The 68,406-nt window shown below is 33.9% G+C and overlaps 2 protein-coding genes across 2 annotated transcripts; one reads left to right on the plus strand and one right to left on the minus strand.

Moving 5' to 3' along the window:
- Nucleotides 1-19,365: 19,365 nt before the first annotated feature.
- Sgf29 (SAGA-associated factor 29) lies at nucleotides 19,366-29,432 on the plus strand. Its single transcript, XM_076481070.1, is given in 6 exon segments — nucleotides 19,366-19,528; nucleotides 21,844-21,974; nucleotides 23,192-23,420; nucleotides 25,445-25,567; nucleotides 25,570-25,592; nucleotides 27,636-29,432. Coding segments are annotated over 5 exon segments (861 nt in total). The 5' UTR covers nucleotides 19,366-19,528; nucleotides 21,844-21,899; the 3' UTR covers nucleotides 28,047-29,432.
- On the minus strand, nucleotides 29,278-55,383 carry LOC143239694 (polyadenylate-binding protein-interacting protein 1-like). The gene is made up of 10 exons (XM_076481068.1): nucleotides 54,902-55,383; nucleotides 52,865-52,983; nucleotides 46,042-46,245; nucleotides 44,756-44,862; nucleotides 43,254-43,362; nucleotides 39,672-39,794; nucleotides 38,386-38,504; nucleotides 35,449-35,560; nucleotides 31,000-31,118; nucleotides 29,278-30,258 (listed from the first exon to the last, which is right to left on the minus strand). The coding sequence occupies exons 1-10, from the start codon at nucleotides 55,218-55,220 to the stop codon at nucleotides 30,177-30,179; spliced, it is 1,413 nt and encodes a 470-aa protein (XP_076337183.1). The 5' UTR covers nucleotides 55,221-55,383; the 3' UTR covers nucleotides 29,278-30,176.
- Between the last annotated feature and the right edge of the window lie 13,023 nt (nucleotides 55,384-68,406).

The following is a 68,406-nucleotide window of genomic DNA, read 5'->3' on the forward strand; positions in this document are numbered from 1 at the left end:
AATAAACCAAAATAAGTTTTGCGAGAGTTAGAAACATAATTTTCTTTTCAGACTCTTCTTATTTTTCAACTGTCAATCAACTGTAGTTATTCAGCGCCATCTATAGACAACAACTGTTTTGAAAGTATTAACCTTTGGCATTTTTGGATGGAGTACCATAATTATTTACTTTTACAACGCACCTATTGCTGAAAGTGTGGAACGTGTTCAACATCATTGCGTCTCGAGCCCTGGACCATATGATCCGCAATCCGGGTCGCTGACCATTACGTCATAGCCAGTCCTGTAAAAAAAAGTAAAATAAAAGTAATAAGAAAAGGGAACTATGAAGAACAAAACATCGTGGAGAAGAAACGAGTTGTAATAAATTCTAACAATTTTGAGTGATATAAGAACATGTTAACAATGTTATAAGAACAAGGGCTACTGTGACGAAGGGTAACAGCGTTAGTAAAGTAGTTTCGAAAAAGGAAACTGATTAAGTAAAACTTTGTTCAAAAGTATACAAATCTGTAAACAATACGCATTCAGGTCCGGCTACTTTGCGTGATGATTGTTTGATATATAATTATTTGTGTGATCTTACTTAAGCCTAAGTGATTCCCTAAGCCTTGTTCTCTGGCGTCAGGTACCACCGGTCTAAATCTCTTTTCCTTCTTTTATTTTTCTACCCAATGTGTCTGTCTGAACTAGAGGAATGGAAACTAGTCAACAGTACCGACAGCCAACGTTTGCGCTGCTTTTGTCTGATATGACTATGGGACTTGACTGTCACCCCTATAGCACACTTGTGAATCCAAAGCGTGTAGTGCCTTTTATAACAACGGTACCTGAAACATAAACCCTTGGATTTACCATGTGAGCACGTTACTGCTAGGTTACGCCAAACCCTTCTTAACGTTTAACAAAATATTGATTTAAATTTATTTTCCCTGCGTATTGGAATATTCATGTACAGAGCACGTGACTACAGAAGTATGCACTTTTTGTACACAACTTTACAGCTAAGATTGAGCTAATGTCGTCAGACCGAAGAGTGGAATTTAATTGTCACTCTTATAACACAAACACAACCCTAAACTGCGGAGCACAAACAAAGGGATCCACAATCTGACATGCTAGTCACTAGGTGTCGCTCAGCCCATTTAATTCAACTATTAATGGTTTGGTTTTTGGAATTTCGCACAAAGCTACTCGAGGGCTATCTGTGCTAGCCGTCCCTAATTTTGCAGTGTAAGACTAGAGGGAAGGCAGCTAGTCATCACCACCCACCGCCAACTCTTGGGCTACTCTTTTACCAACGAATAGTGGGATTGACTGTCACATTATAACGCCCCCACGACTGGGAGGGCGAGCATGTCTGGCGCAACGCGGGCGCGAACCCGCGACCCTCGGATTACGAGTCGCACGCCTTACGCGCTAGGCCATGCCAGGCCTTCAACTATTAATAATTCATATTTAATTCAACTGTTAAGGATTCATAGTCATTTTCATTATAAATGTTTCATACTCAGTTTAACTGTTGAAGATCCACAACTAATTTAATTACAAATAGCCAATTCAAAAGCTCTAATAGTTTAATCTGTCGTGGAATTTAGGTTAAGGATTATGAGTTCGAATCCACATCACTGAACATGGTCGTCCTTTCAGCCGTGGAGACGTCATAATGTTCAGGTCAATTCCAAGATTCGTTGGTAAAAGACTAGATCAAGAGTCGACGGTGAATAATGATAACTAGCTACCTTTCCTCTAGCCTTTCATTGTAAATTAGGGACGACTAGCGCAGATAGCCCTCGTGTAGCTTTGCGCAAAATTGAAAAACAAACAAATCTGTGTTAGTCTGAATATGCTGTGTCTAGCTTGCAAAGGTTATTTCTACTTCCGAACAAGAAAGAGAATTTGAAGAAAAGCATCACATTATTTTCCATCAGGTAAGATCATTTGCTCTCTTTCGTTTTTCATTCAGTGCTTATGTAACAATTCAGCGAAACTTGGGGAAAGGGGGAGATAAGATACTGACCCTTCTCCTTCCATCCAAACCACAACATAAACCGACAAGTGAAAAGATATGACAGGTGCATCATAAGTAGACCTCTTCACGCTATCACTGACAAAACAGATCTCGGGTCGTATTATCCGCTTCACCAGAATCGTTACTATTTGAACAATGCGCTAGAGTAAATTCTTTAACATATGGGTCCACATGTTATTATCTCTAACCAAACTGACTCACGGCTGGTATAAAAAATAAATACATCGTCAAATATCAGTTATTTGGTTTACTTATTTTCCTCTTCGCCTTGTTACGCAAGAAGTTAAATTCGCAAAAACACTGTTTCCTGGAAAAGTGGCTGCGAAGGAAGTGTGTTACACACACACAGACTCGTCGTGTGTCTTCGAAATAGATAAATCTTTATAAAGAAAGAATAACTCCCATCGTTGTTGTGTCAGAGCTAAGCTGCACAACAGGATATTTACGCTCTATCCAGTGAAAGGAATCAAACCTCGGATTTTGGCATTGTAAGCCCCTCAAAAACTAGTTCAATCTATATTATAGAGATGGTAGATATCTTGATATGTGGAAAATAAATTCGATATAGTGACGATAAAAAGAACACCTGCTCAGAGCACACCTGCTCACCCGTGATTCATCGATACGTTTGAGGGTTTAAAGTGCTAAAATTGGGCAGCCTGTTGTAGTTTTTTTTTTCTGCTTAGCTATAACCAAACAGATGTTATTATTAATATTATTTACAAAACGAAAATATTCAAACAATGCTATTCTTTATTTATTCCAATTCAAGCTGAGAAATAAACAAGCAAAAATTGTCGTAATGTAACAACAATCTTTCTAGGCTTCAACAAAGGGCGGTAAATAGGTTTTCTTAACATCTCACGGTTAACTTATACTGGGCATGCTTGGCTTACTTGTAAGCATAGTTGGAATTCATTAAATAGTTTGCAAATGGATAACGTTACACGATTTCATGCAGCCAGTCACCGAGTTTATGATTCCATTGTAAGGCTCAAAGAAATGGGAACGATTGCAGCGCCCTCTCTAAGGTATTAAACATAACTTATTTTAGTGGTACGTTTGAGTTTTTGCGTGTGTGGGGGTTGTATTATACACCTTATTAAACACGAGGACGTCGATCCTGGTGTGGTTAGAGGTTGGCTTGAAGGGGTGAAATGCATATTTTTGATCTATCAGTATTTTGTCATATATCAATTCTTTGTATATGAGAATGTTAACTTTCGATGCCTCATGTTGTACGTTGCATTTTGTTCTATGAATGATATCTTCTACAATCCAGTGTGGAACGTTTTGTACACATTTTACTCACTGATTTAAAAAATAATAATTATAAGTGTTTACGTTAATATATTTCTGCGTATGTAATGATGAGCAAAATGTTTATTTTTTAGAAATGATTATTTCTTCTTGTTTCTCACCCCAGTTTATTCCTTGGATGACGCCTCTGATTATATACAGTATATATAATGTCGTTCCTCTAAAATTAACACATGAGTTGAATTTGATGTTGGTTTATTTTTAACTTTTGTTTAAGTATTACAATGAAAAGGAATGAAATCATGCTTGAAAATTATTTGTATTTATACCAAAGTTGCTAAGGGTATCTGTCGTTGTTCCTAATTTTGAACTATTGACCAAAGGAAGGCAGAAATAGCAATACTCTACTCTTAAAGTGTCACTCTTAAAGGGCGTGGATACTTTAAGGTGTCACACAGGTTCGAACCTGAATTCTTAGGTCCGAAATTCATAGTTCTACGTTACAGGAGCAATCCACGCCCCTGTATTTCAGAATGCAATATATCCAATGAAACTTTTTATTTACAGTATTCCAGTAACTGTTTCAAGAAAAAAAAAATTTGAAAGTTAGTTTAAATACATGTAAACGTAGGATTGCATATGCACCCTGTTAAAAAATGTATTTTACATTGCTCGGCCACGACAGGTAGGAAATTCTTTGATTTATTTTTATGTATAACTAAATATAAAAACAAACAAAATGAACTTACACACCAGAGTCGGATGTGTTTTTGCGTCGAAACATGATATTTATAACATTTAAACCTTAATATTAAATATTTCATTATCTAACACGCATGTTTCATATAACAAACATCGTGAAATAACATTTGAAAACAGTCTGTACTGATGTTACACTACTATAGTTTATTTTTAACAATGACTACAACACGAAATTTTACAATACATACAATAGATGTCAGCACCAATTGAGTTTAGTTCTAATGGCTTTCAAACTAACCGAGTGTAGGTTTGGTTTGGTTTGTTTTGAATTTCGCGCAAAGCTACATGAGGACTATCTGCGCTAGCCGTCCCTAGTTTAGCAGTGTAAGATTAGAGGGAAAACAGCTAGTCATCACCACCCACAGCCAACTCTTGGGCTACTCAATTACTAATGAATAGTGGTGGGATTGACTGTCACTTTATAACGCCCCCACGGCTGAAAGGGCGAGCATGATTGATGCGATCGGGATTCGAACCCGCGATCCTCGAATTACGAGTCGAACGCCTTAACCCACCTGGCCATGCCGGGCCAACTTTTACTTAAATTATCGAGGTGTAGTGGTCTTTAAGGTAGACTCGGTCTGTTATATTTTAAAAGTGAACGGATAATAGTAAACTGGCATTGCTTTACACCGAGAAAACTGACTGAAAACCTTAAGGCCTAGCGTACGTATATATAAATATACTAACCAAAATGCTAAATAATATCTTCCATAATAATCTTACAAACATCGTACTTAATTACATCGATGAGAGCGTGCTAATCTTCCGGGCATTTAATGTTAAAATTCGTGGTTAAATTTCCCTTGGTAGAACAGGGCCCGGCATGGCCAAGCGCGTTAAGGCGTGCGACTCGTAATCCGAGGGTCGCGGGTTCGCATCCCCGTCGCGCCAAACATGCTCGCCCTTTCAGCGTGGGGGCGTTATTAATGTGACGGTCAATCCCACTATTCGTTGGTAAAAGAGTAGCCCAAGAGTTGGCGATGGGTGGTGATGACTAGCTGCCTTCCCTCTAGTCTTACACTGCTAAATTAGGGACGGCTAGCACAGATAGCCCTCGAGTAGCTTTGTGCGAAATTCCAAAAAACAAAACAAACCCTTAGTAGAACAACCGAAGATACTTCTAAGTACGTTAGGTTCGCGCAAAGAAGAGAGGTTTCAGGTTTGTTTATAACTACAACGTCCGGTTGAGACTGTTATTTTTTAAATAATCAATAAAAACGAAATATAAAAATTCAAAACAGGAGATAAATATAAAAGATCTGTTTGGTAATAACAACCAATCGATCTGGCTTTTATATCTAATTATGGTTTGCACGACCTCTTAGCTGAAACACAGTAACGTATCAGGCTTCAAGGTTACATCACGTGGCTCCAACCTTAGAACAACTGAACCAAAGTGCTGGTTTAACATTAGATGTGTTAATGGTTCCTGAGAAGCTAGCCTCCAATACTCGGATATTAAGAGTGATGTCATGTGTACGGTAAATAGTTTTCATTTGCTTTTAATAAATTGTGTCATTATTGGTAAAAAATAAATCTCAGCAATGGCATCGTCGAATATTAGATGTGTTTGTTTGTTTGTTGTTAAGCGCTAAAGTTATATAATGGGCTGTCTGTGCTCTTCCACTACGCTTACCAAAACTCGGATTTTTGTTTTTAGCCTTAAGACTTATTTATTACTGAGCAGCTAGAAGAGGGGAAATCTGTTTTCAGGAATGACAAAGAAATTGTTTGTTTGTTTTGGAGCAAACCTTCGCTGTGCTCACAGTATGGACTGAAGCCTAATGTTTCACGTTATAATCCTTCTGGCTTATCACTGATCCACCAGGGGGTAGAAGTAAACTGATTTATGTCCATGTGTTTGGGGAGTGTACAACAAACTCTTCTATGTTAGTCTTATGGTTTAAACGGCTGTGTCAGAGATCTCTAGCTTCAGATACGACTGGCTCGAATTTTGAACTGCTGAGTTGGCTAAACGACTAGGTCAGAGACCCCTAGGTTCAGGTATAGCCGTCCTTAATTTTGAACTGGTGAGCTGACTAAACGACTTGGTCAGAGACCCCTAGGTTCACGTATATCCGTACCTAATTTTAAACTGGTGAGTTCACTAAACGACTAGGTAAGGACCCCTAGGTTCACGTATAGCCGTCCCTAATTTTGAACTGGTGAGTTCACTAAATGACTAGGTAAGGACTCCTAGGTTCACGTATAGCCGTCCCTAATTTTGAACTGGTGAACAGAGGGAAAGCAGCTAGCCAGCAGCACCCACTGCCACAAGGACCTTGTCCAGCTCTGTGAGCCGCATAAAGCATGGACTACAACCTTATATGTGCGACACATGTTCAACAACGTCACGTCTCGAACCATAGACCCTTAAATATGCAATTTAAAATGATCACAACTAGACTACCTCGAAGATAGAAGAATGCAGTGTCACAAATGCGTAAAATATTATCTTAAGTGAAATATGCTTCGTTTTAATTTTCCGAACGATCTGAGAATAATAAGAATGTAAAAAAACATAAAACAAACAAATGTTAATAAACTTAAGTATCACAAACTGTATGTCGGGAGTGAAAAATCAAAGAAACATTTGTCAATATTTTTAAAGTCACGAGATTCCAAAGTTACTCAACACTGGTACGTACACTGCTGGCCCAAATCTTAAGGCCAATGAACATAAAGAAAAAATATACATTTTTCGTTGTTAGACGCAACCACTTAGTTGAGTAGAGCTTCGAAAGATGACAATAAGAAAAGGAAAAATAAAAAACTTTTTTAGCATTTAATAGGAAAAATGTGAACGCTATGAAATTAGCCTAAATACTAGCTGGTCAAAAGTTTAAGACCATACTGAAACGAAGCGTTAATCGGTAAACACGAAACGAAATTTAGTCATTTGTGTTCAAGCATTAGCGTTATCAACATCTCCCACTGAAATCTCCTGTGTTACATTGGGTAAAGACATGGCAAAGGCTAAAAAGTTGACAGAGTTTGAACGTGGCAGAATTGTCGAGCTGCAAAAGCAAGGTCTCTCTCAACGTGCCATCGCTGGTGAGATTGGGCACAGTAAAACTGCTGTTGCAAATTTTTTAAAAGACCCTGAGGGATACGGAACGAGAATTTCAAGTGGTCGTCCCAAGAAAATTTCGCTGGCGTTGAGCAGGAGGATTCGAGGGGTTGTCCGGCAAGACACCAGCCGATCGTCGAACCAGATTAAGGCCCTTACGGACGCAGAATGCAGCTCAAGAACAATAAGACAGTATCTACGAGAGAAAGACTTTAAAAACCGTAAACGTCTTCAAAGGCCACGCCTCCTTTCACACCACGAAACAGCTCGGTTAAACTTTGCTGAGAAGCACCAAACATGGGGCGTAGAAATATGGAAGAAGGTTTTGTTCTCTGAGGAGAAAATTTAACCTGGATGGTCCAGATGGCTTCCAACGTTACTGGCACGATAAGGATATCCCACCGGAGACATTTTCTACACGACACAGTGGAGGAGGTTCCATCACGTTTTCTCCTTCCATGGAACAATGGAGCTTCAGGTCACGCAGTGCGTCAAACAGCAGCTGGCTACATTGGCATGTTGGAGAGAGCATCCTTATTGACTGAAGGCCTTCGCTTGTGTGGAAATGATTGGATCTTTTAGCAGAATAACGCTGCAATTCACAATGCCCGCAGGACAGAGGACCTTTTCCTGGCGAATAACGTGATTCTTTTGGACCATCCAGCGTGTTCGCCCGAACTGAATGAACCCCATTAAAAATGTTTGGGGATGGATGGCAAGGGAAGTCTATAGAAATGGACGTCAATGCTAAACAGTGCATGATCTTCATGAAGCCATCTTCACCACTTGGAATGACATTCCAACCAGCCTTCTGCAAACGCTTAAATCGACCATGCCAAAGCGAATGTTTGCAGTTATTTGCAATGACGGCCGTGTAACTCACTACTGAGACCTCTTGTTGGGCATTTTGTACCATGTTTAGGACTTCTTTTTGGTATGGTCTTACACTTTTGACCAGCTAGTATTTAGGCTAATTTCATAGTGTTCACATTTTCCTTATTAAATGCTAAAAAGTTTTTTTATTTTTATTTTCCCCCCTTTTCTTGTTTTCATCTTTCGAAGCTCTACTTAAATAAGTGGTTGAGTCTAACAACGCAAAACGCATCTTTTTTCTTTATGCTCATTGGCCTTAAGATTTTGGCCACAGTGTAGATATTCAATATTTTGTCATGTGCACTGTAAGTATCTCGCTCAGGTTAAAACCACAAGAAAAATAGTTTGCAAACGACAATGAAATCTAATAATGAAGTTACCACAACTTTTAGGTTATGAGGTCATGACATTTTAGTGATATAAGGTCACTTTCTCTAAATTTTTGGTCTGAGCCATGAATCTCGTTTATTATCACGAGAATATAGCTGCTATAGCAACAGATCTTGAGTGTGTATGTTCTAAGTAAATATTAAAAGATACTAGATAAATATTTTTATCTTTACTTCGATGTCTCTTCAGTGAGCTTAAGGGCTAAAATCCTGAGTTTGATTCCTGCAATAGGTAAAACATAGCCCATTATGCAGATTTGAGTTTAAGAATCAATAAATATAGATAGTATTTCTTTTGTTCAAAGCGTTCTATTCATCTGACATAAATCAGGTTTATCGTCGGTAACTTGGTTTTGTTTATTGTTTTCAACATCTTTGATGCGCTGTGTTTATTGTTTTCAACATCTTTGATGCGTTGTGTTTATTGTTTTGAACCAGTTAATTTTATGAAGCAATTTATGTTTGTAACCTTCTTCCGAATTCGAATTTCGACTTTTTTTTTTTTAATACATACAAAAGTATAATTGCAAAGGAGGCCCGGCACGGCTAATGGTTAAGACATTCGACTCGTTATCCGATGGTCGCAGGTTCCAATCCCTGTCAAACCAAACATGCTCGCACTTTCAGCCGTGGGAGGAGCGTAATAATATGATGGCCAATCTCACTATTTGTTGGTTAAAAGAGTACCCCAAATGTTGGCGGTGAGTGGTGATGACTCGCTGCTTTCCCTCTAGTCTGCTAAATTAGGGACGTCTAGCGCAGATAGTCCTCATGTAGCTTTGCGCGAAATTCAAAACAAATAATTACAGTAGAAAATTTTTTAAAATAAAAAAACAGGTAGGGATCAATGTATACGTCATCCAGCTAGCTTTAGTAATATATATAGTTTTAATGCTACAAGAAGTACAGAAACAATAAAGTAAAAACTACAAAAACCGAGTTGCTTAATATTTAAAAAATTGCCCCTATTTTGGCATGTCATTATAATAGTGTTAGCCTGAGTCAAAGTAGGCCGTAAAATCACATTAAATAACGTATGGCCGTCGATGTCGTACGAGTGACAATAAAATCAGTCCAAGAACAGTAGTGCAAAAGTTAACGGATGATTCTTTTTTTTTTCTATCAGTTCATAATTATAGACATCTAGTGCATATAATTCTTGTGTAGCTTTGTGCAAGTGTCACAAACAAACTATATAGATTTCTGACACGTATATATTTTGAAAGTGTATATAATATAAAGTTATTTCTTCTGAACATGGCGGTTTATGGTATATCTTCGTTCTTTTTTTAGGAAATTCCCTGCTGTAATACAAGTTCCATATTTTATTCGTCTCTTAGTTTTCATTTCTGGAATTTCTTTGGTCGTCGTTCTTACTTTGAACTCCAGTTTTAGAGACAATCATCGGAAAGACAGTGAAAACTTTAAGACTCAGTACTTGTCGGGCTACCTTAATTCTGGCAAGCCCTCAACAAACGAACATTATTCATCGCTTAGTAACCAGGAAAAGCAAAGTTCCGAACCTAAACTGACTTGGACCGAACCACCAAATAACTATAATTATTCTACAAGTAACGGCTCTTCTTTACACCAGTTTCACAATAGGCGGCAACAAGAGATTTTATTTTTTCGCAATGGTCAGCCTCGTGATCACGTGATCACCAATAATATCTTACTATGTGGTGCCAACGAAGGGTCAACTTTCCTTCTACTAGTTCTAGTGGTCAGTAGGCCCCTTAACACGAACGCTAGAAATGCTATTCGAGAGACATGGGGCAGGGATCTAAGGGCTAACGGGGCAAAGTTGGGCTTTGTGTTAGGCTTTCCCACTGTGGATGGTCTTCAGAGGAAGCTTCTTCAAGAAAACTCTGTCCACCACGACTTGATTCAGGGGAACTTTCTGGACACCTACTTCAATCTCTCCACAAAAACCCTTTCCTTGCTCAGATGGGTGTCACTTTTCTGTTCAAAGGTAAAGTTCGTTCTGAAAGCCGATGACGACGTGTTCGTCAACAGCAGGGCTTTGCTGAAAGTGGTGAAAACGCGAAATGACACCCGTACCATCCTTGGACTGCTGGCTCACAAGTGGTCTCCCCATCGGAATAAAAAGAGTAAGTGGTACGTGCCCCCAGAGATTTACCCACACAAGTACTACCCAGATTTCCTGGCTGGTCCAGCGTATCTAATTTCCGGAGATGCTACATCGCTGCTCTATGCTTCTAGGGAACACACCGTATTTTTTTACTTGGAAGACGTTTATGCGACTGGAATATTGGCAGAGAAAGCAGGAGTTCGCCGCCTTGGTCTCTCAGGGTTGAACAATGTTCGCCAAACTCTCGAAGACGTCATATCTCAGACAGCAATAACTAGCCACGGTCACAGCCCTCGATCGCTCCGAAACTTGTGGAAATTGGTTCTTCATAGGACAGGCTCTTCAACAAAAACAATTAAACACACATCAACATAGCAACAATAACAACATTGTCAATTGGCCTTAACAAGGAGAAATAACAGTTAGGATAATATAGGTTATTTCAAGATGAGTAGCCATACCTTTTTAAACACGTTTCAATTGATGTCATTTGAGTTTCCTAATAATATTAAAACTGTACAGTGTACCTTAGTGCTACGTGTAATAACCTGGTATCACGTGTTAAACTGGTTGTATTTGAAATAAAATCTTAATTTTAACTTCATATTAAACCGACAAAACACATTAATCCAACAGGAATGTTTTTTTGTTTTTTTTAATTAGCACAAAGCTACACGAGGGCTATCTGCACTAGCTGGCCCTTATTTAGTAGTGTAAGACTAGAGGGAAGACAGCTAGTCATCACCACCCACCGCCAACTCTTGGGCTACTCTTTACCAATGAATAGTGGGATTGACCGTCATATTATAACGCCCCCACAGCTGAAAGGACGAACATGTTTGGTGCGACAGGGATACAACAGTAATAATAACATTTTTGAAATTGCTAACCCACGCTATATAAACAAATCTACATAACTGTATGTTTAAAGTGTGATTCTTTCTTCGCATTCATTAAATTTCGACATAGAAAATTTGTTTACTATCGCACTGCTAGAGCAACTTGAGTTAATGTGCTTTTACTATCAATCTGATGGTTCATGGTTCATGTTCCGTTGCTGTAAATAAAAAAATCTATCCTTTACTTTGCAGCTGGCGGGAGGCGGGGTGCGCTATAGAAGTCAACTCCAACTATTTGGTCCAACAATATATATCCATATGACGGTGGCGCCTTCCATCTAGTCATAGTCAGGGAGAGCAATGCGCGAAAATTCTGAGGCGTAATACTAATAAAATTCAGAGAATCTCAGATGTAGCAGTGATACATTTGACCAGTTCATAGACTCTCTCAATAAAAAAAGACAGTGAAACGGGCGTTACGGAAACTGAAAGCAGTATATATTTTTTACAGAAATTGGATATATAATTTTCTCTCAAACATATGTAAAACAAATAAAGTAAAAAATCCCAGATTACTAAGCAGTGAAAGATCGTACACAAACAATGTTCGGACTTTCAAATAACTCTAACTAACCTAGAAGGATCGTAAGGGTCCGAAGATCGAGCTGCAACATGTTGAAGAAATAATTTACACTTTAAGTTGTGTCAGACCACCACCCCACAAGCACACCTACAGAAGTTCAGGGTCAACATTAACTATTGAACTCGGTAAGCTGAGTCCTAAGTCATCAGTGGTGTTTGTATACACGAGACACGTATACACGTCCAAGTATAACAGTACATAGGAGTCAAGAGTCCAAGTGTAACAGTGCACAGGAGACTGGAGACCAAGTACAACAGTACACAGGAGATAGGAGTCCAAGCATAACAGTAGACAGAAGACAGGAGTCCAAGTGTAACAGTACACAGGAATCCAAGTATGACAATACACAGAAGACATAAGTTCAAGTATAACATTACACGGGAAACAGAAGTCCAAGTGTAACAGAGTGCATGAACAACAGGATTATTAATTAATTCTTAAGAGGTAAACATTTGTTATCCAGTAAATCACAGATTGTAGCTTAAATAATGAAATATTTAAACCATGAATCCGACCTGATATGAAATATTAACTTAGTCTTGCAGTAAAAATTAATGAGAATTGTCTAGATCAGTGTAATGGTTTTCAATAATCCAACGTATTGTATAAATAATTCATACCCAATTAAAAGCTTTGGTTTTCATAAAATAGACTACGCACGATACACGATATAAAATGTATGAACAAACAGTTACTGAACACTTTCAAAGATCTTGCTGTTAGTTGCGTGTATACTGGAGATGGGATTAAATTTGTGACTCGTGGCTGTTTATTGGTCCATGAATTCAGTAAAATATGTTGTCTATATTCACTATTAGTCCATGAATTCAGTAAAATATGTTGTCTATAATCATTATTAGTCAATGAATTTAGTAATATATATGTTGTCTATAATCACAATTAATCCATGAATTCAGTAAAATATGTTGTCTATAATCACTATTAGTCCATGAATTCAGTAAAATATGTTGTCTATAATCATTATTAGTCTATGAATTCAGTAAAATATGTTGTCTATAATCCCTATTAGTCTATGAATTCAGTAAAATATGTTGTCTATAATCACTATTAATCCATGAATTCAGTAAAATATGTTGTCTATAATCACTATTAGACAATGAATTTAGTAAAATATGTTGTCTATAATCACTATTAGTCTATGAATTCAGTAAAATATGTTGTCTATAATCACTATTAGTCCATGAATTTAGTAAAATATGTTGTCTATAATCATTATTAGTCTATGAATTCAGTAAAATATGTTGTCTATAATCCCTATTAGTCTATGAATTCAGTAAAATATGTTGTCTATAATCATTATTAGTCTATGAATTCAGTAAAATATGTTGTCTATAATCACTATTAGTCTATGAATTCAGTAAAATATGTTGTCTATAATCACTATTAGACAATGAATTTAGTAAAATATGTTGTCTATAATCATTATTAGTCAGATTATTAGTCTATGAATTGAGTAAAATATGTTGTCTATAATCACTATTAGTCTATAAATTCGGTAAAATATGTTGTCTATAATCACTATTAGTCTATGAATTCAGTAAAATATGTTGTCTATAATCACTATTAGTCCATGAATTCAGTAAAATATGTTGTCTATAATCATTATTAGTCTATGAATTCAGTAAAATATCTTGTTTATAATCCCTATTAGTCTATGAATTCTGTAAAAGATGTTGTCTATAATCATTATTAGTCTGTGAATTCAGTAAAATATGTTGTCTATAATCACTATTTGTATTATTTTGTAACTTCTAAAAACCTTTTTTCCAGTAGTATAAAACAAACTACCTTGAAAAGTGAAAGATCAACAAATTTAATTAATTGCATCAATTCGAGTTGTAGAAAATAAAAATTAGAAAGTTTTTATAGAAAATGATTGTGTAGTTAGGCTGATTAACTTCCACTTAGAACTGTGTGAGTAAGTAAAGAAGATAAGTAAGAAACACTCTGAGAGTTTATATTATATCTTTCTAGGTATAACTAATGTTGTTAAACAACGTCACTGGCCCCCAGTTTAATTTTCTTTGACATAAATGTCAGATGGCTAACCATACAATATATTATGCTATTGGAGTTCGTTTTCAAGGGTGCTAATTTGGCACTGTTGAGTTTGCAATCCAGTGAATGATCAGAAAATCTTTTTTCAAATAAGACTTGTGGTCATCTTGTCCAGTCTGGTGTGTCACCGTAAAAATGTGGTTGGAACTGGTCATGATTTTCACACTCCTCGTATTTGGATACATTGTGCACGAGAACATTCAGCCACGTGTGATTTGACCAATTCATGTGTTATTGACGTCACTCTAGACTGGTTAATTGTGATGGTGAGTTGGAGAAGAACATACCATTGGTCACCTGTCATAAAGAATAATTTATTTAACCTCTTATTGCCCCAAACTGTTGGAAAGCTGAGTACATTTAGTTGGCTTGAGCTCATATCGTCATATAGCAATAATCTTTTGAAGAGTTATTGAGAATAGTAGTTCCCTCCAGGTTCCTGGTCTGAAGGGTTTTCAACAATGGTGTGTCCTCTCCATAGTTCTGGTGTGAAGGGATTATGCACAGTGGTCTGTTCTCCCTAGGTTGATGGATGAAGGGGGCTATTCACAGTAGTCTGTTCTCTAGGGGTTGCTGGTCTTAAAAGAAATTGACATCCTGCTAACCATGCTTATTGTTTATTATATTACAAAGTATACAATGTAAACTCTACTATGTTTCATTATCTATCTGGATCTCTACACATAAGTGTGAGTCAGTTTCGTTGTATATGTGATAATGGTTACTTTTGCATGTAAAGTACCCCCCCCACACACACACATAAAAACCAAACTAACAAGAGCTACAACAAACTTTTCTCATTATTTGTATTTGTCCTTTAATAATGTTAAACGTCATATAATTTCTTCGTAGTTTACAAGTATATAAGTTGCCATAGCAACTTAACAAACACATTGTAATGCATTGTACTTATTGTTACATTTTCTATATATCGTGTAATCATCATATTTCAAAATTTGGATGTATGAATTAAACATACACGCAAAGCACGCAATTTTATAATTTAGTATTTATAATTAGTTGTTTTTATTAATTTTAGGAGATACATAGATTTACTTCTCAGTATATGAAATAAGAAAATTAAACCGACCATTGGACACTGAGTACTTTTGAAGGTTTGTATTAATGAGTGCTTTCAGCCTCGTCAGTGCAATAGTAGAGTTTGTTTTCGGTAAAAACGTTAATTTATTACACTGTTATAAAGTTGCAGATCTTGTACACGGTTTCAAAGTCACTAAAACAAACAGTGTTGATAATTAAAAGCCGCCCCCCCGCTAGTAAAGCGGTATGTCTCCGGATTTACAACGCTAAAATCAGGTGTTCGATTCCTCTCGGTGGGCTGAGCAGATAGCCCGATGTGGCTTTGCTATAAGAAAAACACACACACTGATAATTAAACGGTATAATACTTTGTTGTGTGACGTCATAATAATTTTACTGTAACGCTGAAATTGCTTACTTGAGATTCCTACTGCTCTAAGTTACAGAGTACATTCATCTTGGTTTAAGAACATGGAGCTCGGGCCCTAAAGGTATTAGACATTTGTTAAGGAGGAATCCCTGAAATTCGTTCCTTTTATTTTCTGTGATGTAAGAGAAAAGAAATTTTTGTACCAGTGAAAACACTGTCTTAAAACTTGTGTGAGATCACAGGTATGGAGCAGTTACGTGCTATACACAACATATAACCACTAGAAAACTTGGAGATTCTCCAAAAAGGTATTTTTTACGCGTAGCCAAGTCACGTACATCTCTGTAAAGATACATGAAATAATTAGTATTTGCCGTATAATGTACGGCACAACATTGTGAAAGGAGTTGAATTTTGGAGCAGTATATATGTTAAGCGAGTGAAGGCAAAAAACATACTAAAAGTTGGCGATAGGCGATGTTTACTAAATGCCTTTCCTCTGGCTATCGGTTCATAATCAAGGAACGGTTGTCACGTGTCTCTTGTGTATCTTTGCGTAAAATTAAATAAATATCAACTTCAGGGTGCCGTTTGTTACAGATTCAAAATACGATTGATTATTTTGCTTTTGACTTTATCAATTGTAGACGTCACGATAACTTCTAACTAAATAAACTATTCCAAGTTATGTGAAATGTCGCGTGATTCTTAATCGCTTTTGAACCATTTACTTTGCAAATAACAATTGCAGTAGCAAATCAAATCACCAACCAACAAGAGAAAACAAACAGTTATGGGTCTAAAAGTTGTACACACGCAACTGTGACATTAATATCCTCAAACCATATATATATATATTCAGTTTTGAAACGTACTTGTTTGTAATATGAAATACGATAAAGTGCATAATTCATACAATTGGTTTATTCAACTAAAACGTTTCTCGTTTTGAAGTTCCCCTGGTGGTTCCACTTCTCAGATCAGCATGTACCTTGAAGGAGAGACAGTGGATTGTTTGTTTGTTTTTTGAATTTCGCGCAAAGCTACAAGAGGGCTATCTGCGCTAGCCGTCCCTAATTTAACAGGATAAGACTAGAGGAAAGGCAACTAGTCATCACCACCCACCACCAACTCTTGGGCTACTATTTTACCAATGAATAGTGGGATTGATCATGACTTTATAACGACCCCTTGGCTGAAAGGGCGAGCATGTTTGGAGAGGTAGTGGAACTGGCGTTTTTGTTTAGTTTTTGTTAATTAGTTTATAGTAGCAAAACTGAGTGTGACCTGTGCTGTGACTTCAGTGAGCTGTGAATCCATGTGCGTCTTCACAGCAATGCTCGTTCCTTTACCTGTAATAATGTCACCCCTCCCTATATCTTAGTGTGTGACGAGTTAAGTTTCGGTATTAAACGGATTAGCTAGGAACAATCCAAATATATTGAAATGTTACGCAAGTTAGAAATCAAAACTGTTTTTTAAGGTTCAAATCCATCATGTTGTTAACTACTTTAGATAGAGATGTTGGAACTTACAACACCCTCCTTTCAGTTTCCTTTCTTTCTTTTCTTAGGAGAACGTAGCCCAGTACTCACATATAAGACGAATGACACGAACCATTTTGGAGTTGAGCCTGGGCCTCCCCTTTCCCCCAGTCAGTAGATTTTTTTTAGATTTCAACGATGTCAGATGATATTCTGAGAGAAAGAAGGTTTCCACCCCCTCCCCAACAGCTACATCCCTATGATATGATATATTTAAGAACAAGTAAAAACATTATAAATACTAATAATTGCCGTTACTCACTCTTTTCTTTATCTTTTGTGTTTTTTCTATTCCTTTGTCCTCACAAAACCAAAATTGCTTATAATTAGTGCCCCCCGTAAACCTCGCTGGGTCTGGCATGACATGGTAGTTAAGGCACGTGATTCACAGACTGAGGATCACGGGCTCGAATCTTATCACCGAACGTACTCGCCTTTTCAGCTGTGGGGGCGTTATTATGTGACGCTCAGTCTCACTATTCGTTGTTAAAAGAGTAGCTCAAGAGATGGCGGTAGTTAATGTTGACTTTCCTCTATTCTATCTATTCTATTTTAAATTATGGACGACTAGCGCTCGAGTAGTTCTGCGCGTTTGTTTTTTTAAATTTCGCGCAGAGCTACTTAAATGTTATCAGCACTAGCCGTCCCTAATTTAGCAGTGTAAGACTAGAGGGATGGCAGGTAGTCAGCACCACCCACCGCCAACTCTTGGGCTACTCTTTTACTAACGAATAGTGGGATTAACTGTCACATTATAACGCCCCTACGACTGAGAGGGCGAGTATGTTTGGTGTGACAGGGATTCGAACCCATGACCCTTGGATTACGAGTCGAGTGCCTTAACTACCTGGTCATGCCGGGCTTCGTATATTGGATAAACTAATTTACCGAGAGGGAAAAAGAGGTCAGATGTTCCTTACCTTATCAGGTCTACAAAGACCTAAAGCCCGATAAAGTGGAGCTGCAGCTTAAAAATATATGTATTATGGCTATTTAGTATGAATTAAGTAAGTATAGCATTAGACACAATGTTTGTAGTCCTGAGTATTGTATTATTGTAATTTTATCGTGAACATTAATAATATTTTAAAATTCATGTTAATTTTAATACTCTTTTTAATTAGGTTTTGATTTTAAACGTTTGCAGCAGGGTAAATTATTCTATCATCGAAGGTGATAAAATAAAATTGAAGAAAACAAAATGTATATATTTTATTTAGGTTTATTACTTTTCAGAAGAAAAAAATCGTTTTCCGGTTTTATAGTTTTAACTTTTATACTAAAGAGTGATGTAATGTTAGGAAAGCGATGAAATAGTAAAGAGTTTGGTAAATGAGAAAGGATTAGAGCGTTCTTTACATCATGAATATTCAAATGGAATTGAAAGTACCTTGGATTAAAGTTTTTTTTTATTATGAAGAACAGTTTATTTCCGATACACTGTTAATCATTTTAATCAACTTTCCCTCCGACCAGCACTTCATGTTGAGAGATTCATAGTATAGAATAATTCATGTTCGTTGTTTTCTTTTGTTTTGAGTTAAGCACAAAGCTACACATCGAGCTGTCTGTTCTCTGCGCACCACAGGTATCGAAACCCGGTTTTAGCGTTGTAAGTCCGCAGACACACCGTTGAGCCACTGAGGGGCATTCATGTTCGTAAGCAGGAGTAGTTGTAATTTGGTTATTAACTTATTATAAGGTTCAAAGCTCGAATAATGATACCACTGGTCTGGCATGGCCAAGTAGTTAGGGTGCTTAACTCGTAATCTGAGGGTCGCGGGTTCGAATATCCCTCACACCAAACATGCTGCCCTTTCATTCGTGGGGCGATATAATATCACGGTCAATCCCACTGTTCTTTGGTAAAAGAGTAGCCCAAGAGTTGGCGGTGGGTGGTGATGACTAGCTGCCTTCCCTCTAGTCTTACACTGCTAAATTGGGGGCAGATAGCCATCATATAGCTTTGCGTGAAATTCAGAAAAAATAAATGATATTATTGAATACAGTTAATGGCTGGCTTTCTTCCCTTTGATTATCAGTTCAAAATCATAAACAGCCATACTTGAAGAAAGGATGTCATCTGATTTTTTTAACCACTGTTTAATTTAAACATTCCAATTTCATTTATATCTTCGTTTATTAAGCTTACACACATTTTATGAAATAAGTAAATTTCGAACCTTCGTAACTTCAAGTAATACATGAAATATTACAATCATCATCAGCGTTTCTGGTAGTGTTGAAGCAAAATTGTGTTAAAAGATATTAACTTTATGGCGCAGATAGCCGAGCTGCTTTGTGCCACAAAACACTAAATCAATCAATTAACTTTATAGAACGCCCTCTATTTTAACATGCGTGTACTTATCTCAGTGTTTGGAGGCAGAGAAAGTAACCTTTAACACTAACGTAGTGGGTGTGAGGGAAGATTTCTTTGTTGAATATATAAATGTTTAAAATTGAAGGTTATTTGAAATTACATGCAAATTGATTGACCTAATTCTAGATTCTATGGAGAGTTCAATCAGGTAGACTCGCTTGAGCATGTCAATAATGATTAAAATGGTATACTAGGATTTGTAATAATCTAGTTATAACCTATATAATAAAGGCTAGAATATTCTACTTGTTTATTTTTTAATATAAGGTCCATCGTATAAGAAAATGCATGGTTGTTGGGTATTTAATAATTATTATTAATATTTATTATATGCCTAGATTTAATATAACAAAACTAATTTAAGTTAGCAAAAAATTTAGTGTATGTAAACTTTAAAGTATAATTTATTATTGGAAACCCAAATATATTTGTTCCCCCAATGTATTTATATTATGTTTTTGATATTATTTATAACATCAAACGACAGCAAGGTTTGTTTTTGTTCACTCTCGGCCATCCTATCCAACAAATTTAGCAACAGCTGTTAACCTTACTCAGTTTAGCTGGTGAAATGCTAGTTTAGAAATTGTAACCAAACTGTATTTTGTAGTAAATAAACTCGGTAGTAACAAGTTGACACGTTTATAAGTATACTTCTCGTTTTCTCAGCTTATCTACTGCTGTTGTGTTAAGCTCTATGTAGGCCTACAGAATAAATTAATTTAGTTAAGGCACAATGTATTTCCAACCAATACAGGTAGAAAACACCTTTTATGTTTTTAGTTAACGACAGTGAAAAAGTTGCTTTATTTTGGTGGCCTATGTTCCACATTTATAGTTTTATCATGGATAGTAGTTTGAGAACTGATGTGTGTATTTTCTTGTAGCAAAGCTACATTGGGCTATCTGCTGAGTCCACCAAGGGGAATCGCACCTCTGATTTTAGCATTTTAAATCCATTGACTTACTGTTGTACTAGCAGTGGACTTGAGAACTGGTTAGCAATATTGTTTATGTGTAGCAGAGATATAAACCTAATACTAAATTACAGTTTCATCAGGGCTAGTAGTTTGAGAACTTATTATCAGTATTGTTTACTTGTAGCAGAGATTAAACTAAACTCATTACAAAGTTACTTGCACCTTGTTTTAAGCATCTACCAACCACACCTGTTTCTTTGTTTATTATATTCTCACATGGTCTATGTTAATAGATATCAGTTTTTTAGGGCTTCATATGGCCAGGTGGTTAAGGCATTTGACTCCTAAGCTGAGGGTCGTGGGTTAATTCACCAGCACACCAAATATGCTTGCCCTTTCAGCTCTGTGGGCATTATAATGTGACAGTAAGACCTACTATTCATTGGTAAAAGAGTAGTCCAAGAGTTGGTGGCAGGTGGTGATGACTAGCTGCCTTCCCTCTTGTCTTACACTGCTAAATTAGGGATGGCAGGTGCAGATAGCCCTTGAGTAGCTTTGAGCAAAATTCAAAACAAAGCAAGTCAGTCAGTTTTTTATTTAAAGTTTTCTTGAACAGGCACAGTACTGTTAACTTGGTAAATACAAGGTAGATGTTTAACATCCAGATATAAAAGTATCATATGTGAGGTATAAAGTAAATTTAAACAGGATTATACTTGGATATATAGGCTGGTAGTGAATGTTGAGAGCTAAAGTTACACTTCAAATTATCAAGGTTTTAATAGCTCTCTTATCACCATATTGATGTGCAGGACTGACATAAGCATCGTTGTAGTTTGTGGTCATCTGAAAAAGACTGTCCAAGACTGTGCTTCTTTCTACTAGGTCAGTTTTCCCCTTCCAACCTACTCTGTGGTGTTCTCAGATTGTGTTGATAAAATGGAAATCTTATCTCCCCAGATGAAAATTATTTTTTCTTGAGAAAAATATCTTTGAAAATGTCCCCAGTTAGAAGAAGTTACACCTTAAGTATACCCAACATTACATTTCTTAAGTTTAAAACCTGTAGTTGAAATACATTGAGAATAAATATTCAACAGTTGGTATGAAATGAAAAGTAGCCTAGTCTCCATAACTATAAGGTTATCCTAAATATATCATAAAATGCCGTTTAGGCATAAAATTTAGTTTGTATTTGAGTTTCACTGTTAACAAGTAAAAATATTGGTATAAAAATAAAATGAATGTTTCTTGCATCTGGAACAGATTATAGCAGGTACAAGTTTTTATATAAGTGTTCAACGATTTGGCTTATAAGGTACGTTGAACATAATGTAATATCACTTAATTATGTCTCCACCCAGTGCTGTGTTCTGTGTTCACTCTCTTATTCTGTTTAGAAATACAATAAACTTTTCTTTTTCCAATTTATTTTCTTGTGCTTAGAATTAAATTATGTAGAATAGATATTCTGTGATAAAAAGTGTAAAATTATTCATCTGACTAGTAATGAGTTACTAACTTTTCTTCTCTGTGTTTAAAGGAAATCATTCAGTTGGTCATAAAGAACAGGAAGTTTTATTATTGGTATATATCAAGATGCAGAAAGACACAGACAGTGCTGTGATCCAGGAGAAACTGAAAGAGTTGTATCATTTGATTCATCAGTGTCAAGTATTAATAACTTATATTCTAACCAAGTTTGTTTTATAATTATTATAAACACTGTAATGTCTCAGTGATAACATGCTGGGTATATTTAAATTGCATTATAACTTTAATTAGTATTTATATATAGATATGTTAGAGTTGTTTCTGTGAATTATAAAATATTGTGTTTATTTTGCATGACACAAAAATGACTGTACTAATGTTAGATATTGAATTTGTATGTTTCACAGTTGGGTGGTGTTTTCTTATTCATTGTTAGTCATATGACAGTTGACCCTTTTTCTTTTATTTTGTAATCCAGAATATGTTTAATGTTGTCATTATAAAAATGAAAAGTGACTTTAAAAAAAAATAACTTTCTGGTTAATAAGTTGGTAAAACATTACAGTAATACTGAACTTGTAAACTTTTAGTTACTTGTACTAGATAACTGTATACTGTGGCCAGCTGTGGTTTGAGTTTTATTAACACAAGGTAACCTTTCCAGGTTGAAACGTTGTACTCTGCTTATGGGTAAAAGTGTTAATACCCATACCATCCATTCTGAGACACGAAAAGGCAGGAGGTTCTAATTTTACTAATTGGTTAGGCACAATGCAGGCTGTAGTGTATGAGTAATACTTAAGAGAGAACAATTCACAGCACAGCATAGATGTGACATACTTGTGAATATAGAGGACTATTTTATTTAGAGTTAAGAAATTAAAACAAACTTGTATTATCAGTCATGTTTTAATGTAAAGTTTTTGATAATAAAATTCTTTAATTGAATTTGGATTTTAACTGTGAAAAAAAGAACATAATGTGCTATTTGGCCCAAGATGAACAATCTTCAACTATTGGAACTAATGAGGAATCGTAATGGTGTTATTGTGATTAATTAGATGGAACAATTAGTAATAATTGGAAAGAACAATTTCCATAATGTTTCTGATATTTAATTTGATTGTAATTTGTATTGTTATTATGTGATAGTAATCGGTGTAACCAATGCTCACAGGTGATGTTGAGTTACGTGTTCAGGGCCCAGCTCTATTAATGTAACACGTAGTAATAGGGTATACAAGCACATAGAAGTAATGGTGGAAAGCTATATTTTTGAAGAAGAAAAATTTTTGATTTGTAAAATGATGTATAACACTTAGTGAATAATGTGTTACACTGCAGTTGTGTGTTACCTACTGCTAAATTAACATTGTTAAATTTTCCTGATTTGGAAGGAAGAGCGAAACAGAAGCGAGCATAACTTGACCAATATTGCTAAAACTCATGAAAGAATGCAGCACGAGCAGAAGTTATCTCCATACTACAAGTCCAAACTAAGAGGGTTGTACAACACGGCAATGCAAGATGCAGAGTGTGAAGCAGAGCTGCTCAGGAAGGCTTTGGATGTCATTGCCGAAGTCAGAACTATTCGGAATGAGAGACGTCTGGCTGCAAAAAAATCTGGTACGGAAACAAAAGTGGTTATATGTATGAGAGTACAGGATAGGAATAGTTGTTTGTGTGCTTACGTGAGGTGTATAACCTCATTTTCTGATAATTCATTTTGTAAATCAGGTTCAAATTTGTTGTTGTTTGAAAATACAAAGGAAGAAAAGATATTGATTGCTTGGAAGAAGTAACACAGAAGTTGTTTTCTATAGAATACTAATATAACTGACAAATTGAGTCTGAAATTAAAGATTGAAAGGTGTGTACATATCATACACAGTGGGTTTTGAAGCTGAAATGTTTGAACTTTGTCATTTCATTTGGTTTTTGTCTCTTAAAAAATTCACTTTAATGAACTGGTTGGTGTTTTACTTTTCCAAGTACCAGAAAAATACTTGAGTGGTGCATGATGTACAGTGAGGGATTAGAAGGTTGTAATAAAGAGAGGTTAAAAGTTTATGGAATTCCAGAAAAATGTTTCTGCCCTCTGATATTATGAGCTTATTGTGAATGTATCATGGTACTCTGACACTTTTTGAAATAGTATCTCATGCATTTCCCAGGGGTAGGGATGATATTTTATTCTTTGGAGAAACTGTTTCTGTATTCTTGATTTACCAGTTGTCAAACTTTTTTTTTTTTTTTTTATCAAGGACGTTTTATGGGCTGGTGGCTCTGATGTAATTGTAAGACGTTCCAAAATTAGCCCAAAACTTAATACACTATCATAATTACTGTAGTATAATTCTAAAGCATTGATTTGAAATTAGTTTACATTCTGAAACAACTTAAGTTGTAGTAGAGGTCACAGTAATAAAAACGTGAAACTGAAGTACTGAGAAAATAAATATTGTCATTCACTTTTCACTCCATATGTTTACATTTAGCCAGAACCTTAAAATCAGTGGTGGCCAACTGTGTTTGTAGTGTTTGACTAGTGATTATGAAGGGGAACCAGCATTATTTTGAATGTTTGTTCTAATTGTAAGTAGTGATAAAAATCATTAAGAGGAAAAGGTTATTGGAAGGGCTAAATTTATAGTAAAAAAAACTACACTGATGACAGATATTTCATATTAGGAAGTTTAATTAGTATCATAATCAAGCTTGAGTTAGTAGCATATATGAAATCAAATATGTGGGCCTGGCATGGCCAGGTGGTTAAGGCACTCGACTTGTAATCCAAGGGTTGCAGGTTAGAATCCCCATCACACCAAACATGCTCATCCTTTTAGCCATGGGGGCATTATAATGTGATGGCCAACCCAACTATTCGTTGATAAAAGAGTAGCCCAAGAGTTGGCAGTGGGTGGTAATGACTAACTGCCTTTCCTCTGGTATTACACTGCTAAAATAGGGACGGCTAGTGCAGATAGCCCTCGTGTAGCTTTGTGCGAAATTCAAAACAAATCAAATGTGTGATGTATTTTAATATGAGCTGACTGGCTATATCTGCTAGAAACATGCAACTTGTGATTTTTATTTCTGGTGTGGCTGCTATGTTTGTAACTCCTGAAGGTAACTGGCAGACATTTGTCAGCATACAGAAAAAAATAATTTAAAGCCCTGCCATTTGCAGTATGATTATAGATGTGTATATGAAGCAAAGAGTGGACTGCAGGAACTATGTTTTAGCTCTAAGTGTTCTCTAAACTGATTTAATTGACAATAGATTGGTTTGGTAGTAGCTGGAGACAATTAGATTCTTTTTAACTATGTGTATGTGTTAGTGACGTACCTGCTAGGTAGTAGCTAGGGACAATTAGATTCTTTTTACTATGTGTGTGTGTGTGTGTGTGTGTTAGTGATGTACCTGCTTGGGAGTAACTAGGGACAATGGGAATTTCGTTAACTGTGTATTTATGTTGGTGATGTACCTGCTAGGTAGTAGCTGAGGACAGTGAAAATCATTAACTGTGTGTGTGCACGGGGATGTTACCCATCACTGCCACGATTGTGTTAAATTAACTGCTAGCTGGTACTTCACAACTTTCTGTGAGATTGAATTAGTGTTATTCACAACTGACATTGTCTTACAGAAAGACCTAAAGAAACTATCAGGAGAGGTGCTCTTATGAAAATGTTACAACAGAATGCGTTAACTTTACCCCTGTGGATTCCAAAAGATGATGAAAAGCCCCCACCCCTTTGTGGGGCAGTTCCACAGAACCCAATTACGTAGCTAAGGTAGTGACCATATTTCACTTATTACTAAGTTGATTTTTAGTTTTACTTTAGAAGTTATTACTTTGCATTATAGTGAATTAAACATACTTTTAAAAACTTAGGAGTGGTTTACATGGGATCATAAAAACAAACATTTTATCCAGAGTTCACTCGCATATCATTTTGACTGGAAGTATATAGAACAAAGACTCTGTGTACTGTACAATCAGAAATGGTCTTTGTTGCCCATTGCATAAATAAACAGATCCAATCTGTCTTGTCTCACAGTGGATTTAATGGAACAAATGTTTTCTTTCACAAAATACTGTTTGATATACTAGATCATCAGTGTTTCATTGTGTTGTTTGCTAGTGTTGCATTATTATTACGTAAACACATTTTCACCCAATTGTGTAGACTAACTTTTTACAATCTTTTCAATTTTGAGTGTTTAATCTAAAACAAAAATAAGGATATTGACTCATTATGGGGATAGGGGTTTTTATGAAACGCACCTGAATACATTCTCATGTTTAAAAATTGGTTAAATGTGAAATTATTTTATAATATATTTTAATTATCCCAAAAATGTGTAATAATTTTCTTCTAAAGTATAAAGTAAAAACCAAGTTTTGGTTTTGTTATATTCAAAAATTGTAATCACTGATTCTGTACTGATATTGCCACTATAGTGGTGTTAACCCTGTTGTGATGGGTCAAAGACCATATCACTGAATTTGTTGACTTGCATTCAGTTTTATTAGAAGTATCATTTTATGAATATATGTCAAAAAGTTTGGTATCAAATTTTAGTATTACATGTTAGTAAATGTCTTAAAAGTAAATCTTAAAAAAAAAACCTAAGTATTTATTTCTGTGTGTTACGTTGTATGTTGAAAGCAGCACTGGTTCAAATGAGGTGGTTGTGATGTCAAAATACTGAGTCTATAGTTTCATTCTCAAACTACTGATACTGACAAACTAGAATATTAAATAACCTCAGTTTTTCTATTTCCTGAGACATGCCTTATGCACTGAATGAAATCAGTGGGCCCACTCTTTCCACTTTTAGAAATGGTGTGTTATATATGCTTACTTCAATATATATGAATAAATAATCAAAAGCTCAGATCTAACCAAGATTTCAAGGAGCTATATTATGTCTTTTAGTCTGCTCAAAATTACATTTTTTAGACAAAATACAGCTTAGTTATTAACCTTGAGAAATTATAATGGAATTCTATGGTATTGACATAGCTAGTTATGATTTTTGGTTATTCAGCTGTATAAATAAAACCTTAAAAATTATTTCGTTTCATTTTTTCCACATGCAAACTTTTAATAGGTTTTACAATCTACATCAAACAGCAACCGAGCTAAAATGTTGTAGCTAGAAAAGATAATTGTGTGCTTTACTTATTTACTGTTCTATATTCTAAGAAATAAGTTTAATAACTTATTTTTAAATAATTATAATGTGACTGTATGTTACAAAATATTACTAGTCCACTAAAAGAGTGAAGGCAGAGTCACTGTGTGAAGACTAATGGTCAGTTTTGAGTTATTGGATACTATAACATGAATGCACATGCGCAACATCAGTGCATGTTCTGTAATGTTGATCAGGCATGACTAGCAGGTCCATAAAATGAAGATAATAAATATTTATATAAATGTGTAATGTTATGAGATTTTAAGTTACAAAGAAATGTTTAAATTTTTTTTATGGTGGTTATAAGGTCAGTCAAATTTACAGACTCTACATAATTACAATGTTATAAAAAATGTTTCAGGTTTTTGGTACGAAGAATATTTTTCTTTAATCATAGTATGAGAATAATTTCACATTCTGTGACCAATAGATTATTAGTTAAATACAACCTTGTGCAGCTAACTTTTAGGTAGTTTTGCACAAAATGAAAGGAAAAGTGGAAAAATAAAATATTAACCTCATCAACTCAGTACTGGATTATCTTCAAGATGAACTGATTTTGGTCTGTTTAAACCTATCTTATTGATGGTGTAAGATAGTTGACTATTTTAATATTCCTTGTCCTACAACAGGCAGGTGATATGGTAGCAGCTTTGGTGAAAGGACCTGATGGAGATGAAAACTGGATCTTGGCTGAAGTAATTGCTTACAACCACAATACCAATAAATATGAAATAGATGATATTGATGAAGAACAGAAGGAACGGCACGTGCTGAGTCGTAGAAGAGTTGTTCCACTTCCCCTCGTGCGGGCCAACCCTGAAACTAACCCTGATGCTCTTTTTCCGAAGGGTGCCTTGGTTATGGCTCTTTATCCACAGACAACCTGTTTTTATCGAGCAGTGATCCACGAGATCCCAGAGGCTGTAAAAGAAGATTATCAAGTTCTGTTTGAAGACTCCTCCTATCCCGAGGGCTATTCTCCACCATTGAGCGTTGCTCAACGTTACGTCATCTCATGCAAAGAAAGCAGGAAAAAGTAGGCAGTGACTTCACCATATCAATCTGTATGGCTGAATGAGAAAGTTATGTGTTCTAAGGTACAATAGTATTTTCTCTATGGCACCAAGTGTTGTAAATATAACCTTTTTTTATTTTGTTTTGTATATAATGTGGATGTGATTGAGTTTTAAGTACACAGTTATCTGAGTAAATTTTGCATCACATTAATGATTTCAGAAGCACCTTTACCCTCATGAATTTAGTTCATGTAGATACAGTTTAATTATTTACAGACTTTTACTTGGTTGGAGCATGCATTAGTACCACTGTTTTATCATATGAAAAATGCTTGACAGTTGCTGCTGTTAAGATTGAACTTCAGAAAAGTAATTTTATAAACATGGATATATTTTAGATTGAGGCAGAGTAAAGTGGAAGATAGGGTAGAAATGTGTACTTCAAAGTGTGGATGACAAACTGTTATAACAGTACTCACTACTACCTGTAGTTATGATAATTTCAATTAGTGTGAAGTTTTAAATTATCAAAAACAATAATAATACGGAAAAGCAGTGCATTTTTTAAGACACTTAAATGTAGTTTTGATTATTCCATTACTGTATGGGACACTAATTAATGGTTTTTAATCCAACTGTATTGTTCACTATGATGCATAACACTTAGGCTTCAAATTTCAAAGCCATCATGAGAAATATTTGAATGAAATAGAACATTCTTCAACAGGATCTAGATTAGTTTTTATTACTGATACTCTGGTAATGTGATGTGTGGTCATTAACTGTAGTTTTAACAATGTTTACAGTAATTTGGTAGGTAGAACCAACTGTGTCAAGTCTCTTTAATCAAGGTGTCTGTTGTCTTTCAAACAAACTTTAAACTTCAGCATTTCATATGTAATACCAGTCCACTTTAAAACCATTAAATGTGAACACCAGCTGTCTGTAAATTACAAGTATTCTACATCAAACTAAACTTGGCATCTCCATCACATGGTGTTGACTGATAGTTTAAAATAGAGAAAACAGACATAGAAGAACATATATATTTTAATTAAAACACTGTGTATGAAAAGAAGGCAACTATTCAATGGCTCCAAACATCAGAAATATTACTTTTTGTAGAATATCAAATGGTAAGTGTGCTAGAGTTATATGAAATATTTATTAACTTTAAAAGGCTGGTATGTAGTGTTTGGTTTTCATAACAGATAGTTAATTTTCAGTACAAGGACACTAAGTGTGAGAACTTGGCTTTGATAAACTTACCAACATTTTATTCACACAAAAAGTACAAAAGAATGTCTGTAAATGTTATAATGATGTACTATAATTGTTCAGGTCATACCCAATCCATGTATGTAAAACTTTCCATTAATAAGAAATAAAACGAGTTTTATATACTATAAATCACAAATTTTCTCTCCCTACTAAGATAAAACTATAAAGTGGATGTTGAAATATACAATTCACTGAAGCGAGGGGGATGTTACAAATTTAGTCAGTTATTTTCAGTTCCTAAAAGTATACTAAGATGTCCTTTCAGATAATTTGACACACCCCATCTTCAAAATAATTAGTTTTACTACTTACATTAAATTATTATTGGAAATATACACTACTGCTGGTGACATGTACATAATTATTTCAGCTAACACCCAATTTCTATTCAATTTACAGTCATTGCAAATTATGAAAAGTCAGACCCCCTTCAGCATGGCATGAATCTCCTTACAAAAATAATCTCAATGTCTCAGGAGTATTGAACAGTACTCAGATCCATTAAGATAACTGTATAACTGATATTTTATATAAAGAAAGATTAGAGGAGGAAAGTGTAAAGTTTTTACTTATTGAGCTTGAAGTTAGTAAACAAGTTATAAAACTGTACCTGTACCTTAGAATTTATTGGGTATGAGTTTTCCACCACAGTGAAACCCAAAAGACTAAACAAAATGACTTGTGATTATATTAATTTTATATATTTAAAAGTACCAAATACCAGACGTGTTATTCTCTGCCTTAAAAAATATCAGATAACACAAACTATATCAAATTGTTATCAATAACTTCACCTGTACGAACACCTTTTACGGTTAATTTCAGAATACAAATATACAAGATTTTGTTTTTAATTTCTTGCAGCCATCTTAGTTATTGTCCACTTTCTCTTAAGAATTGGTCAAAAGCTGCTTGCATTTCTTCATCCATGACTTCCACATCAGGATCTTCTGGCCTAGTGAACATATCAAGGGACTGTTAGTTATTGACTGACAGTTAAATATGTGGCTGAACTGTATTACATGATGCTTATTTTATATATCAACTTACAACAAGCTATAACCTGAAGGGGAGGGGAAACAGCCTAGAACTCCTTGGACTAGTGATGCCTGTGGTGCCCAAACTTTCCCTTCTCACAGTGGATATAGTTAAGCAAATTGCATAAATCTTATTACAACCTTCATAATTCTACCATTTTGAAAATACTGACTGCATCTTAGAATTAATATGTTGACTGACTAGTTCTTGTTTCTAAAGTTGGTTTCAATATTTTTGGTATTTATCATTTCCAGTTATAACTTGTTTTTACAAGTTTAATCACTACCTACATCTTCAATGTTTGCTAACAAGTCTTTGGCAAGACCACCTTACGTGTAACAGTTTCTTTTCAACAAATTTCATTTGCATGTGTTAACCTCCAGGTTTTATTAGATACTGCACTCACTAAACATCAAAAGAACGTCAAAAGAAACTAGTGAAAATTCCCGAGAGGAGCTGGCTTACCAATTCATTGAACCATAAATTACTACTAAACTGCCTTTATTTCCTCTTTACTGACAGAAACTGTATTAACATCTCTTACATACAATCACTTTGAGCCCACAGCTCTATTTTCATTAGTAATCATTCAAAACACATTATCATAAGACAGCAATGAATGGACAACTGGAGTAATAAGACATCTATCTAAACTCACCCATATGATTCACCGTTCATTATATATGAAGAACTGGAATTGCTACAGGTTTTTTGTAAGAAAGCAACTTCTTCTGAAGAAACTGGTCGTCCATCTGGTCCATAGTATACCACACCATACTAGAAGAAAAATAATTCATTCAACAAATTGTAACTAATCTATGAAATAAAGCAACATCAGATCTAAAGCGCAAATGTTTGATTGCAAGATAAATCATGTCATTTGTGACAGGGAAACAACCCTGCATTGTTTCAAACGGACACTGTGGCAGGCCTTTAGTTTAAAGGAGGAGCACTAGAAGTGTCCTGTCCTAACCGAAGCGTTTGAGAATCTTTTTATTCTCCTTCATCCTGCTTGTGAAGATCAGAATAAGCTTGTCATGGAAGACTGGAATTGTTTTGTTACTATGGGTTTTGTGATTTTCCTTTTACAGATCCAGTTTTGTAAATAGCAAAGAAGTGACAAAATGAGGAAATGCTGGAAAGATGCCAGTTGGTGGTCAGCCTCCAGAAAGCCTACCAAACATCCAGGCATGTGCAAACACACACAAACTGAATAAATGACAAATATTGTTGACATGGTTGAACGAAAAAGGAAAATAAATGTGAATGGCCCTGTTTCAGGGTGAAAGGAATCTATAAATCCACTAATTGTTTTGGAACACAGTATTCATACCATATGCACATACATAATCCTAACAGTAAGTTAGCTCCTTCATTTGGCTAAGTTCAAACACAAAATCAGCTTATACAATGTCATTGAAGACACTCCTATAAAAAAAGTTTAATTCAGCCAATATCTTCAGATAGGCAAAGTAAAAACCAGTAAAGGATTTACTTACAAAGTTACTGTGTTTATTCCAAAGCAGTTTAATTTAAATAAAATTCATAAATAACAAACTATAAGAGGTTTTGAACAACATAATTCAAACTTGAGTTTGAGTTAATACTTAATGTTTGAGGCACTGAGTTCTCAAAGTTCTCCTATATATAAAAATACAGTCACAAAGGTATTGTAGTCCTTTACAACTGACAGTAAAAGTCCTTTCCCAAATTTACAGGAATGAGTGGAAATGCCTGTTAGTATTTATAGTCATTTAACATCCAGGCCTCCCAGCCATTAAAAATAAAGGCTCACACTGACTGAAAACACAGGTAGGTTACATCAGCAAGTTTCTCTTGTAGAGAAAACGTAACTGATCATATTTGTATAGTATTAGTCTGAACAGACATCCGATTCAACTAAAACATAACTTATACAGATAGTACAGGTTTGCTGAGAAGCCAGAACATCTTACTATAGAAGATGAAACTCACCTGAAATGTCATCACAAACTGCACTTCCTCTAAGGTTTTATTATTCAGAATTATTTCCAGAACTATAGCTGCTGCTCTTTCTATTTGCAACATACAACACAGTAAATGTTACAAACATTAATCATGGAATTGTTTTTAGCATCCAAAGAAAAGTTTGTGCTTCAAACCTGGTTCTAGGACTGGTAAGGTATTAATCTAAAAAAGTTTTAACCTTATGAAGATGGTGCTGGCATTTTTTAACAGTATTTTCTTGGAAGCAAAGTTAACCATAATTACATCTTCACATGGCTATTACTTTCAGTAACCATTACTAGTCTGTTCTTTACACACACAATATCAGTTTATAATGAAGTCAGTCAGATACTAGGTGATTATAAACTTTTCGTCTTACCCTTTAATTTATTTTATTGTATGACAAACAGTTCATTCACATGTGAAACTAACATATTACAAGGAAGGCTATTACCAGGTTCACATACACTTGTCACCTAGTGTACTAAGCCTTATTGAACTTCTCTAATTTCTTGCTAGAAAATAAAATATTTCACATTTTAAAACATGAGAATGTTCAAAACAAATTATAATTTGACTGTTATGGTGTGAACACTTTTAGAATGGCAAAGCATGTAATTTAACTTTCCTTTAACTTAGATATGACTAGTTTATAAAAATTCTTAAGTTCTATGTGTTCCAAATTTAGTCACAGACAAGCTGCAAAATCAAAATGTCATACTATAGATGCTGCCAGTTTAAAAAGAATCATTGCAAGCTTGAAACTGAAACTAAGCTCTAATAGTTACAAACAAGCACCTCAAATCAAATTACTGATGTGGGTTAAGGAAACTAATAACTTAATACAGGAAGATTTTTGTTTTGAATTTCATACAAAGCTACTCGAGGGCTATCTGCTTTAGCCGTCCCTAATTTAGTAGTGTAAGACGAGAGGAAAGGCAGCTAGTCATCACCACGAACTCTTGGACTACTCTATTACCAATGAATAGTGGGATTGACCATCACTTTAAAACGTCCCCACTGCTGAAAGAGTGAACATGTTTAGTGTGACAGGGATTCGAACCTGCAACCCTCAGATTATGAGTCAAGTACCTTAACCACCTAGCCATGCCGGTCCCATTACAAGAGGTGAGGACATGACAAAATACATAAGTGTACATATTCAGTTTTTAAGAGTTGTATTAACTAAAAAAAAATTGACTTGAGAACACTTGCACATATGACAACAAAAGTGAAGACTTGGGACTGCTTTAAATATTCTTAAAATCTGAATTATATATTAAATTCTGATAGAAAGTGTAATGACATCCTTTAATAATAATAGTTATTTTATTATATTTTGAAAGTAACTATAAAAAGTCATGACATAAGCAAAAGAGGTTACATCTTCTCAATAAAGTTAAAGGAGGGTTTTACTTTTGAAAAAAAATACTCAATGATGAGCAAAGTTCCTATAGCATCCCTGAGTCTACTACTATTATCAATGCAAATAAAAAAAATGGGATAAATATCCACGTGTTACTGGCCAGGAAGTTAATTTTTTTTCCTTCAGGTAAACACGATTCATTATGTAGAGATACAAAACTACCCCTACAGCTCTCTCAGCACGGGCTCAATCCCTGAGACTAACCTCAATTATTTTGTGCTTGTTATAGTTTTCATGACATGTTTAAATTTGTAATTGTATCTTCACAAAATTTAGGAGCTTATCAGTAAACGTTACAGTGCTTTTATACTCAAAATATCATTTTTTTTTCCTTTTGAATGTTCATTAAAAGTAATCTTAATATCAAAAATACTTTTATGCATCAGAACGTTTTTATAACCTCTGTATAATTATCAAATGTTTTTATAGAGAAAACTATATTTTATCTGTTATTTTCACTATCAGATCTACCAAACTGACTGACCTTGTAACCACCATAAAAAATTAGGAAACAAACATAAATTATGCTTTTTTTCATTTTAAAATGACAATATAACACAAATGTTTAGTCTAATTAGCTTAAATCTTGTAACATTATATATTTATATATGTATTTATTATTTTTATTATATTGACCTTCCATTTCTATTTGGCCAACATTATAGAAGTTGCAATAATGTTGTGCATGTGCACTCATGTTATATCCAATAATATAAAACTTGACTTAACACAGCTTGGCTGTGTTTTAAGTTAAAATAGTCACATTTCATTTATAATACATAATATATGTATAAAAATTATTACTATTTACAAGTAAGTTCTTAAGATTACTTTTCTTAAACACAGAATAGTAAAAAAAGAAGTATAGCAATTATCTCTTCTAGTTATGACCTTGTTTGCTGCTTACCATAGGTTGCTAAGCCTTGTCTAATTTCGCATGTGGAGGATGTGAAATGAAATTATTTTAGGTTCTATGTAGATATTTTGAATAACCAAAAATCATATTTTACTACAATAATTCCACAGAATTCTACTATAACTTATCAAGCTTAGTAACTACGCTATACTTAGTTCTAAAATAAAGCTCAAAATGTATTAACTTACTGTTTGAAATCTAGCATGAAAAGAAGTGTTTGCTGCACAAAGGCTGAAAAAAACCACTAAGGGGACATGTGTGGTGTTAATTGCTTATACACACATCACTGGGTAAAATAACCAGGTACTTTCAAACACTGAAGAGGTAAGTAGAGCCACGTTGGTTGATTCAATAAATGTATTATCTCAGAAAGTAGAAAAGATAGGAGGTTTGATCTTTTATATTCTAGCTTGTCAGTATCAGTAATCTAAGTATGTAATTTGTAAAAAAAATTATAGACTTGGTATTCTTATATCTAATTTGACCCAGTGCTACAATCAACATATCATGTGACACACAAAGATTAATATTTAGGTACTGTTTTTAACATTTACTTTTAAATTAAGAAATTATCTTGTATATAATACTAAAATTTAAGTTATAATCTACAATTTGATACCAAACTTATTGACATATATTCATAAAATAGTAGTTCAATAAAATTTTGAATCCAAGTTAATGAACACAATAACATGGCCTTTGACCTGTGACCCATGTCAGTGGAGCTACATCACTTAAAACTACATTCAGTGTATTTTACAGAAATCATGTCAACTTACCATATTATTCTCTGCCACAACAGAATCATTGTGCACTGCAGGTGAAGGTGTTATTCTACCCCAGTCTGAAGCTCTTAAGTCCACAATGGACAACAGCAGACTACTGATGTTACTGAAAAAGAACCATTACTTGAAACAATCAACTAACTACTGAAAACACCACAGCAGTTTTAAAAACTATCAATAACTTTTGTAGAGCAAAACTTTTATGAGAGTTTTATTGTTACTACACAAGTACCTCTTTGTAATTTAACTTCCTAGAATGGCCCGGCATGGCTGGGTGGGTTAAAGTGTTTAACTCGTAATCCGAGAGTCATGGGTTCAAATCCCGGTCACACCAAACATCCTTGCCCTTTCAGCCATGGGGGCATCATAATGTTACAGTCAATCCCACTCTTCATTGGTAAAAGAGTAGTCCAACAGTTGGCAGTTGGTGGTGATGACTAGCTAGCTGCCTTCCCTTTAATCTTAGGCTGCTAAATTAGGGACAGTTAGAGCAGATAGCCCTTGTGTAGCTTTTAGCAAAATTCAAAAAACAAACAAGCAAACTTCCTAGGAAGGAGATGTTTCACTGGTAGTATCACCAAACTACTTAAACAACTTGCAGGAAAAGCCAACTTTAAATGAGTACAATTTCAAATAGTTTTTTTTTTATTGTGAAATTAAAAAACATTTTGTGATACAATGTTTTTAAAGAATGTTAAAATCACTTTTCCATTGCCATCATGGAATTCCATTTTTCTTTTCTTTATTGTTGATCAGAAAGTTTCATTTCATACATTAAATCAATTTCAACTTGGTTAATATTCATTACTGTAATTCTACTGATATTTTATTGTGTTAATTGAAGTAAATACTGCTGCCTGCTATTAATTATAAAAATCAAGCCCAAAACTGTTTTATTGGTCACCTATGGACTTGTATATAAGGTCAGTTTATATGTATTTCATAACTAACTGAAAATTTTAATATTCAATAGACAAGGTTTAGCCTCGTTAGAATATATTGCCTATCACGCTCGTTAAATCTGAACTTACCTAACGTCATAGAAGAAAGTTTATGTAGCCATCAAACAGATAAAGTTTAACCGTATTTCACGAATAAAATATCTTTAGAAACTATAATAAACTTCATATTATAACCTTTCTCATTCCCATGAGAGCTTTAGCTATTTTTAAAGCTCTAATTCGTAATTGTTCAGGCCATGTGGTATGACATTATAATAAAAGGATTGTTTGACTAAACCCATTAAACAGACAAGGAAAAGTATGTTCTCTTATTCAGGAAGTTAACAATTCACCACTAGAAGTAGGCTTACACAAACTTTGAGATAAAAAGAAGTAAACAATTTTGAATTTCCCTATAAACAATTGCACAAAGGTTTGAAAGATATATACAACAAAAATATACAGTAATCGACCTCAAGTTGTATAGCTTGACCAGTCTTCCTTCAGTAAGTTATTTACAATATGATATCCAAATATAATACAGATGTACCTCACTGTGCACTATCTCACAAACAGTAAAGCCTCAAGTCAGCTACCATGCAGTGTCTTGACTATATAGAGAGAAGCTAGCAAAGAGCTAGCATATAATACTTGTGTATGTTAGAAAGAATCAATATAAAAGCATTCTTCAAATAAACCTTGATAAAAACAATGTTTAACACTATAAACATGTCATGGCCCCAAAAAAAAGTGTACAGAACTGTTGGTAGAGAAGAGAGTTTACATAAAATCACTCCAATGAATTACTGCAGACTTAAAATGGTCCCCAAACACTCTAGATCGTGAGACTGAGATAGGTAAATTTTAAGATAGGATAGAAAGAGGCAGAATAGCTAAACTCAATGATACTAATGTTAAGTATCTTTATTTATGTAACATGAGATAAACCATGTATCAAACAACAGAAAAGTGTCCAGATTTACAGTATCAAGAAGACTCAATGAGAATAGAATATTTGGTTGTTTAGCAGTTTTTCAAAAAAACTTTACTCTGATCTCCAAATATTCTCAAGAGACTGAAATTTGCTAAAATTACAAAAACTGGACTAGTGATAATTGAGAAAAAGTGTTATGAAAGATTGAGTCCAAGTGTGAAATATTTGGTTCAAAGCTTAGGTTGTATGTCTAGTAAAAGAAGAGTAAAAGACAACTACCTCAATGCATAGCAGCTACATAAAACATGGGGAAGTACGTAATGGCTTGGGGGTGTTTTTCTAATGAGACAACAGGAGATATTTGCAAAATAGATGGAATAAAGGACCACAGCAAGTACCACAAGATACTGATCTGTCACAGTATACCACTGGTTTGCTTATTATCAATAATGGATTCTACCACCAGAATATATTGACTCCAAATACTCTCCAACCTGTGCAGAAATTACTAGAGTCATTCACATGATGCAATGGTCCCCAAAGAACCTCAGTCTTTACCAAACTAAGTAGATTTGGGGTTTGACAGATTAAAACTTGAAAACTCAAAAGTTACTTCCAAAGAAACTAAGAAAATGTATTAAGAGATATTCTGAGTAGAATCACAAAGCATACCTTGATTAAATATGTTGCAATGATTCTTTTAAGACTGTCTTCAGTTATTAAACATAGAGAGGACACAAAATATTAACTGTTTACTGAACTCAACCATGTAACACATACACAACTAAGATAACTACTGTGGTTATATAATCACAACACTAAACCATGTAACACATGCAGAACTAAGATAACTACTGTGGTTATATCACCACAACACTAAACCATGTAACACATACACAACTAAGATAACTACTGTAGTTGTATCACCACAACACTAAACCATATAACCTATACACAACTAAGATAACTACTGTGGTTATATCACAACACTAAACCATATAACCTACACACAACTAAAGGTAATCATTGTGGTTATAACATATGAATACTAATCACCTTCTAATGTCAAAATTGGCAGTAAGTTCTTTAATACTGTTGATTATCTTATCCATTTCTGGAGCTTCATGTCCTCCACTGACGTGTCGTTCGTGGTCTTCAAGTGTCGCTCCTGTAAACTATCATAATACACAGTAACTATTAGCGTTCAACATATATTATCTAAGTTACTACCTTTCTACAATACTTAAATTTTCATTATCCTTTTTCACACCACTAAAATAAAATAAAAAGACACCATATTTCCCATTAAATACTGAGTAAAAAACTTTGGTTCCTTGTCTATTTAAGACACGAAAGACATTTCAAATAATTATATTGAATATAAATTAAATTAGTACAAAAAAGAGGACTCACCATCAAATTAACTTTATTTTATTTAAGCAGCATGGTTTGTTTTGGAATTAAGCACATAGCTACACAATGAGTTATCTGTGCTCTGCTCACCACAGGTATCAAAAGCTGTTTCTAGCAGTGTGACTCTACACACATACTGCTCTACCACTGGGGGTCTAAGCAGTATAGAACTTTCATACTAATTATAACAACCTACTTTTCTATGAAAATACTTTTTCAGCTTATAATACGACAAATCATTTGGAATTTTTTTAAAAAATGTGCCTCATGTAAATAAACAACTTTGTGTTGGTTCTTTTACAGGTGATCCAAGCAGTCTTTATAATGAACAAACCAAAGTAAAATGGGCAGCAGATACCAAGTTCAGTCTGTAACCTATGGAGAAAATCTGGGAACTAGTTAACAAAATTAACACAGATTGAAAAGAGTAGCCTCTTGACAAACCATCACTAAACAGACTTGAGTCTAGAAATCTACACCATGTATGTCCACTTTAATACTTCCAGATAGCATATAAACCCTTGTAAAACCACTGCAAACTGACCTAAAGATGGATTGTTTTTTTTGAAATATCATTCCCTCTTACCTTTACTAATTTTCCCTATATTACTCCTTCAAGACATCAAAAGTATTGCACTATATTACAGTCACTTTCACCTTTACGCTCATCTAATTTATTTAAAACTCAAAGTATGAAACATTCAACAAAGTATACTAGCATATAAAAATCTGAGATATAATTAATATTTAAACTTTAAAAATATCCTATTTTATTAAAGTAATTATATTCTATAATTGAAAAAAATGAATTTTCATGAACTCAGTTCAGAGCGAACTAGATGCAGTTACAAGGACGGAGACTTTTGTGAAATATGTACGCCGTAAACAATTACAAAATCAATGAAAAGACAGCAGCACGTAAAAACTACCTTTAGTACTTGACAAACACATTTCAGGTTATCTTCAGAAGGATAACTGAGAAGGACATCAAGTAGCTCAGCAACAGCTTTTCCAAAGATCCATAATTTCTCTTTCACATCTCCTACAATAACCTAGAGGAATCAAGTTAGTCTTGTAACAATGAAGCAATTACAATATCAACCCTGGAAAACTATCACTACCAGCATTTTAAACACATTTTTCTAAACTATTTGAGAGTCCATGAATTTTTTCATTAGAAAATCCTCAATAACAAAAATTAAACAAAAAATTTTCATTAATTTTACTATCTAATGCTGGGACTTTAGCTATTCTTCATACTTCTAACATAAAAATCAAACACAAGGTAAAAATGTACAGTATACTTCCTATTGACCTAGACACAGTAGGGATAACAATTTTAGTGTACTAAAAACATTCATTTTGTTTACTACATCCCATCCTCATGAAATATCAAATCTAAATTTTAAATACTTCAAACACAAGTATATAAAGCTATAATTTGCCTCATTCTATCAATAAATATCATTCTTTGAGATCTGTTCTAAAATATAAGACATCCTTTTCATATACTACGTACACTGTTTTTACCATGAACAAAAAAAAAAAGGGGGGGGGTAAGATCTCTTAAAAGTGTTTCCTATCAGATGAAAACCAGAAGTAATTTAACATAGGACTAGTTTATTAATTTACTAGAGCTAAACATTTTGAAATATGAATATTGGTTAGGTTTGAGCAGTTTTTCTAAAACCATACAAGAACTGTTTTCTTATAGCTGTGGCCAAAGTGAACTATCTTTGTGATCTTACTTTATAGGTTAATATGTTATAATTTAATTAACACTGACAATAAAGTGTGGTTACTGAATACAGTTTTTATGTACAGGTTGTTGTCCATACGACTGATATACTACTACTCTAGTTGCCTTTTGTCAGCTAACTTGATAAGTCCTGTTGGCACTGAATACAGCAGATAAAGTTTGACTAATAGATCCTTACATATACTTCCTTCTCTTAAGTTCTTAGAATTACATATTACTTTTTTTCAATGAACTCTACATTTATAATTAACTGAAAACAGTGTTTGTCTATTCCGTAAGTAAAGTACATTCCATTCTTCTGTTACGTTACTTTCATCAAAAGTATTGCTCAGTATTTAATATATACAATTTATTATATTTTATTATACAAGCTGTTTTGCATTATTTGTTGGCCTGTACAGTTCCTTATATTTTCAACATTAAACAGCTGATTTGAAAAATGAAATAGGTTAAAATATTTCCCAACATATTTAGATCCGGTAAACTTTTCAAAATGTAGATAAACATGTGTTACATGTAACGATATCTTTAAACTACAATTATCAGGTATATACTGAGTTATGCATGTGGCATACAATGGACACGTTATAGGAACAGATATATATACAGTCATGTGAAAAAGTTAGGACACCCTATGAAAGCCTGTGTATTTTTGTAACATTTTTGGATATATAGATATTTAATCTCAATTTCAACAATACTGAGAGATTATACGAATATAACTAAACAATTAAAACTGAATAAAAGACTTTTCAAGATCTGTAAATGTAATTCTACAAAAATGCACATTATAACTGAGGAAAAAGTTAGGACACCCCCACATTTATTCCCACTTAAAATGGCTCAACTCACACACAAATGTATCACACCAGGTACACATGATTAGAAGATAGCTCAGCATTCTGAATGAGGTTTGCCCTATTTAAACCTCAGACATTTAGTTTGGTGTGCTCCTGACTGTTGAAGTGAGAGTGAGCACCATGGTGAGAGCAAAAGAGCTGTCTTAGGCCTTCAGAAAGAAAATTGTAGCAGCTTATGAGTCTGATAAGGGATTTAAAAAGATCCCAAAATATTTTGAAATCAGCCATTCTGCTGTCCAAAAAATAGTCAACAAGTGGAGGGCTTTCAAAACAACTGCCAGCATGCCCAAGTCGGGTTGTCCAAGCAAGTTCACCCCGAGAGCAGACCCCAAGATGCTAAAAGAGGTCTCCAAACACCCTAACATGCCATCACGCGACCTACAGAAGGCTCTGGCTACTGTTGATGTGAAAGTGCATGCCTATACAATCAGAAAGAGGCTGCACAAGTTTAACTTGCATAGGAGGTGTGCAAGGAGGAAACCTTTGCTCTCTAAGAAAAACATCAAGGCCAGACTGAAGTTTGCCAGAGAGAATGTAGACAAAAACCAGGACTTCTGGAATAATGTTCTTTGGACAGATAAGTCCAAAATTGAATTATATGGACACCAGAACAGAGAACATGTTTGTAGTAAACTAAATACAGCATTCCAGGAAAAGAACCTCATACCAACTGTGAAGCATGGAAGTGAAAGTGTCATGGTTTGGAGCTGCTTTGCTGCAGCAGGATCTGGACAGCTCACAATCATAGAATCCACCATGAATTCTACTGTGTATCAGAGGGTGCTTGAGGATCATGTGAGACCATCTGTAAGAAAATTAAAGCTGAAGCGGAACTGGACCCTGCAACACGACAATGACCCAAAACATACCAGTAAATCCACCAAGGACTGACTGACAACTAAGAAATGGAGAGTTCTGGAATGGCCAAGTCAAAGCCCAGATCTTAATCCCATTGAAATGCTGTGGGGTGACTTGAAACAGGCTGTACATGCAAGAAACCCCTCAAATATCTCATAGCTGAAAGAATTCTGCATTGAGGAGTGGGGCAAACTTTCTTCAGACTGATGTCAGAGACTAGTAGATGGCTACAAGATGGCTGACAACTAAGAAATGGAGAGTCCTGGAATGGCCAAGTCAAAGCCTAGATCTTAATCCCATTGAAATGCTGTGGGGTGACTTGAAACAGGCTGTACATGCAAGAAACCCCTCAAATATCTCACAGCTGAAAGAATTCTGCATTGAAGAGTGGGGCAAACTTTCTTCAGACTGATGTCAGAGACTGGTAGATGGCTACAAGAAGCATCTCACTGCAGTTATTTCAGCCAAAGGAGATAACACTAGCTATTAGGGGGTAGAGTGTCCTAACTTTTTCCTCAGTTAGAATATGCATCTTTGTAGAATTACATTTACAGAAGATCTTGAAAAGTCTTTTCTTCAATTTTAATTGTTTAGTTATATTCCTATAATCTCTCAGTATTGTTGAAATTGAGATTAAATATCTATATATCCAAAAATGTTACAAAAATACACAGGCTTTTATAGGATGTCCTAACTTTTTCCTCAGTTAGAATATGCATCTTTGTAGAATTACATTTACAGAAGATCTTGAAAAGTCTTTTCTTCAATTTTAATTGTTTAGTTATATTCCTATAATCTCTCAGTATTGTTGAAATTGAGATTAAATATCTATATATCCAAAAATGTTACAAAAATACACAGGCTTTTATAGGGTGTCCTAACTTTTTCACATGACTGTATGTATACTCAGAAACTGTCCAATTACTTATTTTCAACAGTTGATTTAACAATTACAGAAAAAAAAGTCTAAATTATAAAAACAATATTTCCATAAATGCAAGTTTCAGATCAGGAAATAAAACTTTTTAACTTACCTCTATCTGAGAAAACAGCTCCCCAAGAAAAATTGTAAATCCTCGCAGATAATTTCCACCATCAGATGCAACGACAAGTTCCTTGTTTCTCTTGTGTTCTTGCTGACATCTAAGGAAAGGTTAACTGAGGTAAACTTTGTGTAGGCATCTTTCAAACTAAAATTTTTTAAAGAGCAGGAAATACGTAGAATAATTTTGCTTGGAAATAATTAATATGAAAGTAGGCAACAAAATGTAAATTCTATTTAAAAAACTCTATAATGATAGTAATAAGTGAAATATTAGTGAAAGGTTCAGTTGTCTTTGTTTTCCCTATTTTTCTAAAAGTGAGTAATTATAAATAAAAGTGACATCTTTTTTTTTCATATGTCAAGACTGTTACCTGGATACAACTATACAATGGTTAAGCAAAAGTAACAATTTCTCTGATTAATTAGCTAAGAATCTTTAATCACCAATATTTTAACTTGTTAGAATTTAGCTTTACCTGTGAAAAAATATCCAAGTATTGTTGCACGAACAAATGACTGAATTATCAAATTTTAAGAAATTGAATTTATTTTCTATATTAAATTTTTTGGTAAAGATAACAAGCCTTTTGAAGAAATATGGTTAATATTTGAAACACATTCATCTCACATAACAACATGCCCACTTGTTACTTCTCAATTATATGTAAAACAGCAAAATTACAGATATTAAAAATGATTATAGATTGTAAAAAAATAATTAATAGGAGCAAGTGTTTATTACTAAATTTGACTTAAGACAGACTGCAATTAAAGGTTCAAAGGTTAAAATATATTCCAAAAACAAGTTTCTAAACTTTTGACAGTACTAATTTGCCACAGACACTATAGCTACTGGGTTGACATTTCACTGAAAACAAATTTTAAATACACAATACAGGTTGTGTACGTTTTCATACTTCATTGTACATGTGATACTTGTATTACTTATACGAAGGATTTAATATATATTATTGAAACAATATAAACTGTTAAATGTATCCTATTGGTCTGCTCAATTGTACTAAAAAAACATATGATCATTTGGTGTGTGTGTGTGTGTGTGTAATTTTTAATATAACTTTCTCTGTAATAAGCATTATGCAAATCAAAAACCTGAATTCTGCATATGGATGAAATACAATTAGTTTACTCAGAAAAATCCATAATAGGCTTATACACCAGAAGACAGAGTAAATGTTCAAATAGATAAATATTTCAATATCTCCAAACACTAATCTATATTAAAGAAAGAACACACAGGGTAAGGTAAAAATGACTACATGGTTTTTTTGATTTAGAATATCATTTAAATTCTAAAGTTACTTTAAAATAAACAAACTGGTTTCAGTTTTCTGCATATTTTATTTTGAACCAACAACAAAAAAAAAGTAACCATTTCCCTTTCCTTACATTCTGATAAATCTGCAATATGATACTGATACACAGTTGTGTTAGTCACTAGTCTAATCTTAATTTCTAAATATTTAGTACCTCTGTAGAAGAAAATACTTGAAACTTCCAAAAGGTAAATTTAGGCTGTGATACAGATGATTACAGAGTCTAGCAGCAGTGTACCTGAAGTTTGGCTCTGTGATGGCCTACAAAGTAAAACAAAATTTGCTGAGAACAGAAACTGTTTGAAAATAAAGTATTAATTTCATTAATGAGTTCAATAACACAATATATTCTTGTCAAAATTACTGTAGGGATTACATAATTAATCTTCAAGCATGAATAACTAATAGAATATGGTAATTAAATTAACATTTTAATTTCTATTAGAGAAATACTTTCAAGAATACTATAGAACTTTGTCATTATCTCATTCAGCTAAGTACTGGAAAATCAATTGCTTCATTAACAGTATTGTTAATGAAGTTCATTATTTGAAATAAATGGTGTTTCATAAAAACTTAAAAACACTCTCAAAGAAATGATTACGTCTATTCTTCGAGTCAAATTTTCCATCCATATAAATACACTCAGAACTGTAGTCAATGTTTTTTCTGGACTTTACTGATTATAGTATAATTGTTTCTATTCTTAATGTTTAAATATTTGACGTATTTCAAAAGTTACTATTATTATTACGTACTTATTATTATTATTATTATAATATACTTACCAAATAATTTGTAAACTAAAATCCTGATCTGGTACAACATAAAATGAAGACTTACTGATCAAATACGGTGTTAAGCAACAATAAAATGAAGACGTACTTGATCAAATACGGTGTTAAGCAACAATAAAATGAAGACGTACTTGATCAAATACAGTGTTAAGCAACAATAAAATGAAGGCGTACTTGATCAAATACGGTGTAAGCAACAATAAAATGAAGGCGTACTTGATCAAATACGATGTAAGCACCAATAAAATGAAGACGTACTTGATCAAATACGGTGTTAAGCAACAATAAAATGAAGACGTACTTGATCAAATACGGTGTTAAGCAACAATAAAATGAAGACGTACTTGATCAAATACAGTGTTAAGCAACAATAAAATGAAGACGTACTTGATCAAATACGGTGTAAGCAACAATAAAATGAAGACGTACTTGATCAAATACGGTGTAAGCAACAATAAAATGAAGGCGTACTTGATCAAATACGGTGTTAAGCAACAATAAAATGAAGGCGTACTTGATCAAATACGGTGTTAAGCAACAATAAAATGAAGGCGTACTTGATCAAATACGGTGTTAAGCAACAATAAAATGAAGGCGTACTTGATCAAATACGGTGTTAAGCAACAATAAAATGAAGGCGTACTTGATCAAATATGGTGTTAGCAACAGCACGCATTGTCTCTTCATCTGAAATAGATGATTCAAGAGTTTCAACCAAAATCTGAACTCGAGATTCATATTTTCCTGGATTCAGGGTGACTTCATAGATGAATTCCCTTAGTTCGGAAACTGGATAGCTGTCAGCATGAAACCAACTGCCCGTTTCATAGGAGTCACCTATTTCTTCCTATTTAAAGTATATAAAACAAGGACATAATAAGAAATAAGTACTCTGATTTATTTTCCTATTTGAAAATTAAATTTTACCTTAATATGAAAGGGAAGTCTTCCCAAGATTACAAAATATTTGTAAGAAATTAAGTCATATAACGTATATTACTGTTTCTGGAGGTTTATAATATTATAAAGAGGTTTATTCACAACATACACCATTTCACAAGTGTTTGAAACATTCACTCCTAGGGAGCAATAGCTTGTGTAACACTATTTGAATAGTGGTCAAGCAGAAAACAGGATATTTTGAAATTAATATCCTCTTAGATGGTGTCAACAAGAAACAGTCAGCTATAGGTTTAATTCATGATAGTGAAATACCCAAGTAGTGAGTGCTACTGGGTGAAAATAATTCATTTGCAAATCTTTAATACAGAGATACATGATTATATGTATCTAGTTCTCTAATGAAAGAGAAAACAGATAAATCTCAATATTTTTCTCAGAAAACACAGATACAAAATATGTCCCACTTTCACTATAAACACAAGTACTACATGCTGTGTAAATATCTGAAAGTTAAACCAATAAATATGATTATCTGTACACAATATAGATAAGTGAATTGAGGATAATATATAACTTACTTTAGAAAAAGGAAAAGAAAAATGTGTTTCTATAAATTTATAGATATTACATGAAAACATACATATTTAATCTATAGCAGTTTAATATATAACACTGATTAGCAGCCTAGGACAATTCACCAAACTAAGACACTTAGTGATGTGCTATTTCAGTAGGTGAACTAAGCCTAGAAAAAGACATTTCAGGTTAATGCCAAGGTGTTTTTTTTTCTTTCAATCTTTTTTTTACTCTGTTCATTCTGTTGGATGAATAGATTGATAAATTGCAACATATGACAAACCAAAAAAACAATAAAAATAAGTTGCTAAATAGATGATTTAATACTAAACAAAAAGCATAAATATTATCATGTCATTTCAACATAATTATATGGACACAAGTCCTACATTTCAATATTATGACAGTTGGAAATACATTTCAAATAAAGTAATTTCAGATGCTTTCCATATACACTTGTACAAGCTTGATATAATCCCTTATCCTCACTGTGTTTGAACTGTGGGAACAGTTTGAAATAGAGTCTGTAGTACCAAAAGTACCAACACAATAGTAGCATGTATTTGCCTTGCCATTGTAAAGCTGTAATAGGTTTCTTCTACTCGAATCTCATAGGCAAGACCTAATTTCACTGGAACTTTTAATGCAGAGAGCTATCAGGGGTTGCTAGTTGGCTAACATAGTTGTAATGATACTCTAACAACAGAAAAGCAACTTGTGTGATGTACCACTCTGATAATTTTGATCTAAATCATGCAAGGCTTCTTTCATTCACATGTTGCCAAACAGCAAGCATTTTGTACAGTATATAAAGGTGCATATTTAGTACCTTCTAGGGTAATTAATTCAATACACTGAACTGTTCTCTTTGCTTTGGCATTATACCAGTCACTTTCTCTCTTTGTTGATTCATTCCCCATGGTGAAACCTTGGTTGGTATACTAGCTTGCCACTTTCTTCTTTGTTGATTCCTTCTCCAAGGTGAAAACTTGGTTGGTATACTAGCTAGCCACTTTCTTCTTTGTTGATTTCTTCTCCAAAATGAAAACTTGGATGGTATACTAGCTAACCACTTTCTTCTTTGTTGATTCCTTCTCCAAGGTGAAAACTTGATTGGTATACTAGCTAGCCACTTTCTTCTTTGTTGATTCCTTCTCCAAGGTGAAAACTTGATTGGTATACTAGCTAGCCACTTTCTTCTTTGTTGATTCCTTCTGCAAGGTGAAAACTTGATTGGTATACTAGCTAGCCACTTTCTTCTTTGGTGATTTCTTCTCCAAGGTGAAAACTTGATTGGTATACTAGCTAGCCACTTTCTTCTTTGGTGATTTCTTCTCCAAGGTGAAAACTTGGATGGTATACTAGCTAACCACTTTCTTCTTTGTTGATTCCTTCTCCAAGGTGAAAACTTGATTGGTATACTAGCTAGCCACTTTCTTCTTTGTTGATTCCTTCTCCAAGGTGAAAACTTGATTGGTATACTAGCTTGCCACTTTCTTCTTTGGTGATTTCTTCTCCAAGGTGAAAACTTGGTTGGTATACTAGCTTGCCACTTTCTTCTTTGGTGATTTCTTCTCCAAGGTGAAAACTTAGTTGGTATACTAGTTACTTTCTTCTTTGTATACAAAATAAGGACATTAATGATACGTACTCCAATTTATTTTCCTATTTGAAAGTTAAAATTTACTTTAATATAAATTGAAAACTTGTTCGATCATAATCTCTTGTCTCTGTTGCAAAAACTTCCTTTTATGAGCTGTAAATGTCTTTGGATTGATTAAGGAGTAGGTCTGGAAGCCAATAGTGTAAGGCAGAACATGAACAATCCCTACACTTTTGTATCTTAAAGAAATAGCAAAGTTTCTGACATTGCTTGTCCATCCACAAGGTATACTTTTTAATCAAGCTAGTATGAGATTTTACAATTTTATCAGAATCTAAATTTGGAAATAGATAATTCAAGTGTCATTGGAAGTAATCAGTTTCATCAATTGAGAATGATTTAACACTGACATAATGCTTTTGGCTGGGTTGCACCAGCTTTGTCCTGGTGCACATCTGACAGCAATAAGATCTCAGTCCAGTTACTAGAAATTTCCAGGAACAGTTAACAGCATATTCCAGCATGTCGTGCTTTGCAACGTACAGGTGTGCAAACCACCAAGATAGAGTTCTTTGTATAGGAGGTCAGCAATTGGCCATTTGCAACATTTTCTAGTTTGTTTCAGACTCATTTTTTTCCAAAAATCTATTGTGGAATTCAGGTACGTACAGTTTGATGCAGGCTATAATAAGGGCCACTTTATCTGCTTCTTTACAATTATCTGGAGCTCTAACAATGTACACTACTATAACTATACCTTCGTCTGACTGACCCTTAAAAAAAAAAAAGTCCACATTCTGAAAGTGCTTGGGTTATAGGGTTTTTATTCATTTCTATTCCCCCATCTAGATCATACCAAAAGGCATCAATATTGGAAGATAACTGCAAATTGAGAAACCTGAAACAATCTACAGAACAAGAAAAATCTAGGTGCTGATTTTCATAAAGGATAAGTGGCTAAAGAACAGTCAATGGCTGAAACTACATGATCCAGATGGGCATAAATAGGCTTCACAGGAAATATGGCTTTAAGAATGGTACACACAAAAAATTATCAGAAACCTCTCCAGACTGAATTTGGTATCTGGTGACTGGATACAATTTTCTTGTTACCTGACCAGACATTTGTAGAATGATGTAAAACACTCAGCTGAGTTCTTGATTTTCTCATACATTTGTGTTCAAGCAGATGTCTATTTTGTTAATGTTCTTCAATGAAGACTGAGAAGTGCCTCAGCATGTCTCCAGTGGTTAAGCCTTAACTCTCTCATTAGTCTTGGTCCATTAGATCAACTTTGTAATGAATTTGTACTTGTTATAGCTTTCATTCTTTAACTTTCAAAGTAGAAATTGTATGTTAATGAAATTTGACAGATTATCAGTAAACATTATATCGCTTTCATACACTACAGAGTATCAAATTTTATTAAACCTTAACGTTTGTTAGGCCATGTTTTTCTCAATTTTTTTTCCTTTTGCACACTGCCCATTCAACATGCATCTAATTTTCATTTTGACACTAAAAATATTTGTATGCAAAAGAAATTTCCAAATTTCACGTGAAAAACATATTTTATGTCCAAATAGCTATCAAATGTTTATTAAAAAAAAAGAAATTTTATCTGTTACTTTCACTTAGTGTTTCTAAAAAGATTTCTCAAAACACAGACACTAAATAAAAAAAGACATAAATGTAAGGAAGATATGAAACAAAATGTTTTAGGTTTTATATATCAAGTTGAATAACCAAGAAATAATAAATTACTAAACTTAAGGGATGACCTGATATTTATGATGTCCAATTACAGGTTCAAAAAAAGAAAAAGGATTTCAAATGCTTTTAATGTTATTTAATCAATAATGCATGTTCCATTATTATTAATTACTTTCTGCCAACAATTCACAAGCTTGTGAATGCTACTTCTATAAAATTCTTGGATGTTTGAAGGAAAAGAATGAAGATTTGACATCTTCATGTTCCAAGCTCTTTTCCATCAAGATAGTCCTGCAAACTTCGGAATAGATGATAATCAGATGGGACAAGGTCTGGAGAATAAGAAGGATGAAGTTTTTCCCAGCCTGCAGATGTGATCCTTGCTGTATGGGGCTGTACATTATCCTGATGTAACACAACACCTTTATGACTGATTAAAGCAATCCTCTTTTCTTTCAGTGCAACATTCAAGCACTAACTGTTGACAATAGAAGTCTCATGTAATTGTTACATTGAATGGCAGCAACTCAAAGTGGATCACACTGACAATATCCCACCAAATGCTTAACAAGACTTTCCTAGAGTGGATATCCATTTTGGGCTGTGCTTCAGCTAGTTTACCTGCACTGAGCCATTTTCTGCAGCACTTAACATTTTTATAAAATATCCATTTTTCATTTCCAGTCACTAACCTGTCCAAAAAAGGCGAGTTACATTCACAAGAGTGCAAATGTCCACTCTTGCTCTAAGATTAGCTTCTGTCAAATCATGGAGGACCCATTTTCCAAGTTTTGACACTTTTCCAAGCTGTTGCAGATGATGGTGAACTGTTGAATAGGTTGAGTTAAGCTTCTGTGCTAGTTCTTCAACTGTCACAGCACAATCTTCATCAAGTGCAGCCAGCAGCAAGTCATCATTAAGCTCAACAGAACAACCCGAATGTAGCAAATCACTCAAGCTATATTCACCTGATCTGAACTTCTGAAACCATCTTTGACATTGTCTTTCATTGAAAGATCCCACACCATAAACACCTTGAATGTTTCATGTAGTTTCTGCTGCACTGTTGCCTTTTTTTTTTTTTTATACTCAAAGCATTATATACCTAATGTGCTCCTTTGTTGCACACATCTTCTTGAGGGTTTATTTAATTAATGATCTGAAAAAATGGAGTTGAGTTAGTTTCTTTTATTTGTCTGAACATTTTTCTACATGTCCTATTACATATTTTAGTCATTAAAGCCTTCTACAAAGAGAGAAATGATGATGCCTTTTCTGTGCTAAATTTTCAGACATTACTTATGAGATGACCTGGTGGTTGAGAAAATGAACAAGGGGGATTTAGATTATTTATTCTTGTCATATATTGAAGTGTATATAATGAACCATTTCCAAAAATGGTAAATGGAGCCACTATGTTTAATTCAGTGCGTAAGCCATATCTCAATACATACAAAAACTATGAGGTTACTTTATGTTTTAGCTCATTAGTATCAATAATTCACATTCCTAATTGATATGAAACTATAAACTTGGTACTTTGACATCACTGAAGTCCAATTTGAACCTGCGTTGAATTCAGCATGCCATGTGGCACACAAACAATGACATTTGACTGTTTCTCTAATATTTAAATTAATAAATTGAATAATGTAAACACTAACATCTGAAATATAAAATTACAGTTTAATATTAAACTTATTGACATAAATTTATCAAAAAGTAGTTCCATAAAATATTGAATTTGAGTCAAACGTAATGATAATCTTTATAATCTTAACATGAAAGTTACTTTGTACACAGACTACTTAAAACAAATAATATATTTATGGACAAATTTTTTATTTTAGTTTATTAAAAATACTTCATTAAAAGAAAGTAATTTTTTGTTTGTGAAAGACTTACAATGTTAACTGCAATACTGCCAAATTTTGTGAATATGTACACTATATTAAAAGTTTGAAGTATTAAATTTACAGATTTTAAATGAGTACAAAGAGATCACATGGTTGGTCAAATTGACCGAGCTCATGCTAAAAGTTAACGTTGTTGATTAATTTAACATACAATTTGGAGGAAGAGATGAGTGTAGTCACACTGATTTTAAGATAATTAGATTTTGTTTGTTAAGCATGAAGTTACTTAATGAGCCATGTGAGCTCTGTTGACCACAAGCAGTGAAATGTGATTTTTAGCATTATAATTTCCTAGACTTACTGTTGACCCAGTGGAGATAATTATTAGTTTGTGTATATTTCTTGTTTCACTTGTTCTATCACAACATTTTTCTTAAGCCTGATACTGTACGCTAGGAATTCAGTGCATTTAACAGACAATTCAACTCCTACATGCATCTAACTTTACTTCATCACAATAGTTACAACACAACATGGCAGGGATTGCTGTGTTTTGGTGGTGTGCATAATCATTATTCAAACATTGTTGAACGATTCTGTCACCAAGAGAGAAAAGAATATCAAGAATACTATCTACTGAACCTTCTTATTTTTAGAAAAATCCTAGAATTCATGGACAGCAAACACACCTCCAAATACAGCTCTATAGTATATGCTACTACTCCATTTTCTACTATAATTTCTAACTACATATGGAAACCTTTACATTTACACCAAAACTAAAGCTAGGAAAACTTATTAAGGTTAAAATTACCTGATAGTCAAGGTATGGTATAAAAGATTCTTTCAGAGAATTTCTTGGGACAAATTCTTGTGCAAATGGTGAAAGATTCGAATTTGTTGCTTTTACAAGAGAGACTGGTGGTTCATTACCTGAAATACATAAACTTAAGCTTTATGTATTTCTGAATATTTAAAAAAAATCTTAAAAATTACAATAACAAACTGAAAGAAATTTGTTAAATAAAGTACAGTATAATTTTTCTTTAGTGTACAGTTCTGGCTTATTATCATAAAGTCACTACAAACTGAAAATTCAACATGGCCTTAAATTATTTCAAATTACAACTAAAACATTCTATCACAAGTTTATCATGCCTGTATTGATGATTCTTAGAGATAAATTTTAAATTGTAATTTACATTTTCCCTGATCTGTAGAGAAAAAAGTGTATCCTGTAAAAGAATGGGGGAAGGGGATTGAAAAATAATACCAAGTTTGAATATATACAACTTTTACCAATCTCTTTAATATGAACCATCTTTAAACAAAAACTTGTTAAACTTTTAATGTATTCTATCAGCCATCAAATATGGATACAGAGCAAAGGGCTTTATGATCCACATATAAGAAGTTGGCTGTGGGACCTCAAAAATATTAGATTTATTGTAACAAATCTAAACCTCGGGAAATCTAGCTGCAAGCTTGCTCTTCAGTAAATTTAATTATCTCTTATGAGTTAAACATGTACAATATTAGTATTACCCAACATAAATAAAAAGCAAAGTTGAGAAACAAGAAACTCGTAATCATTTTAAAAATAATTCAAACTACCAGAAAATACAACTTCAGCATTCTAATCTGTTGCTATTTTTAAGATGTTATCAGGGTGATGAAAAGTGTACTTAGATTTTTGAAATACTGTTGATAAGCAACCAAGTTAGTTCAAGCTACTGCAAACAGGAAAGGAAAATTTATCAAAACATTCCAAAGAAACAACTAATTTTGTCATTTCAAGTTTGGTCACAGGGAAACAAAAACATAATAAAAAACTTGAAAGATTTACACAAATTATTATTTTGATACAGTCCACAAAGATTTAATGTAGATGTTTTAGTGTTAAAGCCTATTACAGACCCAAGAGACTTAATATCTTTTTCAAATAAACACAAAATCTCTATCTAAAAGGTATTAAAAATGAGCTCTTGTTCTCTTTTTGTTTATGAGATCTCAGATGCAATGAAAACCTCCTTTTAAATTATTTTTCATTGTATCTGAGATCTCATGAAAACCTCTTTTTACATTATTTTTCATCTTGCTTGATTTAAAGTAATATACCAAGCAGTGTTAACATTTTTTCTCATTCAGTTAGCCACCTAATCTTACCACCTCAAATTTCTTGCTGTCACCTTTCATAAATCCAGTAAAATGATTCTCATTAAACATTCAGCTGGCTTCAACAAGGACACCAAATAAGGTTATAACATGCTCTTATATGTAAAACTTACAACCACATTCTTGTTAGTGCTAAAAACAAGATCTAAATTAGACTCCGAGTCTTTCATAGACTTAAGAAATTCTGCAACTCCATACAAGCTTAGTTTCCAATAACATTAACTTTATTCAATTTGTAACACAACTAATTTATTTATAATGTTGGATATATGCTTAATGAACTAGTTTGTTATGATTTTAAAAAATGTTAAACCATATTTCCCCTTATCTGTAAAATATCACTTAGATTCTGTTTCAAAACAGTAAATCTCTATACTTATAAGCTAAATAATTTCTATAAAAGAAAAAACTAAGTTTTAATCGCAGAATTGCATACACCATTGTTAAAGAATTATCTCGACAAAAAAAAAGTCCAATACTTTAACTTAAACTTATTGTTGTCAAACAATTTTATAATCATTTATCTGAAAGTAAAAAAAAAAATAATTATTAATAAACTGTCTATTGTTATTACTAGTATTAGCAAGTTATAATTAACATTAAATTTAATAAGCACGATCACTGCTGCTTGTTTAATTTACTCTCAGACTTTAAACTCGATTCAAGCTAGACTTACTCGCATCAAAATCGTCAGAAGAAACACTTTGAGAACTGTTTGTCCCCGTTGTATCGTTGTTAGGCCTAACAGTAGGTGGGTATAGGGCATTTTGGGAAACTGTAACGTTAGAGCCACTGTCAACGACATTTCCAAGTGTAACGGAGGAACTGGAGGAGACAACTTTTTCGGGCAAAGACGACTGCAAAACGTTAGGCCTAGCGTTAGGTTTATCAGAAGTTTCTACACCAACATCAATAAATGGTCGGCGAAGATTCTCTCTTTCTTTAGGTAAACGTCGTCCTCTCCCTCTCACAAGTGAATCACCATCACTCTCCATGCGAGATACTTCTGTTTATATAAAATTATTTCTGTGATACCATAAATTAGACAAAATCAAATAACCATTAGTAACCACTTTCCACCGCATCTTACTAAAAGTCTCGCATTCTCATTTCTGCGAGATCTTTTCCATGCATGATTTTTTGTTTTGCTTCAAAACGTGAAGAATCTTGTCGTTAGGGTTCGCAAATTTATAACAAACAATTTACAGATAGTAGCAAAAAGAAGAAGAAAATGGGTAATACTTTTGAGGGAATTACACAAACATTATTAAATTAAGAACTAAAATAAGTTTTTCAAGGAATAACCCATAATTTCGCAAAAAAATAAACTTTTTTATTTACTCAGTTTTTATAAGAATACAATGCCGTATCTAATAGTTCACAACTACAGTCATAATTTGATAATTATGTAAAGTAAGATACAAGAGTGATGGCTTTTTCTTCAAAATTATTTTTATTTAGTTTTTTATTTTTAGTTGATAATTTCAAGAACCTGTAACATCTTTTTAAGTCTATGAACTAACTGCTAGTTGTTGAAAATATTCGAACTTTTGGAAATGTCAATCATAGCATAACGTGACCTATTAGCATTTGTTTGGAATTTCGCACAAAGCTACTCGAGGGCTATCTGTGCTAGCCGTCCCTAATTTAGAAGTGTAAGACTAGAGGGAAGGCAGCTAGTCATCACCACCCACCGCCAACTCTTGGGCTACTCTTTTACCAACGAATAGTGGGATTGACCGTCACATTATAACGCCCCCACGGCTGGGAGGGCGAGCATGTTTGGCGCGACTCGGGTGCGAACCTGCGACCCTCAGATTACGAAGCGCACGCCTTAACGCGCTAGGCCATGCCAGGCCCAACCTATTAGCAACAAGAGGCCATTTGGTTCTTCATGAGTATCTTTGACCCACATTTAGCAAGAATAAACACTTAAAACCAATTTTTACTTTTCAGGAAATCATCAATTCTTGTTATGTGCTGTTACTCACTATCGTCGACGGCACTTTATTCCATATCTCAATCACCCTGTTAGAAAAACTGAACTATTTTATCTGAAGCCTCGATTAAGTTTATGTTCTCTCTTTCTATTATTTTCATAAGACAATATAAAGATGTCAGAGGCGTTTACCCCTGGATAATCTTGTAATTTTCTATAAGATTACTTCTTACTATTCTTTTTTTAATAATTCTTCCACACTTGCAGCCCTACTCTGAATCCTCTTTAACAAGTTAATCTCCTTATTTTGGGCAAAACTGTACATAGTATCCCCAGTGAGGTATGATTAGTTATTTGTACAAAGATAAAATATTAATTAAAATTTTATTACCTTCACCACAAGCAAAAGAGAAAAGCTTCAATTGTTTGGTTAACTTATTCCATCTCTGACACATTAGAAAAAAACAAAAACTTGTTAGTTGTTTTGACATTATTAGTCAGTTGTTTCTCATAAGTCCTTTTGGATTTCCCAGCTTCGTTTATAATCAAATCACCAATAGCCTGACTATTCAACTCTTCTAAAGATCATGTAAAAGAAGTCCGAAGACCACAAATTGATATTTGCTTCTCATGTAAAAGAAGCCCGAAGACCACAGATTGATATTTGCTTCTCATGTAAAAGAAGCCCGAAGACCACAGATTGATATCTGCTTCTCTAGTCTGTTAGTTCAAGATTAGAGATACCTCGATACTTCAGCGTACTTCTATTTTGGCTTATTTTCTGATATTAGTAATGGAAAAAATTACTTTAGATATTTATACTTATCCTTTTATTTTCAAACATTTTTATTTATTTTATGCTGTAAATATGGAAACTGCTAAAAGTAAGATGATTACATAACTTTTCTTACAATACTGACAGAGAACTCTCGAAAATGCATTGTGATTGTTATGCATTGATTTGTTGTCTTATTTAGATAACCACAATACGTCTATATACTGCTTTCTGCAGTGTAGAAATTTAACTTTCTTTGAATGTGATGGAAACCTATAATTATGTAATTATTCAAATTTTAGAAGATCATTAGACTTCAAAGATATTAAAAGGTGTTAGGCCTAAACGTATTTAAATCTGAAATCAATAATAACAAATATTATAAATATATAGGATAGTAACTCGGTGACATTTTCGAAACAACTAATTACTCGTATTTAGTGTTGTAGGCTCTCTTCTTTAAACGAATTTTTATTGGTTCAAATTCAGTTTCGTTTATATATCCTAAAAATAAAAATTTCCAGAAACAATATTTATATGTTATTATATATCTATTTATGATGTTAATACTAAATTGTGAGATAAATAATTATTAACGATTTGTTTATTATAAGGGCCTTTAGACTATTATGTTAGCTAAAACTCGTTCCCCGCAAATTTACCATTGATACTTAGAAATGAACGTCCATTAATTACTTACTTATCAAGCAGTTCTCTGGGTTGGAATTTTGGTAAAAAGGAAAAGAAAAACGTCTCTCATGATGAATGTGGTTACGTCATTATCCTCCATTCAGATTGACAAATCAGAACACACGAAAGTCTGCAATTAGTTACTTGTGTGGGGAAAGTGATAAACTTGGTTTTTGAACTTCTTAAAAGTTAGTCAACTATGTGAACATTTGTTTTGGTTACTAGTATTTACATAAGTTGTTGTAACTGGCAAAGATATACATTTATGCTCAAAAATTGATTTCTCCGAGGGAAATTGTATCGTCGTAACAGAATACGGTAAGCCATTGTTTCGAGTGATCGTAAATAAAGTAGACCTAGGCATTGTTTCTTTAATTATAGCACATAGATACAAACCAAATACATATTATCCTAAGCCTAAGGCTAATCATAGGCCTATCTAGGCTGAAGCTATGCGTATTATGTTAGCGTTGTTATGCCATTATGTATCAAATATTAAATAATAGGATAAATATATGTAATTCTATGGAAAATATTTGTATATCAAGATGTAATGAAATAAGCGTAGGTTATTTTGATTACTAATAGAAGTTAGTTGTATCATTAACGACTTTGTATATTTTCTAAAGCTTAACATCAAAAGCAAATATATATATATAGTTTTTAAAATGCCAATATAATATAAATCTGCTGTTTTAACATTTGCGAACAAATTATATTTAATTTAATTGAACTATTTTCTATCACAGTATCATTATTAGTGTTAGGTTTCGCTTTTTTGTTTTTGTTTTTACCTAACGCCAAGTAGCCTAACGATATTGATAATAATGTATTTAGTTCTTGTAAATTCATAAGTCTATATTTGGACAACAGTTAATAAAGAACGTAAGCCTAAAAGGGTTGATGCGTTTTTTTTTCTCTCTTAGCGATACCTATTTATTCTTTATATCGCATAATTTTAAAACCAGTAACCTTAACAACGCCGAGTTTTAGTGAACTTTTAATCACTATTTAGTAGTTTCATTTGTTGAAATTTTCGTAACTTTCAATAGATGTCTACTATGACATTACTGCATTAATGTGTAGTGCCAACATTACATCTAAGTAAAACTATACATTCAGACCGTCATAGCGTGTTTGTAAATATAAGAAACACAAGGACTAGAAATAATATTTGTACCAGGTTTGATTGTGGTTAGCATAATTATGATATTTTTTTATACTTCATCAGAATATTTATGCATAAGTAAGAAGTAGTTGATATAAGAGAGGCATTTTATGGTTTGTTTTCGCTCTATACGATGTGTGTGTTTCTTATAATAAAGCCACATTGAGCTATTTGCTAAGTCCACCGAGGGGAATCGAGCACCTGATTTTAGCGTTGTAAGCCCATAGAATAACCGCTGTATCAGGGGGGACTGTATACGGTGAATTCCAAATCAGAAACTTGTTTAAGCGTTATAGTTTTATATTTATAGCGGGCATTTTATCGTTGATCTAAGTGAGTAATGTATTCAAGAGAAATAATTATTTTTTTCTTTTCAATTGGATATTTGTTTATCAGGTTTCAGAGACTAAAGATTCGTATATAGGTTTCAGGTATCAATGGATCAAAATATTTTAAACATTACAAGTTTTTGTATTATGACATGACATGCTTTTAGTCACATTAGATATTCTACATTTATTACTATTTTCAGTCGCCATATATGTAGATAGCTAGCTTTCTTTGTCAATAAATTATTGATAACGTGTTAATGTTGTTAAACTATAATAAAGATGTTAAGTTTGATTTGAATTTCGCGTAAAGCTACACGAGGGCTATCTGTGCTAGCCGTCTCTAATTTAGGGTTACTCTTTTACCAACCTATAGTGGGATTGATCGTCACATTATAACATCCCCACAGCTGTTAGGGCGAACATGTTTGGTGTGACGGGAATTCGAACCCGCGATCCTCGGATTACGAGTCGAGTGCCTTAACCACCTGGCCATGCCGGGCTGAAAATGTTAAGTAAAAAAATTAAAAGTGTAATAAAAACTTGGCCCCTGGTGGCTCAGTGAGTATTCTGAAGAATTATAATGGTAAAAAATTGTGTTTTAATACTCGTGGTGACCATAGCACAGATTGCTCATTTTGTAACTTTGTACTTGAAAACAAACGAACCAAACAGAAAGATAACTAAAACACGTAGACAGTTCCAGTGTTTCTGAAATATTTAATTTGGTTTAAATATTAACCGTTTGCTCTTCTTCAAAACGTATAAGGTATATTGATGACAAGGACAACAAAGTAATAAATATTGTTTTTGTCGTTTTAGGCCTAACAGTTGTATTTTCATAACATGGCTTCGATTATTACACTGCAGCTGTCCGTAGATTTAATTTTTTTTTTTTTTTTGGAAAACTAGAGTCGCTATTATTTCCCTTCAAGAACATGAGAGAGGTGATTTGAATAAAATACATATCTTTGTACAGAACATTTTGAGTATGATTGAATACTGCTTAGAATAGACTATTATTGCATAAGCTTCACTTAGGGGTGTTTTTGATGTGTTGATTAACAAATAAAGAAGCACCCTGTATGAAAATTTTGGGGTTTGAAAACATACTACACAATGTACAAATTTTCCTGAATAAAACTCGGGGTCATCAGTGTACCTCTGGTGAAATGTAGTTCCTCTTGAACAAGTAGTTTTGGTGATAGAATAACTTTAAATATTAGTTTGTTGTTGTTGTTTTTAAATAATAATACTATGTATCTAATGCTGAAGTAATTGGTGTAGGTATATAATATTTCTTTGAAGGATTTATTGTGTTAATGCAGTGTGATGAATGTTAGAAATTGGTGTATATACTGTTAATTCTAGATTGTGTTTCCATTCTGGAAATGGACTGAATAAGAGAAGTAAAGTGGATATTTGTAAGGTTGTTGTTTTGTTTATTGCCAAATTATGATTTCTGATCTTCGTGTGTGTGTTTTGTTATAGAAAGCCACATTGGGCTCACTGCTGAGTCCACTGAGGAGAATCGAACCCCCTGATTTTAGCATTGTAAATCCCTAGACTTACCGCTGTACCAGCGGGTGACTTCTGATCTTTCTCACATTGAAATTTTGTCTGATATTAAGGCCTATGATGGGTCTACAGTAAGTTTTAGGACTTCATTCAGAGATGTGTACTAAAACCCTTTAAGTCTCAGTTCAAGTTTACAGGAAATGTAAAAACACAAACAACGTATTGAACAAACAGTAAGTTCAGAATCTACCAATAACAGAAATTTCTATAATGCATTAAAAATACAAATATTGATTATTTTATTTTTTATGCGCGAGTGGCTCATGCATTACATCCTCCCATTTATACGTTATTGTATCCACCTTTTATGTGATATAACTCAAGTATCATTATTGCCTCTTTCCAATCCAAGAACACTGGGTTTAGGTTATACAAAATAACAATTGTTAACTTTTTATTTTCCCTACAATTCAAAATATATTTGTTAAAATGAACTGTCTCAAAGTTGAAAACAAGCTCGAATATATTGTCATTACGTTTATTTCTTTATTACTATTTAATAAATAATATCTCACAGTTACTGTCTTTTCTATGATTTTATATTTAATTCTCATATCCGTCAGTGTTGTGTCTCCCTAGACAATATTATTTAATATATACTTTCACTCTCGCGTTGTGGTTTCTATTTGTCTTTTTTATATTGTTTTTGTCTTTTCTGACTTTACCCAACTAATTCTCTTTTTCTTGTGTGTGGTAATTTCTCATACCTTTTTTCTGTTCTATTTTAGTATACGTTCTTGAGCCTTCGAGCCAGTGTTCTCTTATACCTTGTCTATTTCAGTAGTCGTTTTCACTCCATTGGAAACTCGGTGAAGGGCTGCTGCCCGAAATGTTGTTTTTATATTCCTCATTAAATATGGTTTCATTTGGCGAGTGTTTCACCTTGTTTGTTTTCTTTTACGTTTTGTAATTGTTTTAGTACATAAATATATTACAAAAGTTTGTATTTTATTAGTTACAGTTTTACTGTAAGTAAGATTATTTGTCAGACAGGTACAACCTATTGATCAATAATTCGATCATTCTCAGGTACAAGAACATTTTTAGTATTTTTTGTTCTTCCAACAAATAAAGAATGAGTCTGAATATATTTAACTGATTGTTACATTAGTAAAGAATATTTTACTTCACTCACCGTAGAAATGTTATTACCATCAGAGAAAGGTCTTCTCTACCCGAAACATTGTGAACATTAAACATTTAGTTATGATTTATGCTCTTTTCCTGTATTGTAATGTTCCACTGTTTGTTTGTTTTTGTGGTGTGTGTGTGTTTTCTTATAGCAAAGTCACATCGGGCTATGTGCTGAGTCCACTAAGGGGGAAGTTGTTTTTTTTAACAGAAGTTTTGTTTATAATATGACTTAAACAAATAAGTTATAAGGCCGATTGCCATAAATCACATTTTTTAAAAACCAAAATATTGTATGAACCAAAGGCTTCCATTTAACAGCCGGGCAAATGTTTAACAGTTTTGTATATGATTGAACGTTTGTTTGTTTATTTTTCGCGCAAAGCTACTCGAGGGCTATCTGAGCTAGCCGTGTTTAATTTAGCAGTGTAAGACGAGAGGGGGAAGGCAGCTAGTCATCACCACCCACCGTCAACTCTTGGGCTACTCTTTTACCAACGAATAGTGAGATTGACTGTCACATTATAACGCCCCCAAGGCGAGCATGTTTGGTGCGACGGGGATTCGAACCATGCTGAGCCGTGGTTGAAGGAAATATAAAGACTATTCATTATGATATTACATTGATGTTTTGGGATATTTTGGGCATTTTACAAGAGGCTTCGAATATTAGTATATTAATACAGCCACTAACATACGTCATGATATTAACACAATTTGACGGAGGAAGAAAGTCTGCGATTCTGTCTATTAAAATATTTTGACAATTAACATAATTATAAAACTTTAAAAGGACTGCAGTATTGGATTAAAAACTGGAATTAAACGAAAACAAGAGTAAATAACTCGAATTCTGCAGAAGTTGATTAGCAAACATTTCTGTCTTTGTTCCAGATAACGATGTGGGGTGTGTTAAAACGGAAATATTAAAATAAAACTGATAAAACTGTTGTTATGACAATGAAACACAAAAAAAATGTCGTGGTAATGTTTTGTTGAACAAATATTATGATAACAGTCCGGTTTCAAAGACAATGTAATTAATTTCGAAAATCGCTGGATTTTGTTTGTCGTTATTTAAATGTTGTCAGATTGTATTCGATGGACCATTTTCTGGTGGAAGTAGTAAAACAATTGACGCGATATTTGTGGAATTATGGGTGATCCAAACCTTTTTGTCACTTGGTCTGCATACTAATTTGTATCCTATAGTCTGTATTCTACGTCCTCATGTTAGTGTTTGTTGGTTGGTTGTTTTTGGAATTTCACACAAAGCTACTCGCGGGCTATCTGTGCTAGCCGTCCCTAATTTAGCAGTGTAAGACTAGAGGGAAGGCAGCTAGTCATCACCACCCACCGCCAACTCTTGGGCTACTCTTTTACCAACGAATAGTGGGATTGACCGTACATTATAACGCCCCTACAGCTGGGAGGGCAAGCATGTTTGGCGCGACTCGGGCGCGAACCCGCGACCCTCAGATTACGAAGCGCACGCCTTAACGCGCTAGGCCATGCCGGGCCCTCGTGTTAGTGTGTCGGACTGCATATCAGAGGTCCAAAGCTCAAGTGTAGGTGCCACTGACCACACTGCATTGCTCAACAGAATAATTTAGAAGAATAAGTAAGAAGTATCAGTGATACGCAGTCTTCAAATCTAATATAAATATAGATTCGCTGTGGTGAGTCAAAAATATTACATATAATATACAGAACACGACAATAAAAAACGTTATCTCGTACCCCAATTTGCCATCGTGTTGAGGAATTTAATTCAACAAGTGGTGAATCAAACGTATATTGGACTTTATATTTGTTGGTATTAACTTGAAATAATTGAATTACAATACATGTTTCTTAGGTTGTTTTCTACCCTAGTCTGAATTTGTATAATAATATAGATAAGAACACGAGAAATCACTAATTTTACGCACACGCTTTATACAAATCACGTTTCGTAACAAAATATATAATTGCAGAAATAATCAAGCCGATTTAGTAGTGGTTTGGTATAATTTATACAGTGTAAGACAGTTTTATTGTTTAAAGCTTGAAGTCTATGGCTCTAGAATTCGGGCTCGATCCCTGTGGTGTGTGCAGTGTAAGGTTGGCCATACATAGCATAGTTCAGATTAGCACGTGAAAACAAAGCTTTTTCAAATTCCGTGTTATGTATCATTTCAAAACATTACCAGAAGATGTCGCTAGACGCATGTTTGATTTATTAAATTATTGAAGTCGAGAAGCTGTACAAAGCCAGGTGGCCCGTACTCTCATAAAGTAATAAGTATAAGACAAACAAACAAACAAAAAAACAGACAACGGTCTCGTAGTCACAGTTGATTGGTCTGCAGTACATACCGAACACGTGTTTGCTTCACCTGTAAAAGTTTGGTGTATATATGAAATTTGGGTACATGTATTAACTGATATATGATAAACAGTAAGCCAATGGTATGAGCCAGTAGGAACCTGTTATGTAACGTGTATTTTCTTGTATCAATGTTTTAAAGTAGTTTTCATTTTTCTTTTTCGAGTTAAACAATGTTTGTTTGTTGTTATCTATGCCTACCACGGGTTTCGAAACTTGGTTGTATAGGGTAATCAGTATTCACACTTATCGCTGGGCCAATGTGAGCGTTTTTCTTTAACTAATAAACAACGTTTTGAATGAAATTCCGGTGTTCATGTATCTCGTGAAAAACGTCAGATTTAAATAATTTAATTCAATCTGTGGTCCTTATAACTGTAGTAGATTTCTCATTTGATACTTAATTATTGGAGGGCCTAGCTTGGCCTTGTGAATCAGAAAGTCCATGGTTCGCGTGTCGTTGCCGGAAAAGTGTGCTTCATACTGTCTTTGAGTGACGGTCAAACCTCAGTATTCCATTTGAGTGGCAAAAATAAGTTGTTAACTAGTCCATCACTAGGCGCGGTAGGATTAGAATAAATTAATTTATGAAATCGTGGTCCTAATAAAATGTACCAGTTGAAAGAGGTTACATTCGAGTCCAAAGCCGTAACTTGATCTCAAATCGATCAAGAGGGGATGGCGCTGTGAACCAAAATCTTGTAGTTAAAAAATAAAATAAAATTGTACAGTTATGAGGACTATTAATTGTTTATTTGCTTCAGAGATTCGAGAAAAAATGAACTGGAGTTATGTGTTTGCGTTATAATTTTAGCCGTAGCATAACGGCTCTTAGAACGACTCTGTTGTTTTTTCTTCTCTGCCAGGTCAACTGTATCACTTTGTAGCTATAGAAATATTCTTTCTCGTCTTATTCTTTACTCAGTTGTCTAATATTGTTAGATTCCACAAGTTTGTTAGGAACACAAACTTAGGACGTATACTGTCACATAATTTAATATGAAAACGTATCTTACTTCAAAAGTTTAATTCTTTTTCTGATTGACATTTGAAAAAAAATTCCAGTTCAGACATTTTCTCTATTTTCATCAAAATGTAATTTTTTTTGTCTATAATAATTTTCATTCCAAATAAATTTATATGTATATAATGTTAAGAAAATGAGCATAACTTTCTTTTATGTGAAAGAAAAACCATTTAATATACTGTAAGTTGTGCTCTTGCTGTTATAGTCAGCTGTTATTAACAAGTGTTGTTTACGTACAAATTACGTAATCGTTATATCTTCGCTATTGTTGATGTAATACTGGGTCTAAACTATAATAATGTCTCTAACAAGGTTCACATTAAGAGTATACTAACGGGTTGATGAGTATTTGACCTAACTACGTAGGTGAACCACGAAGTTCAAATGTTACGGAATAGGAAAGGCTTTTCTCGTATGAACAGTTGAGAGGTAGAAAACACTGTATTGAAACAAAACTAAACATATTCTGACTCGAGTCAGATTAATAAATTATTGCCTTATTGTTTTAAAACTTGAAAAAAGAAACTTTATTTTCAATTTATTGCACTTCTGACTTTTCGATTATGATGAAGATAGGGGTTTACAGTTGAAAATAGAGAATCTTGGACTCAAGTTTTCGCCTCCCTAAAAAGAAAAAAACGTTTTGCCCTCATTGCTGTCTTTTAAACTCGGACACAACTGCGAACAGTCGTTTTTTTTGGTACTGAATTATTTATGATGTGCTAGGTTTTCGTAAGAACTTTGAATGATGTGATGAGTTAACTAATCAAATCTATTAACGCTCGAGTGAAGTTTATCTACTCAGTAAGGGGTCGGTAATAGCGTTTAACGTTTGTTCTAGGTCTTTCTTTTTCAGTCAGGTTAAGAGACATAGAGAATTCATTAATGTATGTAAAAGATAAGGATAAAAGAGAACTAACACAGAGAAAGAGGGGGAATGAAAGCGCTTGGATTATGCTTTGCTCCCTGGGGTTTTTTTCTGGCAACCAAAAATCATGTGGCGAATTGTAAGCAAAATTCAATTAGCTATTTGTAAGAACTTTAGTTTGAAACCTAGATGGAATGGAAAGAAAGAAAAAGAAAATAAAGGAAAATATTAAAGATACAGGAGAATATACAAAGGTCCATAAAAAAATCAGGAACCTAGTTTACGAAGCACTGGAGGTGTATAACATGTCATATAAGAAAAAATAAAGATTGGAACTGCCGTGAAAGACATTGAGAAAATAATTGAAGTCGTAAATAAATGAAAATGATACTAGAAGAAACGGCATAAAAATTAAACAGTAAGAAAACGAATTCGGTTTTGTTCGAAGGTTTTTGTACTTTGCACATAGTAAAAAAGTTAGTTTCACGCTTTATATCGGTACCTCCATTTCACTGTTCCATTTTTACATGTTACCGCCTATAATTTTGTAGTAGACGTGGTATGTTCTAACCATAGCAACATTTTCACGAAAAAAACATTTATTTCTTTAGCCGAAAGCTATTTTAATATCGCACTTTTTATAAGTACGAGAAGAAAAGCAAGTTCAAGGAATTATTATGTGGATATAACGGTCTGGTTATTTTCGATATGTCTGTTTTTCTTTTCGTTGTTTTTTAGGGTCCATCTTATGTGGATATTTTGAAGGCTTTAGTGCAGCCACAGAAAAAAATTCAAAATATTTTTATCAGTTAAATGAGCCACAAAATGTTGAGGTATTGTGTTTTGGATTTGCTTTTAATAACGCGTGGGCATCTATGGCAAGATGGTTAGGGACGCTCGACTAGCAATTTAAAGGTTGCGGGTTCAAATCCATGTCCCATTAAACATGCTTGCCGCTTTCAGCGGGGGGGGGGGTGTGACGTTAAAGTGTCACGGCCAATCCCATTATTCGTTGGTAAAAGAGTATCCCAAGGGTTGGCAGTATGTGGTGATGACTAGTGGACTCTATTCCATCTAGTCTTTCACTGATAAATTAGGGACGGGTAGTACAGATATCCCTCGTGTAGTTTTGCACGATATTCAAAATAATCAAACAAATTTTTATAACGCCGTCTTGTGACAATTTGTAACGATAAGAGTTTATAATACATAAACCTTACATCACGTAGTACCGTAGTTATAGATTTCGACGTCATGGGCTTTAGTAAGAACGCTAGAAATCATTTCTCACTTTTTTTGTTTGTTAAGATATCCATGAAGAGCGTGATATTTATTTCAACTGCACACGACACTGTACTTATGTTTAAATTTTTATTTTTGCACGGATTTGTAGAGAAGCGAGTGTCACAAGCTCTGTGTAAATAGACATTTTGAACTTAACTTCACGTGAAAACAGTATCACGCTTACGTATCGTGTAGAAGTCTCAAACAAATGAGGATTAAAGAGACGTACAAACTGGGCCCGGCATGGCCAAGCTCGTTAAGGCGTGCGACTCGTAATCTGAGGGTCGCGGGTTCGCATCCCGGTCGCGCCAAACATGCTCGCCCTCCCAGCCGTGGGGGCGTTATAATGTTACGGTCAATCCCACTATTCGTCGGTAAAAGAGTAGCCCAAGAGTTGGTGGTGGGTGGTGATGACTAGCTGCCTTCCCTCTAGTCTTACACTGCTAAATTAGGGACGGCTAGCACAGATAGCCCTCGAGTAGCTTTGTGCGAAATTCAAAAAACAAAACAAACAGGTACACACTGAGCCCTAACGGTGGTGGTGAACATTACCTTCTGTGTTCTTTTTAATGTATTCCATCCCACTCTCTCCTGCACTGAGATTCACACGTACTTGTTTCTGGAAAATGTTACCTTCATATTTCTCCTATTCTTACGATGACGTAAATTACACTGGTGTTTTCAGCTCGGTTATATTTTTTCACTTTTGTTCCTCGGGCTGGAATCACGTGGTGGCTACGAACGACTTCATCACCGAGGCTAAGTTTCAACACTGTCTTGTTTTTTGAGGTCCAGTGGCGCTAAAGAGACGTTTTTGTTTTCCGTGATTAATTTCTACTCCACTTGTAGTGTACATTCTTGATTATTAAAAGAAAACAAAACAAATTGAGGTTCTGAAGGTGTGTGTTTTTTTATACATATATATATATGGCTAGCAGAATAAGCTTGCACGTTATTAGACGACAGATTTATTGTATTCAACTGCTGGAAATAGGCATAAGAACGAAAAAAAAGGCAGTGACGT

Source organism: Tachypleus tridentatus, chromosome 13, assembly GCF_004210375.1.
Source record: "Tachypleus tridentatus isolate NWPU-2018 chromosome 13, ASM421037v1, whole genome shotgun sequence".
Taxonomy (NCBI): Eukaryota; Metazoa; Arthropoda; class Merostomata; order Xiphosura; family Limulidae; genus Tachypleus; species Tachypleus tridentatus.

Coding starts and splice junctions, on each gene's coding strand:
- LOC143239694 (XM_076481068.1), bottom strand. CDS start 55,220: ATGGAGAGTGATGGTGATTCACTTGTGAGAGGGAGAGGACGACGTTTA. Junction 52,984..54,901: donor TTCTGACGATTTTGATGCGA/GTAAGTCTAGCT, acceptor TATGTATTTCAG/GTAATGAACCACCAGTCTCT. Junction 31,119..35,448: donor TTGTGGCAGAGAATAATATG/GTAAGTTGACAT, acceptor TTTTTCTTCTAG/TATGGTGTGGTATACTATGG.